General features: G+C 43.4%; 5 protein-coding genes across 6 annotated transcripts; 2 read left to right on the top strand and 3 right to left on the bottom strand.

The window, feature by feature from the left end:
* Positions 1–392: 392 nt before the first annotated feature.
* Positions 393–8,667, bottom strand: LOC115142592 (uncharacterized). The gene is made up of 6 exons (XM_065001555.1): positions 7,472–8,667; positions 5,324–5,424; positions 3,019–3,074; positions 2,355–2,625; positions 1,710–1,760; positions 393–1,330 (listed from the first exon to the last, which is right to left on the bottom strand). Exons 1-6 carry the CDS (start codon positions 7,482–7,484, stop codon positions 1,154–1,156), a joined length of 669 nt encoding a protein of 222 aa, XP_064857627.1. The 5' UTR covers positions 7,485–8,667; the 3' UTR covers positions 393–1,153.
* Positions 8,668–16,429: 7,762 nt separating this feature from the next.
* On the bottom strand, positions 16,430–25,687 carry cygb2 (cytoglobin 2). The gene is made up of 3 exons (XM_029682163.2): positions 25,158–25,687; positions 18,893–19,124; positions 16,430–18,616 (listed from the first exon to the last, which is right to left on the bottom strand). Exons 1-3 carry the CDS (start codon positions 25,304–25,306, stop codon positions 18,452–18,454), a joined length of 546 nt encoding a protein of 181 aa, XP_029538023.1. The 5' UTR covers positions 25,307–25,687; the 3' UTR covers positions 16,430–18,451.
* Positions 25,688–31,277: 5,590 nt separating this feature from the next.
* On the top strand, positions 31,278–35,039 carry si:dkey-45d16.4 (scaffold attachment factor B1). The gene is made up of 4 exons (XM_029682162.2): positions 31,278–31,393; positions 32,305–32,569; positions 32,714–32,916; positions 34,054–35,039. Exons 1-4 carry the CDS (start codon positions 31,360–31,362, stop codon positions 34,389–34,391), a joined length of 840 nt encoding a protein of 279 aa, XP_029538022.1. The 5' UTR covers positions 31,278–31,359; the 3' UTR covers positions 34,392–35,039.
* A 222-nt stretch (positions 35,040–35,261) lies between these two features.
* On the top strand, positions 35,262–57,364 carry LOC115142589 (phosphoribosyl pyrophosphate synthase-associated protein 1-like). Of its 2 annotated transcripts, XM_065001554.1 has the most exons (11): positions 35,262–35,693; positions 35,779–35,871; positions 38,725–38,777; positions 42,592–42,658; positions 46,183–46,355; positions 50,652–50,767; positions 50,900–50,955; positions 51,085–51,239; positions 54,698–54,768; positions 56,617–56,763; positions 57,065–57,364. In XM_065001554.1, the coding sequence occupies exons 2-11, from the start codon at positions 35,789–35,791 to the stop codon at positions 57,221–57,223; spliced, it is 1,080 nt and encodes a 359-aa protein (XP_064857626.1). In that variant the 5' UTR covers positions 35,262–35,693; positions 35,779–35,788; the 3' UTR covers positions 57,224–57,364. The 2 variants fall into 2 exon arrangements, with proteins under 2 accessions (XP_064857626.1, XP_029538021.2); XM_029682161.2 differs by having other exon boundaries at positions 35,262–35,871.
* A 3,305-nt stretch (positions 57,365–60,669) lies between these two features.
* Positions 60,670–62,399, bottom strand: LOC115143571 (GTP-binding protein Rhes-like). The gene has a single exon (XM_065000781.1). The coding sequence runs from the start codon at positions 62,141–62,143 to the stop codon at positions 61,508–61,510; it is 636 nt and encodes a 211-aa protein (XP_064856853.1). The 5' UTR covers positions 62,144–62,399; the 3' UTR covers positions 60,670–61,507.
* Positions 62,400–71,261: the final 8,862 nt, after the last annotated feature.

Below are 71,261 nucleotides of genomic sequence, written 5' to 3'. Positions count from 1 at the left end.
GAGGAGGACAGAAGCTAGTGTGATTTTAACCAATTATGAGTAGGCATAACCTAATAATTGCCTAGTAATTGTCTACTAATTGGTTGATGAAGCCAGTCAGTTTCACATATGTTAATGTTGGGGTGGTGCTTGGATTTAAAAATAAAATTTGAATCCCCATTAGCCGACGCCAATGGCGACAGCCAGTCTTACTGGGGTCTGACTTACTGGAGATGATTGTGAAAATGTCCCTTTAATAGAGTGGATCCAATGCCGCCCAACTCCCTTTATGGCAATGCATTTTTTAACTTTTTGGTTAAAAACAAACTTGCCTCGCTTTGTGCCCCTGACGTACGAAAACAAACAAGCCAACGAAATCCCCAGGACAACAGGGAAAAATCAACAGCAACAACAAGGATTCAATCATTTATTTAATCAGCCAGGAAGCATGGCGTCTTCGATCTCATTTGGGGGCCGAGGAGACTAGGGACCAGGAAGTCAGCTGACACAGTACAGGTCGCACTGCTCCGTCTGTTGAGACCCTATATATAGACACCAAATCATATCTGCTTCCAAGAAATCATTCAACTACCAACCACACAGTCCCATTTCCCTCCTAAGCCTCCTAAGTCTGTAGGTGAACATACTGATATGTTGTGTGTTCTGTTTCCACTGGCAGATTTCGAACTCTACCAACATTTTCAGACAAAGATACAACAGAGAGTAGCTCAGACAAATCGCTTGTTTATTTAATTGAGGGGAGGGTGGTGTGAGGGAAGAATTGGTCTCTAGCCTCTTGGACCACAGAAGGCCAGACTGTAAACTCTGGTCTCTGTTTGACTTTCCATCATCCTTTATTAGAGTGTAACTCTTGGAGGACATCTGTGTCTTTATATGATTACACCTCTCCAGAATGTCAAACAGCAACTTATCATAGAGGAGTAGACATCATGCTTTGGAACGGTTGCATCCCCTCTGTTCCTCTTTGCTTTCAATGCAGAGTCGGACAAGGTTAGAAATGTATTTTCATGAGCGTTGGTGTCTCTGGTATATAACTGAAGATCTTTGACTCCTCCTCTGTGGCAGCGCTACCTGTGATGGTTTCTAGATGATTCACACCAGTAAGTATTTCAAATCAATCAACGAGGAAGGCTTCATGCTGCTATTGTCCATTTTAGCTGCTGAGCAGTGTGGTCCATGGCTTAGCTCTTCTGTCTGTGGGTGCAGAGGACCTACAGCTGTCTGTAAGTAAGGGCTGGATGACGGGAGGGAAACCAGTCTTGGAAGGAAGGGGAGAAGTGGTTTGACCATCCCCAGGCTCGTGGTGAGGATATTTATCCAGGGAAGCACACTGGGAGGGGGAAGAGAGAGGCAGTTAGTTTGTAAGTTAGCTGCTGACTAGCGAACCTACTAATGCTACTGCAACAATGGTGTGACACAGGTTAAAAGCAACGAGACCATCCTCCAAAACACATTTTTTATTACAAACTGTAACCATTTTGTTTATCGAGTATGGAGTTTTCAGGCTGTAGACGTTTCTCCTTTACCACATGGTTCAAAGCCTTCATCAGCTCACAGGATAAATCACTGTGTAAATATTCCCGTACAGGGAAATGGCCAAAGACGAGGTTGTTCTTTGAAACACGTTCCAGGATTCAACTTCAAACAGCACAGATGTCCGCTAGAGTGGTGGTATTCACAAAATCACACAGAGACTCGGATCGACTCACCAGTTGCCTAGCCGTTGAACCGAGGACATGTTCTACATCCTGGACCCACATCTGTGAAAGAGAGAGAGGTAGAGATAGAGAGGGGGAAAAAAATGAGATCAGACAGACAAGGGGATGATAAGCAGTTGACACGCAAGGACATGAATCATTCAAAGAGAGCGAGACGTCGTTGCAAAGCAGAATGTCTTTATGCCACATTTTCTCAAGCTAAGGGAGCAGTTTTCCGCCTCGCATTGCCATAAAACATTTAGCAGCATGCTGGATTTCTCCCCAGGAACTGTGTGTTCCCTTTGTTTTCTTGTGACCCAGAAGTCTCAAGTCTTGATGGATTGACATTTCTAAGTTGCCTCATCACACAGTCACATACACAAACTCCATCCAATCCATCTATGTACATTCAAAAACGACATAGAAGTGCATGCAGTACGGGGGCTGATCAACAGCATCAGGAAAGGTGGCATGAGAGTCAAACCCTTCCAAGCTACAGTCATAACCCTTAGAGAGTTCACCTTTGTGGATCCCCCCCAGGTCGTAGCAGACACACACAACAATTTAGTGTTGGTAGTTTGCCTGAGATGACAAAACACAGAGAGAGTTTGCAGGTGAGAGATGGATGAAGAGAGTTTCAGGTGTGATCTTTCTTACTCTGTGGCTCGGTCTCTTCTCTATGCTCCACTCCCTCACATCTCTCCAGTGCCCTGGCAGGCGAGCACTATCCTCTGCTCCAGGCATGCTGAAGAAGCGTCCTCTCTCTCCCTTCTGAATCCCAGACAGTCCCACTCCACTGGTGTTTGGAATTGGCCCAAACAGAGCTGGGTGTTTCTGGCCAGACCACCCCCTCTTGTCGGTCTCAGGTGACTGACACTGTTTCTGTATTTGCAACTTGAGTCGAGACATTGATACTCTGCCCTGTGTGCTAGAGTTCCTCTGGTTAGGGCAAGGCTCTTTCCTTGCCATTCAGTACATCCTGCCCTTAGTCACGATCCTGTAAGGCTAAACCATCTCTGACTTAGTCAACTTCAAATATCTGAAAAGCTACTTCAACCTCAATTAGCTGTGTAATTGGACCGGCCATATAACAGAGAGGGCTTTGATCAATGGGAAAGATTATCTATGCATTTCTCTCTGCATTATAAACGATCTGACAAAAGAAAGACCCATTATTGATGTGAAGACAGATTTAATGATTTACTGTCCTAGCACTGCTGCTGAATCATAATTATTACAAACTGTAGCCATTAGTGGGGTTATATGGATGAATAATATCGAGAAATCATAAAAGACTAGAATAGAATAATTGGTCTCTCACCTGTTCCTTTTCTTTCCATACAGCCTGGTCACCACTGGTTGCTGCTGCCTGGGGATCTGAAAAGAGGAATTTCCAACCAGAAAGTTTAAACCAGTAGACTGTCTTGTATAGGTAGACTCTGTACTATAAAACACATGTTAGCCATGAGAGTTTAGCTTGCCTAGCTAGCCTGACGCACTGCCACCTGGGACTAAAATGCTTTTGGCTCAACTCCTGGACACTTGTTTAAAGTATCCACTACTATAGTCATACCAAGTCTCCGTGTAGTAAATCCACGGCCTGTATTTAAAAAGTGTCTCAGAGTAGGGTCCCTCCTGTCCGTATAATCATATGCATTATGATTTAAAAGGCAAAACGGATCCTTTAGCAGCACTCCTACTCAGACACTTTGTGAATGCGGGCCCCGGAGCCTACGGCACCTCACTAGCACTAAGCCTAAACTCTGATTGGGTGGTTATTGATGCCTACCATCCAGGAAGCTTCGCTGGTATTACCATGGAAACACAAAGACTAGCCAGCCAGATGCATTTGGGGAAGAGCGGTTCCAGATTCCAATTTGACTAATTTACTGGATTGAAACCAGAGGGAGCAGGTCTTATACTTTTCCCTGAACCCGTTCCCATAACAAGCCTGTGTCTCTCTCATGCTCTTTCTCCACATGTTGGAGCAACTAGTGATATGTAGATATGGTTAAACGTGTCAGTTTATCTATAGAGCTTGACCTCTTATTTACAGTAACAGTCAAAAGTTTGGACACACCCACTCAATAGTGGAGACATCAATTATATTTATATTTGAGTTTCTTCAAAGTAGCCACCCTTTGTCTTGATGACAGCTTTGCACACTCTTGGCATTCTCTCAACCAGCTTAATGAGGTAGTCACCTGGAATGCATTTCATTTAACAGGTGTGCCTTGTTAAAAGTTCATTTGTGGAATTTCTTTCCATCTTAGTGCGTTTGAGCCAATCAGTTGTGTTGTGACAAAGTAGGGGTGGTATACAGAAGATAGCTCTATTTGGTAAAAGACCAAGTCCATATTATGGTAAGAACAGCTCAAATGAGCAAAGAGAAATGACCGTCCATCATTACTTTAAGACATGAAGGTCAGTCAATGCAGAAAAATTGAAGAACTTAAAGTTCAGTCGCAAAAACCATCAAGCGCTATGATGAAACTGGCTCTCATGAGGACCGCCACAGGAAAGGAAGACCCAGAGTTACCTCTGCTGCAGAGGATAAGTTCAGTAGAGTTACCAACCTCAAATAACAGACACATCTCAACATAAACTGTTTTAATTGGAGACTGTGTGAATCAGGTTTTCATGGTTGAATTGCTGCAAAGAAACCACTACTAAAGGACACCAATAAGAAGAAGAGACTTGCTTGGGCCAAGAAATACGTCCAAATTTGAGATCTTTGTCAGACGCAGAGTAGCTGAACGGATGATCTCCGCATGTGTAGTTCCCACCGTGAAGCATGGAGGAGGAGGTGTGATGTTGTGGGGGTGCGTTGCTGGTGACACATTCTGTGATTTATTTGCAAATTCAAGGCACACTTAACCAGCATGGCTACCACAGCATTCTGCAGCGATATGCCACCCCATCTGGTTTGGGCTTAGTGGGACCATCATTTGTTTTTCAATAGGACAATGACCCAACACACCTCCAGGCTGTGTAAGGGCTATTTGACCAAGAAGGAGAGTGATGGTGTGCTGCATTAGATGACCCGGTCTCCACAATCACCTGACCTCAACCCAATTGAGATGGTTTGGGATGAGTTGGACTGCAGAGTGAAGGAAAAGTAGCTCAGCATATGTGGGAACTCCTCCAAGACTGTTGGAAAAGCATTCCAGGTGATGCTGGTTGAGAGAATGCCAAGAGTGTGCAAACTGTCATAATGGCAAAGGGTGGCTACTTTGAAAAATCTAAAATCATAAATCTATTTTGATTTGTTGATTTTTCTTTTTTTTTACTACATGATTCAATATGTGTTATTTCATAGTTTGGATCTCTTCACTATTATTATACAATGTAGAAAATAGTACAAATAATGAAAAACACTGGAATGAGTAGGTGTGTCCAAACTTTTGACTGGTGCTGTACAGTATGTCTACTATGCTGCATGGTCTTTGATGTAGGTATGCTTTCCCACAGCACCAGTTGAACTACAACTTTACTACAGACACAAACTGTATTCTTTACTCACAAATTGCAAGTGAACTCCATTAGAGGCCCATGAGGATGACAGGCATTTGTTTTTGAAGGCTATTTCGGTCTGCAGTACATCCAAATATACTGTAGTAATGTACCTGCAACTGATGCCTGAAAGCGCAGTGAGCCTCACTTCTCCATTGGCTGCAGTTCTCTCTGCACGTATGCCATCTCTTTCTCCCCCAGCTCGTCCGGATGGCTGAAAGGATGGATGGAAGGAGGAGACAAGAGGAAAGCAGGGGTGGAGAGGTGGATGGACAGCAGGTGAAAGATCGTATTAGCACTGGAGAGGAGAGTGTGACAAATAAACTCCCACAGCTGAATAACTCTGGGATTTCTAAGTGTGGTGACTGCTCGCCTTTTTGGCATGGGCTGTCACCAATCCCTTAGTGATTCAGTGACTTCCTGCCAGAAAGAGAGAGACAGATTACTCTGAGGACATGATTTTTGGTTGCTTTGTTGGTTTTTGAGGGGGATTCTCCTTTTAGCTGGTCAAGCACAAAGCCTGCACAGTCAGTTTGGTTCAATGCAAAGCAATGCGTCACTGTTTCCAGGTTGGTGGGTAGCAGTGTTCCACAATCTGCATAGAGCATGTTTGGCGCTTGTAATGTAGTCAGTGTTCAAGATACAGAGGAGAGAATTACTACCCGAGCATATCTGTCAAGCAGTCTGTTTGTGCTTGTAATGCCTGTGTATGTATGTGTGTGTGTGTGTGTGTGTGTGTGTGTGTGTGTGTGTGTGTGTGTGTGTGTGTGTGTGTGTGTGTGTGTGTGTGTGTGTGTGTGTGTGTGTGTGTGTGTGTGCGCGCGCGTGTGTTTTACATGATTTAAAACAAGCCTCCAGAGATTGTACGGCAGGTCAGAGGTTCATAGAGAGAGTGTTAATCAGCTCCAGGGGTAAACAGAAGATCTGTGTTGTTGGGTCTCAGTCCCACGGGAGATGTTTGAATATACTCAAACCACTCCTGCCACCCCAAGCCCCGTGGCATCTCCATGTGCTGAGCTGATAGGGAATGCTGATGAGGGAATGCTCTTACATAGTAAACTGGGTGGCAGGTCGGAAGGTTGCCTAGCGGTTAGAGTGTTGGGCCTGTAACACATCTATTGATGTGCCCTTGAGCAAGACACTTAACCCTCATTTGCTCCAGGGGTGTCATACTACTACAGCTGACCCTATAAAACAACACATTTCACTACATTTTTATTTAATTCAATTACATTTCTTTTGAATCCCAGCCCCCGTCCCCACAGGAGGCCTTTTGCCTTTTGATAGACCGTCATTTAAAAAACAAATCCAGTGTATCTGGTAGGGTAGCCTAGTGGTTAGAGCGTTGGACTAGTAACCGGAAGGTTGCAAGTTCAAACCCCTGAGCTGACAAGGTACAAATCTGTCGTTCTTCCCCTAAACCCACTGTTCCTAGGCCATCATTGAAAATAAGAATTTGTTCTTAACTGACTTGCCTAGTTAAATAAAGGTTAAAAAAAAGTTATATTGCTGAAGAGGTACTGTTACTTAAAGTGTGTTATTTCTTTGGACTGGCTGTGTGAGAGTGATACTGTGGGTGGCTGAGGAGTGTCTGTAATGTTGTCTGTGTAAGTATGTGCTTGTGGGAATGACTGTCAGGGGAATGTCCTCAGTGGCCTCTCTCTACTCAACTCTCCAGCAACAAGGCTCTCCAAGGACAGTAGTGTGTCACTCTTTATTTGGATAGTCTGGATAGTCCATCTGTAGATGCTCTACAGATGATCATACTCCCAACAAACTATCTGTTGATAAGCAACTGCTTGCTAAGGTTACAGTTAGGATTGGGGCTAGGGTCAGGGTAAAGGTTAAGTTTAGGGTTAGAATATTTTTTTATTTTTTTTATTTAACCTTTATTTAACTCGGCAAGTCAGTTAAGAACAAATTCTTATTTACAATGACGGCCTACACGATGGCCAAACCCGGACAACGCTGGGCCAATTGTGCGCTGCCCTATGGGACTCCCAATCACGGCCGGATGTGATGCAGCCTGGATAAGGGTTAAGGTTAGGGGTAGGTCTAGGGCTAGGGTTAGTAGATAGTTATTTAAAATGTTACTGATAGTCTGCAAATAGTCTGTAGATCATCTACAGATGGCCTATTCAAATAAAGTGTTACCCAATAGTGTATCAGGCCAATCTAAGACTGACTGTCAGAGCTGATAGTGAAACACTACAGTAGCACTGTCTCACCCAGTCAAATTGATCACACAATAGAATGCTCACCTTGGTCGTACATCTCATGGCGAAAGAACAGGCTGTCCCATCTCCTCCCTGGCAAACTGGCTTTAACTCTAATAACGCCATAATGTCTACCCTCAACTTTTCAACTCAAACTTTTTTGAACAGCCTGTTCTCTTGTTTTGCAGAGTTAGACAAATGTGAGCAGAGAAAGATTATCTCAAAGATTATCTTGACAAGCATTTTAAGGATGGATTTGAATGGCTTGACAGTAATCCATGAGTCATAATGGTACAAAACAACACGTGAGGCGATAGAGGCTTGGGTCGTTTTTTTGTTGTAAACAATCTTATAGCCCAACTTGAGTTCAGAGTTGACTGGGAGGCTGGCACACCGGGTACAGGCTGGTATTTAGCATCAGCTTGACATCCAAACCACCACACCCAAGCCTCTATAGACAATCCATCCATCATAGTGGTGTTTTTACATTCCTCAAAACAAAATAACCTCACATACTGAACTTTACTTCCTCTCTCACCTTTGCATGAAGAAATCGTCTGTTATTTAGGTATCATGCTGTAGTCCGCAATTGATTTGCTCCCCATGATCTTGAGTTTTATGGCCACCATGGCGTTAACAATTCATATTTACTAGAAACCTCTGGTTTCTCCCAGAATGGTTGTTTCAAGAGCTGTCCTTCAACATAACATTCAGCAGGGAACTAACTGAGCACACTTTCACACTAACGATACCAGCTTTGCAGCACAAAATCACCTTGAATCAATTCAACCCTCGACCCCTGGTGTTTTTCACACCACTTAATTGCCTCTTTTCCCAGACTCTGACAGTCACAGTGAGATGACATTCAAGGACAGGGAGGGCCTTATATTAAGGCTGGGGGGGAACTAGAACACATACATCTGGTGTACTCCGTACTGGCATTATACTCATCACACATAATAGAGATAGAGAGTGGAGACGACAAATGATTGGGAGATGACAAATGATTCTAACAAATGATTCGAACTGAAGAGCCCAAGTGCTGGCAAAACGGATTCTTTCTCATTGCAAATCCCACACAAGAATAAATCCATCAAACAAGACTAGAGCCCTCAGACATCAAACTTAAAGCCCCCAACCAGAGCATGATAGGGATTGGAGCTCTCCGTCTAGACCAGTTGACTTTCTCTATGCCAGACACTGGCAAGCAGGGAATGTAAAAGGGATGAATTGTGTATCGGTGGTCAGGCTTGGATGTACTCACGGTTTGACTCGGTTGTTGAATCGTCTGCGCAGAATGACTGACAGGGTCGAGATGATCAGGATCGTGGTGCACATGATCAACCTGGCCCACGCACCCAGCAGGCAGGCCGGGTCAGCATGAACAGCCCATGGGGGCTCCCTGTCCCACAATCCGGAGGGGCCAAGTTAGCGTAGCGTTAGCCTGTTAGCCTGTTCCAGTCCGCTGCCCGTATGTCTTTGCTAGACCCCTGCTAAAACCTGGCTGGATTAGCAGATGGCGATTAGACCAGATGAGATCACTGATACTGCACTAGCGTAAGCCACTATGTGATGTGTACGCACTTTCTCATTAATCTCTAATTAGACACGTATACCAGTTACATATGGAACTTCTGCTTCAGGTTCTGGACTAGAAAAAGTCTCAAGATGAATCATCTTCCTGTTTATCAACCAGCATTATCACTGGCTATCAATGCTACTACCATGATGTGCCCCACAGAAGCCTATATTGACGACTTCCCTTATGGAATACTTTTCATAGGCCCCTGAATGATACCTTGGCAACCTAATGAACTATTACAGGGAAAGGCGTAAAGAAGGAATGGGTGCTTTCTGTCTCTTCATGATCCCAGATGTCAATGAATGCCATCCTCCCCTGTCTTGTTAGAGTGAGGAGATTGTGAATGTGACCCTGGCATCTCGACATGGCCATTCTCATGGAATTCTATCAGCAAAGGAGACGTGAAACTCCTCGCGCCTGTCACAAATGTTCTGAAGCATGGGTATTGGATGGTTTTGGATCCACAGGAGCAGTGCCAGGAATGTGAATTGTACAAGTTATGTGCGCATCTCATCTCTGGCTTGGAGAAGTGTTCCTAATTGTGGATTCCTCAGGTTTCTCCTCCACAGCCCTGTCATGATGGAGAGCCTCTTGGATCCATAAATCGCCAAGAGATGTGTATCTAAGAACCACTGCCACTTGCATGGTTATGGTATCTTGCCCCAGCTATTTTTCCACTACATTTGTTTAATCAAGTCTTTTAACTCATATAGATTCACATTCAGATCAGTGAAAGGATGCTTGTTATTATGACTTTTTCCAAACCTGTTTGAGTGCAGTGACATTACACTGTCGTTAACATTGCTATTACTTAACCCTATATGACCCACGTGTCAAACTCATTCCACGGAGGGCCGAGTGTCTGTGGATTTTCCCTCCACCCTTGTACTTGATTGATGAATTAAGGTCACTAATTAGTAAGGAACTCCCCTCATCTGGTTGTCTAGGTCTTAAACCCAAAACCCGCAGACACTCCGCCTTCTGTGGAATGAGTATCACACCCCTGTTTTATGACATGGTCAAATATATCATAACCTGGTACATTTAACCCTTATTTTACCAAGTTGCAGCAACAACCTGGTCATGAGTTACGGTGGAGAAGAGAGTGTTTCTATGAATCAATTGGAGGCTGTGGATGATTAGGTAGCCATGGTAGTAAGAACAATGCTTATTAAGTCCTCTCCTATCATGACTAGAGAGGACCTGTATGTTGCTAGGAGTTCAAGTAAGTACCAACAGGCCTCTGGATGAGATATGTGTTGACATTACCTGTTGTACCATGAGGAGTTTACATAGCTACATAGGTGATGCATTGTTGATCTGCTGCCAAATGCTGTTCTCTTGTCCCTGACACTGCTGAGTCAGATAGGTAGGCAGGTGTGTGTTTGTGTGTGTGTGTGCACATGCGTGTGTGTGTGTGTTCCCTTTTCATTCACCGGTACTTCTCACCTTACTGTACAGCTTGGAATGTTGATGTAGGTGCACATGTGTGTTTGTGTCTTTGTTATCACCATGGGAACCTGGCCAAATGAGTCCCTGACTATCACCAGCGCTGGCTAGAATGTCAAGCTGGGTGACAAGAGACTGGTCGCCATGGTGAAACGTCACCATCCTGTCAACACAGCACACAGGGGAGCACACACACTGCTAAATACCATTGGAGTTATTCCTCTGCAGATACAGTAGGAGGTGGGAGATGTAGAATATACTACAGGGCTTAATCATTCAATTAAAACCAACATCTGGAAGTTTCCACAATATTGAGAATTCTTCCCGCCAACACTGTAAGACTCCGAGCAGTCATTGGATTTGCATTAATGTACAATAAAACAAAGTTATAACCACATCTGATGATACAGTACAGGATGATATATCGGCAAGAGACCCGGAATACATTACCATGTGGAATTTTAAAAAGGATGCCTTCTTTTTGAAGCTCCCACTGGTGCCCTTTTGATAAAGAACATTGCTCTGAGCATCAACCAGCGAACAGGCACGTCCGTTAATCATTGATAAATGACATTTACATCTCATTATTGAATTAGCAGAGTGAAACAGAGGGACTCGCAAACCCAGTACCTCTGGGCACCTGTAGGCAAGAGGTCCTGTGTGCTATTTCAGTCTTCTGCACCATAGGAGAGAAGGGGAGGGAAGATAAAAAGCCTAGCCTGGTCCCAGATCTGTTTTTGCTCTTGCGAATTAAATTGCTCATTGTCAATGGGTGACAAGGAGTTGACATGATAGCACAAACAGATCTGGGACCAAATCAAATCAAATCAAATTTTATTTGTCACATACACATGGTTGGCAGATGTTAATGCGAGTGTAGCGAAATGCTTGTGCTTCTAGTTCCGACAATGCAGTAATAAACCAACAAGTAATCTAACTAACAATTCCAAAACTACTGTCTTATACACAGTGTAAGGGGATAAGGAATATGTACATAAGGATATATGAATGAGTGATGGTACAGAGCAGCATACAGTAGATGGTATCGAGTACAGTATATACATATGAGATGAGTATGTAGACAAAGTAAACAAAGTGGCATAGTTAAAGTGGCTAGTGACATAAGGATGCAGTCGATGATCTAGAGTACAGTATATACGTATGCATATGAGATGAATAATGTAGGGTAAGTAACATTATATAAGGTAGCATTGTTTAAAGTGGCTAGTGATATATTTACATCATTTCCCATCAATTCCCATTATTAAAGTGGCTGGAGTTGGGTCAGTGTCAATGACAGTGTGTTGGCTGTTTAACAGTCTGATGGCCTTGAGATAGAAGCTGTTTTTCAGTCTCTCGGTCCCAGCTTTGATGCACCTGTACTGACCTCGCCTTCTGGATGATAGCGGGGTGAACAGGCAGTGGTTCGGGTGGTTGATGTCCTTGATGATACAGCCCGCCAGGATGCTCTCGATTGTGCATCTGTAGAAGGCTACTTCTCTTAGACTGGCGCTCTAAGAGAAGAGAATAGAGAACTGAGTAGAATTGACAAACTCATAGGAAAGGCTGCACAGTCTTGGAAGATGGCGCCGAAGAACATGGTTGACGTTTTATATTCTCCCAACCAATTGGGCTATTTTCTTCATTTTTATTGTGTATATAATGTTACTGCTACCGTCTCTTATGACGAAAACAACTTCTGGATATCAGAACAGCGATTACTCACCGCGGACTGGAATAAACTTTATGCTTTAAAGAGTCAGATGAGAAGGATATCCTGCTTTCACTGGAACAGGCCCAGATCCACGCCTTTTGCGTGAAGAAAAGACACAGGAAAAGGGGCCGCAGATCGGGCTGCCTTCTGAGAATCCGTAGGCGAGCAAGTAAACTGCCACTGACATCGTTCTTTTTGCTAACGTGCAATCATTGGAAAATAAAATAGATGACCTACAATTAAGATTATCCTACCAACAGGACATCAAAAACTGTAACATCTTATGTTTCACCGAGACTTGGCTGAACAACGATATGAACGATATAGAGCTAGTGGGATTTTCCATGCATTGTCAGAACAGAGACGCTACCTCTGGTAAGACGAGGGGTGGGTGGTGTGTCTATTTGTCAATAACAGCTGGTGCGCAATGTCTAATATTAAAGAAGTCTCGAGGTATTGCTCACCTGAGGTGGAGTACCTTATGATAAGCTGTAGACCACACTATCTACCAAGAGAGTTCTCATCTATATTATTCGTAGCCATCTATTTACCACCACAGAACGAAGCTGGCACTAAGACCGCTCTCAACCAACTCTATAAGGCCATAAGCAAAGAAGAAAATGCTCACCCAGAAGTGGCGCTCCTAGTGGCCAGGGACTTTAATGCAGGCAAACTTAAATTAGTTTACCAAATTTTTACCAGCATGTCACATGTGCAACCAGAGAAAATAAATCCTAGACCGCCTTTACTCCACACACAGAGATGCATACAATGCTCTCCCCGCCCTCCATTTGGAAAATCTAACCATAGTTATATCCTCCTGATTTCTGCTTACAAGCAAAAACTAAAACAGGAAGTACCAGTGACTTGGAAGTGGTCAGATACCGCGGCTGCTACACTACAGGAGTGTTTTGCTCGCACAGACTGGAATATTTTCCGTGATTCATCCAATGCCATTGAGGAGTACACCACCTCAGTCATCGGCTTCATCAATAAGTGCATCGACGACGTCGTCCCCACAGTGGCTGTACGTACATATCCCAACCAGAAGCCATTGATTACAGGCCTCATCGCTTTCAAGGAGCGGGAGACTACTCCGGATGCTTATAAGAAATCCCGCTATGCCTTCAAACAAGCAAAGTGTCAATAGAGGATTAAGATTGAATCCTACTACACCGGCTCTAATGCTCGTTGGATGTTAGAGGGCGTGAAAACTATTACGGATTACACAGGGAAACCTAAATGCGAGCTGCCCAGTGACGCGAGCCTACCAGACAAGCTAAATGCCTTTTATGCTCGCTTCAAGGCAAGAAACACTAAAGCATGCATGAGAGCACCAGCTGTTCTGGATGACTGTGTGATAGCGCTCTCGGTAGCCAATGTGAACAAAACCTTTAAACAGGTCAACATTTACAAATCCGCTGGGCCAGATGGATTACCAGGATGTGTACTCAAAGCATGTGCGGACCAACTGTCAAGTGTCTTCACTGACATTTTCAACCTCTCCCTGACCGAGTCTGTAATACCTACATGTTTCAAGCAGACCACCATAGCCCCTGTGCCCAAGGAAGTGAAGGTAACCTGCCTAAATGATTACCGCCTCATGGCACTCACGTCAGTAGCCATGAAGTGCTTTGAAAGGCTGGTCATGGCTCACATCAACAGCATCCTCCCAGACACACTAGACCCACTCCAATTCTCATACCGCCCCAACAGATCCATAGATGACGCAATCTCAATCACACTCCACACTGCCCTTTCTCACCTGGACAAAAGGAACACCTGTGTGAGAATGCTGTTAATTGACTATAGCTCAGCGTTCAACACCATAGTGCCCAAGAAGCTCATCACTAAGCTAAGGACTCTGGGACAGAACACCTTCTTCTGCAACTGGATCCTGGACTTCTTCATGGGCCGCCCCCAGGTGGTAAGAGTAGGCAACAACATGTCTGCCACGCTGATCCTTAACACTGGGGCCCCTCAGGGGTATGTACTCTCCTGTATTCCATGTTTGCCCACGACTGCTGAAGACACAACAGTGGTAGGCCTGATCACCGACTACGATGAGATGGCCTAAAGGGAGGAGGTCAGAGAACTGGCAGTGTGGTGCCAGGACAACAACCTCTCCCTCAATGTGAGCAAGACAAAGGAATTGATCATGGACTACGGGAAAAGGCGCGCCGAAGAGGCCCACTTTAACATCGACGGGGCTGTAGTGGAGCCGGTCGAGAGTTTCAAGTTCCTTGGTGTCCACATCACCAACGAACTATCATGGTCCAAATGTACCAAGGCAGTCGTGAAGAGGGCATGACAAAACCTTTTTCACCTCAGAAGACTGAAAAGATTTGGCATGGGTCCCCAGATCCTCTACAGCTGCACCATCAAGAGCATCCTGACCGGTTGCATCACCGCCTGGCATGGCAACTGCTCGGCATCACTGGGGCCAAGCTTCCTGCCATCCAGGACCTATACAATAGGCTGTGTCAGAATGCCCATAAAATTGTCAGAGACTCGGTACCGGTGCCCCCTATATATAACCTCATTATTGTTATTCTTATTGAGTTACTTTTATTTATTACTTTTTATTTGAGTCTACTTGGTAAATATTTTCTTAACTCTTCTTGAACTGCACTGTTGGGTTAAGAGATTGTAAGTAAGCCTTTCACGGTAAAGTCTACACTTGTTGTATTCGGCGAATGTGACAAATAATGTTTGATTTGAAAGTCAATATATACAGTTGAAGTCGGAAGTTTACATACATTTAAATTGCTGTCATTAAAACTAGTTTTTCAACCACTCCACAGATTTCTTGATAAAAAACTATAGTTTTGGCATGTCTGTTAGGACATCTACTTTGTGCATGACACAAGTAATTTTTCCAACAATTGTTCACAGACAGATTATTTCACTTATAACTCACTGTATAACAATTTCAGTGGGTCAGAAGTATAAAAAAATAATCATTGTAGACCTCCACAAGTCTGGTTCATCCTTGGGAGCAATTTCCAAACGCCTGGAGGTACCACGTTCATCTGTACAAACAATAGTACGCAAGTATAAACACCATGGGACCACGCAGCTGTCATACTCAGGAAGGAGACACGTTCTGTCTCCTAGAGATTAACTTACTTTGGTGCGAAAAGTGCAAATCAATCCCAGAACAACAGCAAAGGACCTTGTGAAGATGCTGGAGGAAACAGGCACAAAAGTATCTATATTCACAGTAAAACGAGACCTATATCAACATAACTTGAAAAGCTGCTCAGCAAGGAAGAAGCCACTGCTCCAAAACCGCCATAAAAAGCCAGACTACAGTTTGCAACTGCACATGGGGACAAAGATTGTACTTTTTGGAGAAATGTTCTCTGGTCTGATGAAACAAAAATATAACTGTTTGGCAATAATGAACATCGTTATGTTTGGAGGAAAAAGGGGGAGGCTTGCAAGCCGAAGAACACTATCCCAACCGTGAAGCACGGGGGTGGCAGCAACATGTTGTGGGGGTGCTTTGCTGCAGGAGGGACTGGTGCACTTCACAAAATAGATGGCATCATGAGGGAGGAAAATTATGTGGATATATTGAAGCAACATCTCAAGACATCAGTCAGGAAGTTAAAGCTTGGTCGCAAATGGGTCTTCCAAATGGACAATGACCCCAAGCATACTTCCAAAGTTGTGGCAAAATGGCTTAAGGACAACAAAGTGAAGGTATTGGAGTGGCCATTACAAAACCTTAACCTCAATCCTATAGAAAATGTGTGGGCAGAACTGAGAAAGCATGTGCGAGCAAGGAGGCCTACAAACCTGACTCGGTTACACCAGCTCTGTCAGGAGTAATGGACCAAAATTCACCCAACTTATTGTGGGAAGCTTGTGGAAGGCTACCCGAAACGTTGGACCCAAGTTAAACAATTTAAAGGCAATGCTACCAAATACTAATTGAGTGTATAGTAACTTCTGACCCACTGGGAATATGATGAAAGAAATAAAAGCTGAAATAAATAATTCTCTCTACTATTATTCTGACATTTCACATTCTTAAAATAAAGTGGTGATCCTAACTGACCTAAGACAGGGACTTTTTACTTGGATTAAATGTCAGGAATTGTGAAAAACTGAGTTTAAATGTATTTGGCAAAGGTGTATGTAAACTTCCGACTTCAACTGTACACTCTTGGTAGATATATTCCAGACACATTCAAATACATAAAACCTACAGTATCACACATTAAAAGACAGGTCACCCCTCTGAAACAAGTGTAGGTAATTATCACTTTATTGATAGTCATTGATAGTTCATTTCCACAGGTCTGCAAAGGTACACGTCTGTAGTAGGCTGTGCAAACATGCTAAAACAGCACAAAACCACTCCCACTCCCCCAGTCAACAAATGTATATAATCTCAGTCATACACAGTATTCCAAATACATATACAGATAATCATTTTGTTTTCTATATTTAGAAAAATATAAAGTCCAAGCTTTAAAACTGACTGACAAAAAAAGAAAATCACAACAAGAAGTCCCAGATGTAGTATATGATGTCTACATATGCTTAAGTGTGTGTGTGTTTGTGTGTGTGTGTGTTCACGAGAGACTGTCAGGGAGGAAAACTCTGCAGATGGAGGGTACGAGCTTATAGCTGAAGGGAGAAAAAAGATGATGTAGCCATTTTGTGAATTATGGGTGACAAGGGTTTAATAAAACAACCTGTCGGGGTGACTCAGGCCTAACACAAATACTCCTCCATCCCGAGCTACTCGGAGGAACAGAGGAGCCTGCCCTCTAACGGGGTTGTACTCAAGATCTGAAGTCAAATGTTTTGCTAACAGTGTGAGACTGGTGCCTGTATTGTACTGTAGGTGTAATGGGAGAGAGCATTTATTATATACAACGACTTCTACAGTAATCCACCTCATTTCCTCTCATCTACAGCCACTTGTCTCTTGCTGAATGAGTTTGTCATGTTGTGTTAGCTCAACTTCCTGTGTCAGTTAATTATCAGCCATGTAAGCCTACTGTATATCCTTCATCTCGTAACATTACTGCTGGCCTCCAAAGGAACAACAAAGGAGAAGGCAGTAGAATATGAGTAGAACTATATTATTAGCCAAGTAGCCATGGTAGCAAAGCAGATAGAGGGATGATTTCTCTCAGAATTTGGCCAGGGGAAAAAAAGGATGAGAGAGTAGGGGAGATATTTGATGAATGACCAGAAGAGGAAGAGCGGAGCCCCATTACTTCCTCATTAATGGTAAATGACAAAGCCGAGAGGGACCAGAGTGCAGGAGTTACCATCAGAGACACAGAGGAGATTGGATCTAAAGTGACATTCAAAATCCATTTGTAGTGTATTCAGGGAAAAGTCGGGAGCAGGGCTCCAACTTGTGTCATCGTATTGTACATGCCAACCCAACATGGTTTAAACTGTACCAAAGTGTCTAGACCTCTTGGTAGGGTTGTAGAGTGCTTAGTATATTAGATTTGGTCGATATGAATATTTTTTCTTACCTCAGTGGTTCAGAGGTAAAAGATATACTGATGCTACTTCAAAGGGTCCGTTGTATTTCAGAGACCTCCGGAGTCAGTTTCTTAATGAGGAAATGTAAACCAAGTAAATGCTCTGTAAATATTAGCATACGGGTGGTCAAAGTCGGCAGAGCAGTGTATGTGTGTGATTGTGTGTGTGTGCTCGTGCGTGCATGCATGCTTATAAAGAGGAGATGATACTCTAACAATGGTCTGTCAGCCTGTGGCTCTATCCCATCACTTTGAAACTGTTTAAAATAGCCAATTGCCGTATGGACAGGGTGTTAGCAAATGTTAGCAGATGGGTGTGTTTGCATAGTGCATGAGATGGGCATGGAAAGATACAGGGTGTATTTGGGAATCCAAAGTGGCATACTTTCAGTGAGCAACAAAACTCCCTAAAATGGAGCACTTAGTTCCCTTGAAAACATTGAAGATTTACAATACTACAATGAGTGTTGAATGAGGGCATAAGAGAATACACACACTCACTTACTGTACGCTATACAGACAACATCCCAGGAGCTATACAGACAACACCTCAGGGGCTATACAGTAAAGTACACACAATGAGTCAACAGGGAGAGGGGAACGACTCCCCCAAAAGTTGAACACAACAAGATATTCTATGAACAGTCTCAGCCCTAAAAATCACCTTCCTCCATCCCTGGACAGGGGCATTACAGAGACCAAACTTCCCCTTCAGGATCCGTACAGACCGTCACAGCCCTGCACTCCCCTGCTATCGCCCCTCACACTGCCGAGCTGGAGAGCTGCACCCAGCCAACCTCTGTGTAGGCGCCCGTCACATGCCAGTACACCGCCCCCATCAGTTTGGTCCACACCATTTGCACTTCTGCCGTGAAGAACTCTGGGAAGTCCTCCGACAACACCTCCAGCATTACACCACACAGGATCTGAGAGATGGAGAAAGGGAGGAAGTGAGATAAACAATGAGGAAAAAAGTGAGAGGAAGAGGATGGCAAGATGTAAGTAAAAATAAAAATTGGTAGATGAAGAAAGAGAGAGGAGTTAAAATGGAGGAGAGCAAACCCATCTAAAAAAACACCCTCAAAGCCTTTCCAGTTGGCCTCAAACAGAGAAACAGAGAGCAACGCAACTTCCGTCCTCTCCACTCGAAACCTTTCAGTGGGTTATTGGGGACCATTAACACAAACAAGCCACGCCCTCACCTTAAAGTACATAGGCTCCACCTTGTGTTTGACAGCATGCGCCTTGCCCACCAGAGCCAGAACAGAGGACACTTTCTCTGGGTCGTGGAGGTTCTCCACCACCGTGTTGATGGCGCTCATCACCCGGCGGGCGTGGTGCCTCAGCTGGACACTGCGCTCCATCTCCTCTGGGTCATCCATGTCCTGAAACTGGCTGAAGTACTGCTTGGCCGATGGGAAGTTCACAAAGAACCTGGAGGACAGAAGAGCAATAACATTCTTACTCTGTGATTTTCCTGAAACTTCTAGTGACACGGTGTATCTATGGCTCTGGGTAGAAGTTAGTGTACTCATAATATCATAATACCCACAGAACGACCGTGCAATCAAACAATATCAGGGGAAGTCCAAGAAACTTGGGGGCAAAAGACCCAGGGTTAGAGTTTGTACAGAGCCATGGTGGTACAAGCACAGCTTACGTGGATATCATCCATGCTGGTTTCAGTTGTTCCAGGTCAATGATATTCTAGTAAGACAATAACACTCTTATTTGAATGTCCTCATCATCCACACAGAGCAAAGCAGAAGATATCAACATGCCTACAGGCAATCAAATGATGTCAGTGCACAAATGAAGGATGAATAATATGTCAGTTAATACCCTCGGCAAAAGTCACTGGAATGACTGGAATCGGTACTAGTGGGGAATATGTACGCTTCATAACATTTGATCGAAGCGTTCAAGCGTGAAGATTTCTGAATCTGGTCATTGAATGGGACGCCCTGTGGCCATAAAGTCACGCGAGTTAATAAAACATTTCCAGAGACATTATCGCTCATTGTAATGTGTGACCTAGAGCTAATGAAAACTACCCAAAGTTTTCAAAGTGCACAATGTGCCTCAAGTTGTAATCAGCCTCGTTAACATAGCCCCATCTGCACCTAGGTGATTGGGTTTACTTATCACTTGTCACGACTTGGGCTTACGACTCAAGTCTCTTTGACGTCCTGCGAGTGGAGTGTTTACGTCCTGCGAGTGGAGTGTTTACGTCCTGCGAGTGGAGTGTTTACGTCCTGCGAGTGGAGTTTTTACGTCCTGCAAGTGGAGTGTTTACGTCCTGCGAGTGGAGTGTTTACGTCCTGCGAGTGGAGTGTTTATGTCCTGCAAGTGGAGTGTTTACGTCCTGCGAGTGGAGTGTTTACGTCCTGCGAGTGGAGTGTGCTTGTCATGACTTCTGGCGTCTATTTGGAGCCTTGGAGAATCTGCTCCGGGCGCCAACAACACGCAACGCGGGGTGATTGACAGGCGGGAGCGGTAAAGTGGTGCTGATGAGGCGAGGAGCATTAAGATATTTACGTTTCTTTGAGTGTAATTAGAGGCAGGTCCTGCTGGGGACCGGAGGAGCGAGACGGGTGGCAGTCGATGTTCCTCTCGGAGCAATTCACCCGCAGTGACTGTGCGTAGGAGGTTTCCTCTGCCTGAATGCTTTGGCATTGATTATGAGCCACATAACAATACCTGCCATACACAGCGATGAAAGATGAAAAAAATAAAAAACTCAATGTCCTGTGACTGCTTTGTCATCTACAAAAGTGACAGTAGATACCAGCCTTGTATGTCACAAAGTGCTTTTGTCAAGTCCTTCCCTCCCTAGTCACAGATACTCTATATCCTGCAGAACTACACACTATTCCTGAATGGAAAATAATGGAACTTCAAAAGGAAGAGCACCTCTCTGAGGATTAGTGGACTTCGCACAGAGGGTACTATGACTAATGTGTATGCCGTCTATGGACTATTTGAACTGCACGTTATTATTTAGGGCCATACAGTAAAGCCCATTTCTCCAACCACCCTATGAGATGTAAGCTGAGAGAATGGGAATCGCCCAGCTCTGTTATGATTGAAGGTCTACAGTTTTTACGTCCCCACCGCTGAGACTGACCACGTCGGGGCACCTCAATTAGCGGCTGTGTATTTTTGCCGACAAGACTATAATGAAGTTTCCACAAGCTTACAAAGCGGTGCACTGCTCGTACAGGGAGATATGTGGGGGATATTTTTAGATTTTTGACTCTGCTCTCACCCTTTCTGGTGAAAGCACAGCATGCTGTATATGTAAACAAATGAATAATTGAAACACACACACACACACACACACACATACACTCTCATTTTGTTTCACCCCTGACCCAATTTGACTCGTGTAGTTGCTTTACACCAGTGCGGCTGACTGGGTACGAGGGTTTAGTTATTCAGCGTTGGCCCCTGGCAGCAGCGCTACACTACACTACACTGCATCCCCGCAGATCCTGTGACATGCTATGCTACGCTAAAGAGGCGCCTGCTTGCCCATAGCTGTCCCCAAGCCAAGCTCTCCCAGCTGTCGCTGCTTCACTTTGTCTTTGAAACAACAAGGAACACTAGCATGTTGTTCCTTGCAGATAAACATGAAAGTCCCTTAGAGCTGTGTGAGGAAAGGACTTTTCATATACCTTGCCAATCCTCTTCAGGGAACCCTTTATAGGTACAAGAGTACTGTGCAATATACTGTTAAATATACAAACGGTGTATATCCACTTTTATATCTGCATGTATATTTCTACATCTCTATAATGCAAGACTGTTAAAACATTTGCCCTGAAAGCCTAACACAACCAGAACCAGAGCGTGAGATTGGAGTGTCTGGAGTGTCAAAGATGCTCTCACACTGAATTCCCCCAACCTGTCGCTGCATTTCAATGAAGTCATCAAAGCAGCACCATTAGTGGTTTGTTAGTCACATTCTAATTAGTCTTGAAGGGTTCTTTTCGGGAAGGCAACACGCTTCGAGTACTGAGAAAAACGACCTTGACAAACCTGTGCGAGCATTAGACACAGAGAGGTGGTTTCTCTTCATGGTCATTCAAAGCACCTCCGTGAAATCAAATCAACTCACATCTCCTCGGTCATCAAGATGGACCACTTTGGAGATGTATCCATCATGCTAGTATCAGAAGCATCCAGTCACAGCCCAATACTATTGCTCGATGTTTGGCGATTTCATTGAGCTGCCATTTGTACAGTACTCGAAATGGCCGGAGGTGGTCTCCTCATTGGTGAAATTGCATTTGTGCGCATTGATGATGACATTAGCCCAGGCTATTGTCCCTGTCTATTCTTTCCGACCATCCAAGCAGAAGGATACAAATGCAAATAGCTACGCGTTCACATGGCGAACCATGGAAGTCAACTGGAAAGTGGAAGGCTTTGACGCAGTAACCATCCACTCTTCAACGTGTTTTCAGGATAGCTATTAGACCATTATCCATTCCACACAGATGACCTGCTTACTCGGGCCATCTGCTTGTTAATAGGAGCAGGCCAATTAGTGGGTACAGAGGGATGTTAGGGAGTGTGACATACACACCTTCTCATTCAAGGGTTTTTCTTCATTTGTACTATTTTCTACGTTGTAGAATAATAGTGAAGACATCCAAACTATGAAATAACACATATGGAATCATGTACTAACCCAAAAAAGTGTTCAACAAATCAAAATGTATACATGATTTGAGATTCTTCAAGGTAGCCACCCTTTGCCTTGATGACAACTTTGCACATGCTTGGCATTCTCTCAACCAGCTTCACCTGGAATGCTTTTCCAAAAGTCTTAAAGGAGTTCCCACATACTCTGCGGTCGAACTCATTCCAAACCATCTCAATTGGTTGAGGTTGGGTGATTGTGGAGACCAGGTCATCTGATGCAGCACTCCATCTCACTCCTACTTGGTCAAATAGCCATTACACAGCCTGGAGGTGTGTTAGGTCATTGTCCAGTTGAAAAACAAGTGATAGTCCCACTAAGCGCAAACCAGATGGGATGGCATATTGCTGCAGAATGCTGTGGTATCCATGTTGGTTAAGTGTGCCTTGAATTCTAAATAAATCACAGAAAGTGTCACCATGAAGGCCTGATTCACGCAGTCTCCTCTGAACAGTTGATGTTGAGATGTGTCTGTCACTTGAACTCTGTGAAGCATATATTTGGGCTACAATTTCTGAGGCTGGTAACCCTAATTAACTTATCCTCTGCAGCAGAGGTAACTCTGTGTTTTTCTTTCCTGTAGTGGTCCTCATGAGAGCCAGTTTCATCATAGCGCTTGATGGTTTTTGCGATTGCACTTGAAGAAACTCTAAAAGTTCTTGACATTTTACACATTGACTGACCTTCATGTCTTAAAGTAATGATTGACTGTTGTTTCTCTTTGCTCATTTGAGCTGTTCTTGCAATAATATGGACTTGGTCTTTTATCAAATAGGGCTATCTTCTGTATACCACCACTACATTGTCACAACACAGCTGATTGGCTCAAATGCATTAAGAAGGAAAGAAATTCCACAAATGAACTTTTAACAAGGCACACCTGTTAATTGAAATGCATTCCAGGTGACTACCTCATGAAGCTGGTTGAGAGAATGCCAAGAGTGTGCAAAGTTGTCATCAAGGCAAAGGGTGGCTACCTTGAAGTGGCTACCTTCAAATATAACATATTTGTTTGGTTACTACATGATTCCATGTGTGTTATTTCCATGTGTTATTATTATTGATGTCTTCACTATTATTCTACAATGTAGAAAATAATACAAATAAAGAAAAACCCTTTAATGAGTAGGTGTGTCCAAACTTTGACTGGTACTGTAGGTGCAGATGAGAAGCTTTGCACTCAGGAGGATCATCAGACCCAGCAGAGCATTCAAGCCTGGGCATGTCAAGAGAGCCTGTGATCTTGATGTCAAGGGACAGAGAGAAATGAAAGATAGACAGAAAGAGACATAGTGAATAGAGAATGGGAGGGAGACTGAGAAAAGCGAGAGAAAGAAAGTGAGGGAGAGAGAGGAACAGATATGGAGAATGAGAGAGAGACAGTGAAGTGCCAAAGCTTGTTGCTGTTAACCACAGATAAGAATGCCACACACATGCACGTATGTACTCACTCACACACACACACACACACACACACACACACACACACACACACACACACACACACACACACACACACACACACACACACACACACAGAGAGAGAGAGAAAGAGACAACTCTACACACTCTCTGCCCTCAGAGCTTTCCCTAAGGGACTATCTTGTTGCTTCCACCCAAAATCAGAGCACATCACTGCCTTAGCGACGCCACGCTGTCTGTTTTAACGAGCCCTCTCGGCATTCCATGTGGAACACTGAGACAACACTGAGACAACACTGAGACAACACGGAGACAACACTGAGACAACACGGAGACAACACTGAGACAAAAGTCAAACGCATCCCAGCTCAGTCAGACAGCGACTCTTTCTTCAGATGCAGAGCCTCAGCATTAAGACCAACACAGACATACAAACAAAGTGACAGACAACTTGTAATATTAGAATTCAATAAATAAAGAATAATAAGCAGTCATTGAGGTGCCACAGAAAGGTACCTGCTAAACTGGTGGTTCAAGTCTAGAGTGACGATGTGACAGGTAAAAGATGTGAAATAGGTGTAAAGCACCAACTGAACAGCTAGAACAGGAATGTCTGCCTCAGACAGGAGGACATTTAAGCAGAAACGTGTGCTCTCCCTCAATTATCGTGTCTTACAAAAATAGTCCGTAGAATGAAGAGGGCTTCTGAGAAATAGCTTTTTAATGAGGACAGAAGTGAGTGAATGAGAGCATAATTGTGTGTATGTGGTCTGTGCAGTGTGGACTCAATCTCCCTGCCTTTTCCAGAGCCTGCTGTGGGATTTCATAAAAATGTATGAGCCCCCTCCAATCTGCACAAATCTATGGAAACCAAACATCCAGCCGTGCTCAGGTGCAGTAAACATCAGTAGAAATCTGTGTCTATATGTTGGTCAAGTCTAGTCCCAATTAACCCCAATCACCCTCCACTCACAACATTTTTTGCCCAAACTTTTCTATGACTGATAAGAGGCTGTACATGAGAACGTACTTTTTAAAATTGTACTCCACTAAAATTGTAGACCCCCCCCCCCCCGGTCCCACCAGCTACACAAACCTTATGAGGACCCCTGATACTCCACGTACCTTATCAGGACCCCTGATACTCCACATACCTTATGAGGACCACCAGCCGCAACACTATGAGGACTCTAAGCCCACGTACTTAATGAGGACCATCAGCCCTATGTGTGCCTGAGGAGGACCTCCAGCCCCACCACAATGGCGACCAACAGCCCCATCACTGTGGAGACCAACAACCCCACCACTATGAGGACCCCCCCCACCTGACCACATACCTTATGAGGACCGACACGCCCACGTCCTCGCAGTTCTCGTAGACGTGTACCCAGGTGTTCTGGATGATCTCCCGCTCGGCATCGGTCAGAGGCTCGGCCCGCTCCCCGCGCTCCATCGTCTCTCCTCCTACGTCTCTTGGCGACTCCATCCGAGACGACCTCCGCCGCAGCAGCTCGGAGGCTCCCGGCAGCAGCGAGCGGGGGAGGTAGGGAGCAAGGGAGGGGGGGAGGGAGAGGGAGAGCTGTGAACCCACGGCGACGGAGACGGAGGGATGGAGGAGAGAGAGAGACGGAGCAGCCGTGAACGCTACCCACCCACCCCCCACCAAAACCACCACTCTCTTCCTTCGCTCTCCTCTCCTCCACTGTTAATACCACTTCTTCTTTTTATTCCCCTCACTGTTTCTCTCTTTCTCCGTTTCTTTGTATCTTTCCTTCTCTCGTAGGGGAGCTGTCTTCCCTCTGAACTTCTGTGTTTGTGAGGACCTGATGGAATGACAGAGGGAGTGGGAGAGAGGGGTGGAGAGAAAAGAGAGGGGGTGGGGAGAGACAGAGAGAGGGGGTAGAATAGAGAGCATCTAGGATCTCTGTATTGTCCTCCCGCCTCCCTCTCACACACTTTCCTCTCTCTCCCTCCTTCCCCCCCTCTTCCTCTCTCTCCCTCCTTCCCCCCTCTTTCTCTCTCTCTTTCTCGCTTTCATTTTGTCTACCTAATGTGCGCGCACACGCAAACACACACACATGTATGCACACACATACACACGCACACAGGTCCTAGATGATCTCTATTCTACCTCCTCTCTTTTCTCTCCACCCCTCTCTCCCACTCCCTCCGTCATTCCATCAGGTCCTCACAAACACAGAGGTTCAGAGAGAAGACAGTTCCCGTACCAGAGAAGGAAAGAAAGAAAGTAACGGAGAGTGTGTGTGTGCGCTCGTGGTGGGGTTCTGTGTCGTCTCCTGAGAGAACCTGTATAAACTGTGACAGAAAAAGCTATAGGAAGCCTCCGTCTCTCCACAGACTCTCACAGGACATTGTGCCTGACCAATTGACAGGTAAAGCAGATAGAAGAGAGAGAGAGAGAGAGTAAAAAAGAGAGGTTACCATTTGCATTCAGGCTATTGAGAAAGATATGAAAGGTCAAGAAATCTCCACTCACAACTTTTTTGCCCAAACGTTTCTATGCCTGATAAGATGCTGCACATGAGAACGTCATTTTTTAAATTGTACTCCACTAAAATTGTAGACCCCCAGCCCCATCTCTGAGGACCCCCCCGCCCCCTGGTCCCACCAGTTACACAAACCTATGAGGACTCCCTGATAAGGGAGGTTAAACATGAATTCAAATGATATGTCATAGAGTATTTACTTCTCGCTGATTCATAAAAAAAACTTGATGAAACCATTCAAAAGTAAATTCAACAAAAGTCTTGGATCGCCTGGTTTGAAATGACACTTTTGATTTGTGCAGTGCAGACAGACCAACACAAGAAGATTGAAGAAACCTGCTACTGAAGGGGTCAATCTGCGTTGAAGATATTGAGAATTCCACATTTGACATTCTCTCAGTGGCTCGCCAAGCCAGAGACGGTTAATAAACTGCTGGCTAGACAAAAAGGGGGGACTACGGTGACAGTTTTATTGTGCCATAGAGTCTATAGAAAAAGCCTGCCTGCCGTTGAGATAGAGCTGTCACAGCGTTTGAAAGGTGACAGATTTATGCACAAAGCCAAGTGTGGCACCCATCAACACTACACTGAATTGCACACTAATGTCTGTCAGACTTTTCACGTGCCACTTTGGCTGCTTTTACACAGGCAGCCCAATTCTGATCTTTTGCCCAATTATTAGCAAAAGCTCTGATCTGATTGGTCATGAAGATCAGAAGTAGGATGCCTGTGTAAATGCAGCCTTAGGGTGAGCAAATATGTCTGTGATATAGGGCTTTGTCAAAACCTATATGGACATAATTAAATTACCACCGTCTCATATACATACAGAATACACTGTTCATAGCATAGTATGCGTATAAAGAATTTTCTACTGTGGGAATATAAAGTTATTGGACACTAACATCTACTGTAACACAAAGCATATTGCCAATTGGCAAAGGTTTGTTCAAAATCCCACTAGATTATGAAGACCAAGTCACAGACTACTCATACATGTACTGTATAAAGCATTTGTACTATGCAAATGTAGCCTTTGCCCAGTTAGCGTCTATGATGATGGTGTATGATAGAGAGGCGATAATATGAATACTATCTCAGACCTTGCAGGAAGTAAGCAACATGTACACTAACGCTTCGAATACACCGACAGGCGTCATTGGGAAAAATAGTACGCAGCATCATCTGGATATGTGCCGCAACAAAAGTTCAACATTCACCTTCTGCTACCATTTCTGTCAATCCGTCTACGCATACGTTCGATAAATCCAACGTATGCACCACACAGAACGCTCTGCAACGCAATGCTGCAAGGCAAACGCAGCGTTTCATTGGAAATTCGGGTGTACCAAAATGCAATGATGCTGTCGGTGTGATCGAAGCGTGAGTGTAAAAAAACATTAGGAAGGCATGCTCTTCCCATGACATAGACTGACCAGGTGAAAGCTCTGATCCCTTATTGATGTCACCTGTTAAATCCACTTCAATCAGTGTAGATCAGGGGTACCCAACCTTTCCTAGCATGAGAGCTCCTTGTAAAATGTTTAACATGTCGCGAGCGACACATTTTGTTGTTGTTGTTGCTTGCTGCTCATTCTTCTCTACTCCTCCATGCAACTCTTCCCCAGGTCATTTTTACGCTAATGCTACTCTCTGTCCATAATATATGCATAGTCACCTTAACCATACCTACATGTACATACTACCTCAATAAGCCTGACTAACCGGTGTCCCCCCCCCCCCCACACACATACCTTTTTTTCGCACTATTGGTTAGAGCCTGTAAGTAAGCATTTCACTGTAAGGTGAATACCTGTTGTATTCGGCGCACGTGACAAATAAACTTTGATTTGATTCTGTCAGTATACCTGGTAAAATAATGGTTAATAAACAATTCCAAGGGGGGCCCTGTGAAATGTGTGATTTCTATTACAAATTATGTTTTATCTTTTCCCAAATAAGGTTCTCGTTTGAATTATTCCTGGATTTAGATTTTGTTTTTCACTCTTAAAATGACAATTGTTGATAGAGAAACAACCAAATTGGATGTTCTGAGTCCATGTCAATGCTTAAATCACATCAGAAGGAACACAAATGGGTCTGGAAGAACACTAACACATTTTGTGATGAATGTGCCGTCTAAAGTGCTTGTGTAGCAGTGGTTCTCTACTGCTGCTGCTCATTTCATGGCAAAGTTTGCCACTAACGAATAATCGATACAAATTATATACTTTTGCCAGGTAAGTCTACTTTGCAGTTAACATTTAACCTCTACAGGATAACGGTTGAGCTAATGTAGGCTAATGTGATTAGCATGAGGTTGTAAGTAACAATAACATTTCCCAGGACATAGACATACCTGATATGGGCAGAAAGCTTGGCCTTTCTCTTGCATTTCAAAGAAGATGGAACAAAAAACAAACGCATGTTTTTGTCTTTGTATTATCTTTTACCAGATCTAATGTGTTATATTCTCCTACATTAATTTCACATTTCCACAAACTTCAAAGTGTTTCCTTTCAAATGGAATCAAGGAATCAGTACATCACTGGGGCCAGGCTTCCTGCCATCCAGGACCTATACAATAGGCGGTGACAGAGGAAAGCCCAGAAAATAGTCAGAGACTCCCGTCACCCAAGTTATAGAATGTTCTCTCTGCTATCGCACAGCAAGCTGTACCAGAGTGCCAAGTCTAGGACCAAAAGGCTCCTCAACAGCTTCTACCCCCAAGCCATAAGACTGCTGAACAATTCATAAAATCGCCACCGGACTATTTACATTGTGTGACTTTATTATTACTTCTTATTTGAGTCTACTTGAACCGCACTGTCGGTTAAGGGCTTGTAAGTAAGCATTTCACGGAAAAGTCTCCACTTGTTGTATTCGGGACAAATGTGACAAATAAAGTTTGATTTGATGAATATGCATATCCTTGCTTCAGGTCCTGAGCTACAGGCAGTCAGATTTGGGTATGTCATTATAGGTGGAAGTTTAAAAAAAAAGGGTCAGATTCTTAATTCATTGAAAAGGTTTTGGGAGAAAGTATTTCTGTCAACCTACAAGATGGTTATCACAGAGTGATAGACACATGAGCACACCACACAGACAGACAGACACAATATTGTTGGAAATATTAATTGGAAGATATTGTGTTAGGTTTGGCTTTTTAAGCCAATAGTGGCTAACCAGGGGTGGGATAATGTCAAGTTGTGTTGATTAAATAGTAGCGGGGAGCTTGAGGGGTCTGATACTTGTGAGATTTGTTTATGACAGTTTGCGGTGGAACACGAAAAAATTGCATGTACTTTCAGATTTGTTTGGCGAGCTACTCATAGGTGGGTTACGAGCTACTGGTAGCTTACGGGTTACGAGCTACTGGTAGCTTACGGGTTACGAGCTACTGGTAGCTTACGGGTTACGAGCTACTGGTAGCTTACGGGTTACGAGCTACTGGTAGCTTACGGGTTACGAGCTACTGGTAGCTTACGGGTTACGAGCTACTGGTAGCTTACGGGTTACGAGCTACTGGTAGCTTATGATCGACCTGTTGGAAATCGCTGGTTTAAATGAAGAGGAGACGGGTTAAAGAATCATTTTTAAGCCTTGAGACAACTGAGACATGGATTGTGTACGTGTTCCATTCTGAGGGTAAATAGGTAAAACAAAAGATTTAACTGCCTTTGAATGGGTATTGTAGTAGGTACCAGGCACACCAGTTTGAGTGTGTCAAGAACTGCAGAGCTGCTGGGTTTTTCACGCTCAACAGTTTTACATGTGTATTAAGAATGGTCCACCACCGAAAGGACATCCAGCAAACTTGACACAACCGTGGGAAGCATTAGAGTCAAAATGGGCCAACATTCATGTGGAACGCTTTCGACACCTTGTAGTCCATGCCCTGACGAATTGAGGCTGTTCTGACGGCAAAAGGGGTGTAACTCAATATTAGGTGTTCCTAATGTTTTGTACACTTAGTGTAGATGTACGTTTGTCTTCTTCAATGAGACACTGGTCAAGTAGGTCATCTCGAAGTGTCCTGAATGGCACCCTATTCCTTACTTTTGCACTTCTTTTGACCAGAGCCCGATGGGTACTGGTCAAAAGTAGTGCACTATTTATAGGGAATAGGGTGCCATTTAGAATACAACCTAGATGTGTGATTTTAGGAGTGTGCCTCCCTCTGGTCTGATGGGGAAGAGACCATTATAATGACTATTGCATAACTATTATGGTGATGTGTTATACACAGCACATTAAGCCTGTCCAATACCTCAGTAGATTTCATTAGCTCCAAGTCACTGTGACAAGATAAGTGCCTTGCTTGGGCCAGTAACTGAAAGGTTGCTTGTTCGAATCTCCAGGCAAACTAGGTGACAAATCGGTCAATGTGCCCTTGAGCAAGGCACTTCACCCTAATTGCTCCTGTAAATCGCTCTGGTTAAGAGCGTCTGTCACATGACTAAAATGTGAGAGAGTTGCAGGGGAACAGAGTGACGTGTGTGTGTGTAAGTAAGCGAGGTGGATGGGGTCAAAAGGTGGGAGGTAAGAGACCACCTGAATAATGATGATATTCAAATGTAATTATTCAACACATCATTTCAGTAGCTCTTGACCTGGAGGGTGAATTATGACATTTGAAGTGACACTCACTCTGACTGTTTAAGGTCAACAAAAATGATGCAGAATAGAACAATGGTATGTAGGTCAACCATGTATTCCAGATTGCCTGTTACCATGCCAAGTCGTAGCTACAAGTGAATATGTTTTGTATCATGGATTGCACAGAGCATCCAGACCCTTTTCTCTGATGGAATTGACTTCACTTGTCAGAACATACCAGAAACTTTACGCGCGGTACTTTGACCCCATCTTGTGGACACTCCGCGGTCCTGCACAAATTTCGACTCGCCAGTTTTGCCAGATTTCCAGAGAAGTTGAGTTACACGTCAGAATGGAACCGGTACTGGTGAGTGGACGTGTACTGTGACCTCAACATTTTGTGTGTATCAGCTGATCCCGGATATATGCAGATATGGAACGTGTGGTGGAGATGGCAAATAACGGTGGTGAGCCCGACATAAACTGCTACGTCTGACATTACATATTTTATTGTTCATAAATCCATAACCAGCATTTGTCATTTTTATGCGGCTCGTGTGATTTTCCTGTGCGCGCGCTGGCCCATAATAAACAATGCAACATGTATACTTTAATATTCTAACTGTGTTGCCTCTGCATGGGTAGACGTGCCGTGCTGCTTGCACTTGTGCCTGGAATGGCAAAGCATTTTAGCAACTATCCTACATCACCAGGCAAATAGGGGGCTTCGGCTTTTGCTTTGACAGTGAAAGTGATAATATCGGCTTTGCTTTGTATGACAGCTGATCCCCAATCGTCAACAAATAGCCTACAGGCCGTTCACAGTTAAATTACGTTTATGATTAAATACTTTGCCAGGGTTGTAATCATTATAGCCTATTCTGTTACACATCGTTTCGCCCTGTTACAAAACCGTTTACTCCAAACGGAAACCGCAAACGAGAGCTTCTCTTGGACAAATTCAAATAGAGCCCCACCCGTTTTCTTTACGCTTCCTTCTTAAACGGAATCGGTTTCCAAAATGTATACAACCCAGGTATGTTTCCCTAACATTCACCAATGTGAACCCCTTATATTCAGCCCAGTAGTTTATCTTGCAGCTCCCTATGAGACATCATGTTGAACTTCCTAGCCTATGCATCAAGATTGTATAAACTAGGCGGCCTACCAGTGGAGTTATTTCCTTACCATCTGGATTGTCTATCTAATTTCTGATGTAGCAATTGAGGAGGAACAGTCAGTGAAGCTTGAACGAGTGTTACAGGATAAGTATACTAAGGCCCAGACCTCTTGGCAAAGGTCATATGAGGATTCTATACCAATAGTCTACGACTTAGATATCGCCTCTCACTTTTTCCGTCCCCCTTCCTCTCCCCAGGTTTCTCCCTCGCCGGCCCCTCCACCACTCCCCGCAAGCGACAGGTGCGATTCTCCGCCCGCCACGACATCCTGCTGCTCCGTGAGGTCATTGCTCAGAACCCGTTCTGTTCCAAGGAGTCGGGTCGTATCTGGGCCCGTGTCGGGGAGATCATTACTGCTGCCCTGCAGGACGAGAGCTTCGAGGTGGACGCCCGGCGTTGCAGGGAGAGGACCATGCTGCTGCTGGACTACTACAAGAAGCAGGACTTCCCCAGCCTACGCAGGTTGGTCAAGACTGGCCAGAAGTTGACATTAGACATGCATACACAAGAGTCTACACAAGGCTTAATAGGAGGTATGTATTAGAAGCTGATACCCAACCCTGTGTGTCTGTGTCTGTTCATGCTTATGTGCCTGTATGTGTTCAGGTTTGGGACAGAGAGGCTGTATGCCCAGAAAGAAGACCTACTCCATGAGGTGTTGGAGCTGGAGGCAGAGAAGGGTCTTCTGGCCAGCGGGGAGAGTAAGTACCAGGATGAGGAACTCAGGAAACGAGCCCTGGAAGAGCTGGCTAGTCTACCAGAGCAGGACAAACCCATCATTATCTCCACACAAACAGGACAACCCAAAGGTAAGAACCCCATCCAAGTCTGTTAAGATCTGTGAGGTGAGAGAATAACTTTTAGATCTGTGATCATATCCAAAGGGAGGAAGGAAATAGGACACACACCTGAAGAGAATACTGTTATTATAGCCCTACTGTGACCAAACCAGTGGTTCTCCTGCAATTGCTTAGAATGCCCTGCCCTTGCCCCACATAAAACAGTATTCTCCTGTTTTAGAATGCCCCACATAAAACAGTATTCTCCTGTTTTAGAATGCCCTACCTAAAACAGTATTCTCCTGTTTTAGAATGCCCTGCCCTTGCCCCACATAAAACAGTATTCTCCTGTTTTAGAATGCCCTACCTAAAACACTATTCTCCTGTTTTAGAATGCCCTGCCCTTGCCCCACATAAAACAGTATTCTCCTGTTTTAGAATGCCCTACCTAAAACAGTATTCTCCTGTTTTAGAATGCCCTACCTAAAACACTATTCTCCTGTTTTAGAATGCCCTACCTAAAACACTATTCTCCTGTTTTAGAATGCCCCACCTAAAACACTATTCTCCTGTTTTAGAATGCCCTACCTAAAACACTATTCTCCTGTTTTAGAATGCCCTACCTAAAACACTATTCTCCTGTTTTAGAATGCCCTACATAAAACACTATTCTCCTGTTTTAGAATGCCCTACATAAAACACTATTCTCCTGTTTTAGAATGCCCTACCTAAAACACTATTCTCCTGTTTTAGAATGCCCTACCTAAAACACTATTCTCCTGTTTTAGAATTCCCTACCTAAAACACTATTCTCCTGTTTTAGAATGCCCTACCTAAAACACTATTCTCCTGTTTTAGAATGCCCTACCTAAAACACTATTCTCCTGTTTTAGAATGCCCTACCTAAAACACTATTCCCCTGTTTTAGAATGCCCTGCCCTTGCCCCACCTAAAACAGTATTCCCCTGTTTTAGGTGGCCTGCCCTTGCCCCACCTCTGTCTGTACTCAAGAGACTCTCACAGTGACATGTTTGCTCCTCAGCAAAAATGTTAAGAATGACTACAGACCAAAGTAATGATCACCAAAAAACGTTGACCTTTTTAGACTTTATCCTCCCCATCTCAACTATGTCCCTCTCTATTCTCTCCCCTCCCTGCCCCCTTCAGTCCCCATGACCCCAGAGCCCGAGGAGGAGCAGGAGGACCTGGCGGAGCTCTCGCTAGTCTCGGCGGCGCCCATGGCCAAGCAGCCTTGCCAATGCTGCTGCCAGACCTACTCAGAGATCCTCAGCTTCCTGGAGAAGCGCTCGGAGGCGGAACAACGACTGCGGGAGGAGGAGCTATCACTGAGGAGGGAGGAGCTAGAGATCCAGAGGAGTAAGATCACTCTGGAGAGAGAGAGGCTGGGGGCGGAGAGGAAGGAGAGGGAGAGGAGGTTCGAGCTGGAGAGCCAGGAAAGACAGGTCATATTGGACCTGCTAAAGGAGAAGGTGCTCAAAGGATGAGAGGATTGGTGGGCTGGTGGCGGGGGTAGGTGAGGGGCTGATGTAACCCTAGGTGTATGGTGTGGACATAACATTAAGACATTGGGAGGGTGGTACCTACCCCTGGATCGCACCCTCTGTCCTTTGTTCTACGCCAATGGCCTTAGTGAAGGAATCTGCTGTTACACCCATATCCAAGTGTGGAGATCCATGCCTAGCATTGAGCTAAGCTGGATGACCGTGTTCCACAAGGACACTGTGACTAAAAATAGGTAGCACATCCTCACACTGTACATACCCATACATTATCTTATTAAACAAACCCTTTGATGATAGAATAACAAGCTGTTCATCAAAAGTATTTTTTATAGTGAAAAGACAAATTGCCAACAATTCTCCCAATGTCAATTAACTCTTCAGTCAATTCTGACTTTATGGTCATTATTATGAAGCTGTTCCTGCTGAAAATTCCAAGAAAGTACTTACATAACCTACTAATGATATGGATGGCTGCAAGCAATTTAGAAACTGTATTTGTCAATTGAGGAAAGAGTGAAGACAAGTTTAAATACTGTATGTAGGCTAATTAGATTTCTAGGAAATATGACAAAGTTGTGTAACAATGTTTTACTTATTTGTATTGTATTGAATTACATATGACCTACCGTTCCCCTTGAAATACCACTTTTTAAGCATTTAAAACAGAATATGTTACCTACATGTTTCTTCTTCATAATAACTTATTACTTTAGCGACTCTTTACGTCTTTTGACGCCTGCTACGTAAGATTACTCTTTGACCTCGCGCCTGATTGAAGTGCTCTGAGTGGTTGAAAATTCGCACAAAACCACCCTCCTCTGTTCCAAAGCAGCACCCGCATTGGATTATTCTACTGCCAATAGGTTAATCCTGGGCTACCCAATGAAATTACTCGTTTTCTTCTCTTTGATGCAACCTCATTGCTACAAAATTTACATTAGCTACGCTAGAAGCAATATTGTGTACACTTCTTGAAATTATACGAGTCTGCTATAGTGTACTTCTATTGCAACATATTTTTCGAATTGAAGAATTAGGTGGAGCGCGTTTTTCATAGAGTAGCCTACAGATCTATGTGCGAATGTGGAACAACTCAGTTTATCCGTTTCTAGTTTGTTAGACCAGTCATATTGCGATCGATAAATAGACTTGTTTACATACCCCAGTTATGTAGGTTAGCTACATGTAGGCCGGTGTTTTTGCTTTGAGATTTTGTAACATTCCGTACTCATTCGACGTATTTCCGTGTTCTTAAATCCTGAATTTATAGTCGATATTGTCAATGTGAGTAGGCAAAATACGTGGTCATTGACTTTTATTGAGCCTCAAGTCTCGTCTGTCATTCTCACACTTCAACGTTTTCCTATAGTCACTCAACAATGAATATCTCAAAAAGTGGGTACCGTGTCTTTTCTGCCAACTCGACCACCGCATGCACAGAGCTCGCCAAGAAGATCACAGAGTAAGTATATGCTACGCATTCACATTAATCTCTTGCAACTCACTCAAATTACATTTTTTTTTTCTCTTCAACTGAAATTTGAACGTAGTTAAAAGACAAATTAGTGATGTCCTAGCGCAGTGGTTCCCAAATCATTTCAGTTACTGTACCACCAACTGAGGTTTTGCTCTGCCGGAGTACCCCCTCGTGCATTTTACCAGTAGGCCTATGGTCTCATGAGACTTCTCAAGTACCCCCTGTGGATAGGCCAAGTACCCCTGGGAACAACTGGTCTAGCGTTATAGGCCGCTGCTTCTAGAGAACATGTACCGCTGCCAGTGTGGGTTTGAATCCGTCCCAGTGCTCTTTCAGCAAAACGTTCCTCTCTCATATCCAATAAACAATCAAATAAGTAAGGGACAGGACTGCCCCACTCCTTAAAAAAATAAAAAGTAGTTAGAAAATATCCAAATTGGGCTGTCTGTGTAAAAGCAGCCTATTAAGTCTACTTTTAGGTCGCTAGTCTCCAGAGAATCTGCCACTCAAAATTGCAAGGATGAGAGAGGATGATGTCTCATAACTTTAAGAGACTTGTAGCAAACTTGGCTAACAAACAGATCCCATTCTCGGCAAACAGTATTTCAAACATAGGAGCAGCTGCTGCCCAGGCCCCAGACTGCCCCGTGTTTCCGATTCACATGTTTTAAGATACAAGTGGTTCGGTCCGCAGACCCCAAACCGATACAAATGTAATATGCATTGGTCAGAAAATTCATTCAATTACATTCTTTCTGGTCTCCCGAGTGGCACAGTGGTCTAAGGCACTGCATCGCAGTACCAGCTGTACCGCTAGAGATCCTGGTTCGAGTTCAGGCTCTGTCGCGACTGGGAGACCCATGGGGCGCCGCACAATTGGCCGAGCGCCGTCCGGGTTAGGGGAGAGTTTGGCTGGCAGGGATGTCCTTGTCCCATCGCGTTCTAGCGACTCCTGTGGCAGACTGGGCTAGGTGTACGTACGGTGTTTCCTCTTGACACATTGGTGTGGCTGGCTTCCGGTTTAAGCCGGTATTGTTTCAAGAAGCAGTGCGGCTTGGTTGGGTCATGTTTCGGAGGGCGCACGGCTCTCAACCTTCGCCTCTCCCGAGTCCATACCAGGGGTTGCAGCGATGAGACAAGGCTGTAACTACCAATTGAATACCATGAAAAAGGGGTAAAAAGAGGGATCATTTTTAGGAACAAGAGTTTGGCCATTGCGAAGGTGCCTGGAAAGCAGGCTTACAGCGGAGCTACTGGGGATGCTAAACACCCTTGCCTGCCTGGGCAGAGATGCATAGTTGTTTTATTTTTCTATAGGTTGGCCTAAAGGTTTTTAAGCAAAATAATCCACTCAAAACGGAAAGCTCCTTGAAAATGGGAATATGCCAGGCCTATTGTGCCAAAATCAATTATGGCCTATTGTATAGATAATAGAACAGTGAACAAAACTTAAGAGATCTGATTTACAGTTTAGAGATACTTCGCAACAATGGCACACATATCTCTCCATCTTGTTCCTTTCTTTTAGCTTTTAGCAAGTTTACCTTAGCCAAATACATTTAAACTAAGTTTAAACATCTAAAACACAACTGCTCAGCCGCGAAGTGGTAGGCCACCCAAACTCACAGAATAGGAACGCCGTGTGCTGAAGCGCGTAGCGTGTAAAAAATCGTCTGTCCTCGGTTGCAACACTCGCTACCGAGTTCCAAACTGCCTCTGGAAGCAACATCAGCACAAGAACCGTTTGCCACACACAAGGGAAAGGGGTATACCAAGTCAGTTGTACAACTGAAATGTGTCTTCTGCATTTAACCCAACCCCTCACAAGTCTAAGATCACCATGCGCAATGCCAAGTGTCGACTGGGGTGGTGTGAAGCTCACCGCCATTGGACTCTGGAGCAGTGGAATCGGGGTATCTGCAGTGATGAATCATGCTTCACCATCTGGCAGTCCGACCGACGAATCTGGGTTTGGCCGATGCCCAGAGAACACTACCTGCCTGACTTCTTAGTGCCAACTGTAATGTTTGGTGGAGGAATAATGGTCTGGGGCTGTTTGCCATGGTTCTGGCTCTGCCCCTTAGTTCCACTGAAGGATAATCTTAACACTACAGCTTAGGGGAGGCCCTTTCCTGTTTCAGCATGACAATGCCCCCATGCACAAATCAAGGTCCATACAGAAATAGTTTGTTGAGATCAGTGTGGAAGAACTTGACTGGCCTGCATAGAACCCTTTACCTCAACCCAATTGAACACCTTCGGGATGAATTGGAACGCCTACTGCGAGCCAGGCCTAGTCGCCCAACATCAGTGCTTTCACTTCAGCGGATGGCGAGTAGCCATGTCATAAACCACTTCGTTTGCCATTCTCACTGTTCTCACTCAATGTTTTTGTACGGTCAGGGCATTTGAGAAATGAGTGGACTAGTTAAGTAGCCTAGCAGTTACTGTTGGGCCAGTAACAAATGTGGCTAGTTCAAATCGCCAAGCCGACAAGGTGAAACATCTGCCGATGTCCCCATGAGCAAGGCACTTAACCCTAAATGCTCCAGGGTCACTGTTGCTAATGGCAGACCATGGGTGTGACCCCACTCTCTGTCTCTCTCGTTGAGTTTGAATATGCAAAAAACACATTTCCAATCCACATGTGCATAATACACTTGTACGTATATGAAATAGGTCAAATATAAGCCTCCACAATAATAATATATGTTCTTATTAATAATAATGATGGATGACAGTTGGGCATGTTACTTACAAGGCGGGCATTCCTCCTGTGTGTGGACAATTTAGTTGTGTGTTTATTTACTGTCTAACATATTCCTTCTCTCCTTGCAGACGGCTTGGCGTAGACTTGGGAAAGTCAGTTGTTTACCAAGAGTCTAACAGAGGTGAGATGCCAGGTTATCCGTTTCAGATTCATACAGTATACACAGTGTACAAAACATTAAGGACATATTCTTAACGACCAGCTCGATTCGGTCTTATGTGGCAACATTTTAAATAGTTTTATTTTAAATTTTTACATGGGATTAAAGTAGATTTAGAGCTAGAAAATGGTATCGTACAGTTGAGGAACAATTGGGAAAGTACTTCTTCTTTGAAAGTTGATAAACATGTAACCTCACTTTTGATAAAATGGCCCTTGAATGTTTTGTGACACCTATTGGAGAGCTCTTCTTTGTCTACGCCTGTTCATTATTGTTCACACCCTCTTAAGCCTTAGCCCCACCCATCTCTTTAAGGATTCACATGAGGCCATGTGCTAAACCGAGTGAGTACAGTAGTGTACTAAACAAAGATTAAGACTAAAGGTTTATACTATGTCTTTTGACATGTCTGTATACAGTTGTTGCAGTGACACCATGAACATTCTATTGTCGTCCAACAACAAACTTGTCGTTCTGAAAAAGTATAAACACAAAAACGACAGGCTGTATGATGACAGCACCCTGGTGGTTCAAAATAGCATAACTGGTGAATTTTAACACCAATAATCCCATCCGTTTAAAAATGAATTTAGGTTCTGTCAATCTTGAAAACCAGGCAACTAAAAGCAACTTTCTAAACAATGTTTTGGTTAGTTTCTAGCTTTTTAGCTAGCTTGCCAGTTCAAATAATGACCATGTCATATAGCTGACAACGTATTAATTTAGCTAATTTGTATTCATTATTATAGGAAAATAAACTCACAACAAGATCATTATTTACAAGTTAATGGCAAGCTAATTACAGAAAATATCTTAAGGTTGTGATTGTGACTAAATAAAATAATTTTAGAACTTTGACACTGTCTCGTTGGCCTAACGTTATATCCTAATTTGTCTTTGTTGCAGGTCATGTTGGTCTTAACATTAACGTCTCTGGTATCCACGCACTATATCATAAAATAAACGTTTATTTGTCACATGCATAGGATATAAAGGTGTAAACGGGACAGTGAAAGGTTACTTGCATAGTGGAGTCTTTAAAAAATTAAAAATAACCTTCTTTTTTTTAGACATGTAGCTAGCTAAACAAAGACCCAAAATCCCAACTCATAACTTTACTGTCCTTTATGAATCTACAAGTAGCTAAAGCTAACCAACTAGGTTCAATGTTACTTAGCTAGCTAACAATTGGCTATAGCTAGCAATGCAAATGGCTCTGAGATATGAATAACATTACACAGATCATACATGTAATGTTAGCTACGGAGACAGCCAGCCAGCTAACGTTAGCTAGCTAGCAGTACGCTTTAACTTGCAATCAAAATTATTTTCATGGCTAGCGGAAAGGTTCCTGTCTTTATCCATGGCTAAATCAACTAGGCTCGTAATTTAACTATTTTATTTGTATTTACAGATGGCATACAATTTTGTTATTAAGCCACTTGAGAGTTCACATTCCAAAAATAAGCATTTTGATTTAAAAAATATGTTTACGTTCAAATACCTCTCATGTGAAAGTAGTGACACGCGACAGGAGTTTTCCTGAAACTAGTCACATATTGAGTTGCACCCCCCCCCCACACTTTTGCCCTCAATTTGTGGGGCATGGACTCCACAAGGGGTCAAAAGCATTCCACAGGGATGCTGGCCCATGTTGATTCCAATGTCAAGTTGGCTGGATATTCTTTGGGTGGTGGACCATTCTTGACACACAGGGAAGCTCTTGAGTGTGAAAAACCCAGCAACGTTGTAGTTCTTGACAAACCGGTGCACCTGCTACCATACCCTGTTCTAAGGCACTTAAATATTTTGTCTTGCTCATTCACCCTCTGAATGGCGCACATACACAATCCATCTCTCAATTGTCTTCGGTAAAGAAGGGTTTTAACCTTTTTCTCCTCCTCTTCATCTACACTGATTTTGAAGTGGATTTAACAACTGACGTCAATAAGGGATCATAGATTTCATCTGGTCAGTCTGTCATGGAAAGAGCAGATGTCCTTTAATGTTTTGTACACTCGGTGTATATAAAATCTACAGGCTTACTATAGCACTATAGTATAGATCCCTCAAACTCCAATCTGGACCTCGAAGCCAGTTCCACTGCATCTTTTCATTGTTCCCTTTTAATCAGGGACTGATTTAGAACTGGGACACTAGGTGTGCAAGTAATTATCAGGTAGAACAGAAAACCAGCAGGCTCTGGACCTCATAGTGTAAGAGTTAAATGTCCCTGGTATAAAGTGCATTCGGAAAGTATTCAGACCCCTGACCTTTTCCACAGCCCTATTCTAAAATGTATTAAATGGTTTTCTTTCATCAATCCATACACAATACCACAATAGTTTTTATTTTTAATACATTTGCAAAAATATCATGTTATCTCCCTTTACTCAGTAGTTTGTTGAAGCAGCTTTGGCAGCGATTACAGCTCCAAGTGTTCTTGGGTATGATGCTACAAGCTTGGTACACCTGTATTTGGAGTTCCTTTCATATTTCTCTGCAGATCGGCTCAAGCTCTATCAGATTGGATGGGGAGCGTCGCTGCACAGTTATTTCCAGGTCTCTCCAGAGATGTTCGATCGGGTCATGGGCTCTGGGCTCTGGCTCAATGACTTTCAGAGGCTTGTCCCAAAGCCACTCTTGCGTTGTCTTGGCTGTGTTTAAACATTTTTTAAAAACCTTTTATTTAACTAGGCAAGTCAGTTAAGAACAAATTCTTATGTTCAATGACGGCCTAGGAACAGTGGGTTAACTGCCTGTTCAGGGGCAGAACGACAAGAGTTTTACCTCAGGGGTTTGAACTTGCAACCTTCCGGTTACTAGTCCAACACTCTAACCTCTAGGCTACACTTCCGCCCCTGCTTAGGGTCGATGTCCAGAGCACTCTGGAGCAGGTTTTCATCAAGGATCTTTCTACTTTGGTCAGTTCATCTTTCCCTCAATCCTGTCCCTGCTGCTGAAAAACATCCCCACAGCATGATGCTGCCACCACCATGATTTTACCGTCCTCCAGACGAGATGCTTGGCATTCTGGCCAAAGATCAATCTTGGTTTCATCATATCAAAGAATCTTGTTTCTCATAGTCTGAAAGTCTAGGTGCCTTTTAACGTGCATTTTAGTGAGGAGTCGCTTCCGTCTGGCCACTCTACCATAAAGGCTCTTCCTCTGTAGAGATTGTCCTCCTTCTGGAGCTCTGTCGGAGAGACCATCAGGTTCCTGGTCACCTCCCTGACCAAGGGCGGCCAGCTCTAGGAAGTCTTGGTGGTTCCCAAACTTCTTCCATTTAAGAATGAAGGAGGCCACTGTGTTCTTGGGGACCTTCAATGCTGCCAACATTTTTTTGGTACCTTTCCCCAGATCTGTGCCTTGACACAATCCTGTCTCGGGGCTCTACGGACAATTCCTTCGACCTCATGACTCAACCATGTTGTAGAAACATCTCAAGGATGATCATTGGGAACAGGATGCACCTGTGCTCAATTTCGAGTCTCCTAGCAAAGGGTCTGAATACTTATGTTAGTAATAATAATAATATTTTTTATATAACTGCAATTTAAAAAAAATAAAAAAAACATTCTACTTTTATCATTATGGGGTGTAGTGTGTAGATTGAAGAAACCTTTTTATTTAATCAATTTCAGAATAAGGCTGTAACATGAAAAAATCAAGGGGTCTGAATACCTTCCGAATGCACTGTAGATGTTGTTCGGCATACTGTATGTTGGGTTACTTGCTCCTGAAACTGATTTGCTTTGTTTTTTTTATTTACAGAAACTAGGGTGGATGTGAAAGAGTCTGTTCGTGGTCAAGACATCTTTATCATTCAGACCATTCCAAGGTGAGAGGATCCGGGTATCATTTTCATTTACACCATCTGAAATGAGTGTGTATATTCTAGTTGGTGGCATATGCAGTATCGCCACAGAACCAAATGGATCATTAGAAACTAGATGAGAGGAAAGTAAATGTATTCCCTTGTGAAATTAGGCAGACATTGCTGATCAGTCAGAAGTACCCCAGTGGGTCTCTTGTCTCTACCAACATCTTTTCATCCCGTGGTTATGTCATTCATTGGTTGGCAGGAGCTGCCGGGTGAAGTGAGAGAGCAATATTAACAGCCAGCTAGGGGGCACTGACCTGTAAAGAGTAACTTTCCTGAACTTTTTATTTATTTTAATCGAAAACCAGATGTTTTTGGCTTATTTATAGTGAAACACATCAATTCTGGTCTTCATTTTGACAGTTCATTGCAGAAGGGATATGTTTAGGTATTTTAGTAGTAAATCTAACTCTTTTTGTCCCTAGCTGTTAAATTCAACCATTTGAAGTCATAATGTAAAGAAGGCACCTTGACAGGGTGCCTCTTCAGCTTCTCACGGGTGGTGTTTGGTATGAAATCCACTCCCTTCTAGATGTGCTGGTTGGTACCACCTCAAGGCTCACTATTAAAGCAGGTGACAGCACTCCTTTTTTACACTGGTCTTGGTAAGTGGAGTGTGCCAATATATTTTTCATGAGGCTTCCTTGACTAAACTACTGACGTTACACAAAATTCAAAAGGCAGTAAGGCACATTTCCACATATGACCAAATTCAATGTTTTTGATTACCGTTTCATACACTTATGTGCTTTTACGAAGAATAAAAACGGGGGCTATGAGGATTCTACATTTTTTATATTTGTAGGTATATCCATCATATGAGAAATGGGTGACAATAGTGGCCATGTCAACTCATATTTTCTTCCAACTGCTATGACTAATTTGTGGCTCATAGTTCAATGGTTTGGAGTTCTAATCCCACATGAGCAAGATATACATTTTTATTTCAAACCTTTAATTTACAATATTTATCCCTGGTAGTAGTTGTAGGGTTTCACTCGCCGGTTCTGCACCCTTAGGTTAGACCAAAAAATTGCTGTCCCTTCAAGAATAGTCCCAGTAAGCAAAAATATGCTGGAAAGACGTTCAATTTAGGTTCTGAATGAAAGTTGACAAGATGTAATTCATAGATGTCTGTTTGTTCCAAATAAAGGCTGGTCCAGACCGGACAAAAAAATTCCAAAAGGCATCAGCATCGGTCTGTGCTTACTGAGGTATAGCCTACTGCAGGGATGGGGAACTCCAGTGGGAGGGGAGTCAACTTGGGGGTGGGAGGGGAGTCAACTTTCCACATCCCTAGTCAACACAGCTGCTGAAACCAATTTCATTCTAAACTGAAGATAATGATTAGTTGATTATTGGTGTCAGATGTGTTATCTAGGGCAAAAGTGTGACACGAATCATCCCTGGCCTACAGTGTTGTCTAAAATGTAATTTTATGAATGCCCATCTGTGTGGTAGGCCTACCATTGGTAAAACACAAAAAGACGTCCAAAAGACTGTGTCGGTCCGTGCTTACTGGGGTGCAGCCTACCATGTCAGCCCACAGTGGTGTAGGCCCATCATTTGTAAAACAGGCCGTTGCATTGGCTTTATTATTCCTGATTCCTGTGACAAGTCAATTTGGCTATTTAAGCTGTATCACCTATCCAATTTTATCAGTAGGAGTTATCCTGAGCCTATTTGCAATGTGTTTACACAGTGGGAAATGGAGGATTTTCTTTTTCACTAATATCAGCTTGTAAAAAATGTACGTATACAAACTTGAAACCACTGATCATGAAATGTATCCCACGGGATGAATGTCCTGGACAGCAATTCTGAGGAGCCTGGCTGTCTATTTTACTTTGACCTGTCCTGTTGTTAGGATATGTTTGATAATGTCAGCACATTCTTTATTTGATTGGAACGCCGTTTAGGTTAGGCTATTTGATTGGAACGCCGTTTAGGTTAGGCTATTTGATTGGAACGCCGTTTAGGTTAGGCTATTTGATTGGAACGCCGTTTAGGTTAGGCTATTTGATTGGAACGCCGTTTAGGTTAGGCTATTTGATTGGAACGCCGTTTAGGTTAGGCTATTTGATTGGAACGCCGTTTAGGTTAGGCTATTTGATTGGAGAAACCTGTATGATGTAAAAATACATTTAAAAAGTGTCAGTCTCATTACGTTGTTATACATTTTATCTCCAGCCTGTAGGCTACAGAAAAGGCCACATACTCTCTCTACCATATGCTACATGATTTATGTCATTTCTTTTGATGGTATGTTGGTGGAACGCTGCAGCGCTGTCTCTCTCCAACAGCGCCCCGGAGAGGTGCACTTGGAATGGACAAGAGAAATATTTTGCGTCCCTGCTTTTGACAAGGTTTGCACTGCTTATCATAGGGCAGCATCAGCGCTCACTTTAAAAGCCCAAATGCCACAGGTTGAGAGAAATTGTCATTGTTTTTGGGTAGAATTACTGATGTTGTTGGAGGTGAATCTTGGTCAATTTAGCTCAGAAAATAGCGCTCTAGTCAATCTGCCACCATAGGCGGCCACCTAATCCTATGAGCGGGCAGGCCCTGGTACCCAAGACCAATCTGTGAGTTAATTTGACCATTGGAAAAAGAGCTACTGTATAAATAATGCAATACAGGTTGGATTGAATTGAGCCCCTAATCTTAATTTTCAAGGTGACGATTGCATTTTTCCCCCACGTTTAAAATCGATATTTTTTGCATCCCAAGGGGGATTCGATCTTAAACCGCAAGTGGCAATAGATGTCAGGAACTTGGTGACTACTGTTTACCCACCCCCAAAATGAATATATGAGTAATCCCCCCCCCCCACACACACACACAACTTCTAGCCTGAATGCATTTTTAGAACATATGTAGGGTTGGGCAAAGGGTGAAATTGGGGTTGTTACCCTTTAATGATTGTGGTTGGCGCTGCTGTTTCAGGATGCTGCCTAGGCCAAATCTACTCTGGCACTACCGCATTGCACTCTTTTTGTATTAGTTAAGCTACTAATTCTAGTTAGTAACAGTGCATCAAGTCCCCATCAAAGTTTGCCTCTGCTTCTCTCATGAACTGGCTGATCTCGAGGCTGAATTATTTAGAAATGCCCCGTAGCTTTCAAGGTTCTACTTCAGGGTTTAGGGAACGACTGTTAGTGTGGCGCTCAAGTAAGTAGTAAGTTAACATTGTAGGATACTGACTAGCGTCATACTCAAATGTGTAGTGAATGTGTGTCAACAAAGACTAGTGTTTAACTCCGAGAGCGAACGTTCTGTGGGCTAATGTGGCCTTGAGACCCGCCAACATCTTGAATTCTATACCACGTCAGTTACTACGACATGCAGATTTAAAACCATAACACGAGTTTTATTCAACAGTTTACTGAAATATCTACAATAACTACTCTTGACTCTATCTTATCTTACCTCTATCCATTTGTCTCCTTTGCCTTTTTGAATGGTTATTTTGTCCTACCCAGAGACGTGAACACGGCCATCATGGAGCTGCTGGTCATGGCCTACGCTCTCAAGACTAACTGTGCCAAGAACATCATTGGGGTCATCCCCTACTTCCCTTACAGCAAGCAGTGCAAGATGAGGAAGAGGGGTTCCATTGTCTGCAAGCTGCTGGCCTCCATGCTCGCTAAAGCCGGTATGTTACTATATGGCTACTGTATTTTCTCCTTGTTGTGATACCAATCATTTTTGTTGTTGCGTACACGATTACGATGTTGTAGGAAGATGGTTAAAACTCTGCTAAGATAACTTGTACACAAATGGATAATTTGGTAGGAGTTATACACAGTTATTATGAAGGGGGAAAAAATGCTTTACCACATACTGTGAGGTAACGCAGCCTGGTCTCGTATCAAAGTGGATTGGTCACATACACATGTTTAGCAGATGTTATTGCGGGTGTAGCAAAATGCTTGTTTCTAGCTCCAGCAGTGGAGTAATATCTAACAAGTAAATCTTAACAATATCACAACAATACACACAAATAAGTAAAGGAATGGCATTATGAATATATAAATATATGGAAGAACAATGTCAGAGCGGCTAAGATACAGTATACTAAAATACAGTATATACATATGAGAAGAGTAATGCAAAATATGGAAACATTATTAAAGTAACTAATGTTCCAATTATTGGTGGCCAATGATTTCAAGTATATGTACTTAGGCAGCAACCTCTAATGTGCTCGTGATGGCTATTTAACAGTCTGATGGCCTTGAGATAGAAGCTGTTCTTTAGTCTCTCGGTCCCAGCTTTGATGCAGCTGTACTGACCTCGCCTTCTGGATGATAGCTGGGTGAACAGGCAGTGGCTCGGGTGGTTGTTGTCCTTGATGATCTATTAGACGTAGCAGGAAATGTAAATCCTGGACACGGAAATTGAATATGTTACGTATGCTTACATAAGACAGATGGTCTCAGGCTAAAATTTGAAGTCGGGTGGGTGGGCTTATAAGGCGACCGTCTAGCAACCCAAAGGTTGCGAGTTCGAATTTCATCACGGATGACTTCAGCATTTAAGCTACTTTTCGACTACATAGCATGTTAGCTAACCCTAACCCTTTTAGCTAACCCTAACCCTTTTAGCTAACCCTAACCCTTTTAGCTAACCCTAACCCTTTTAGCTAACCCTAACCCTTTTAGCTAACCCTAACCCTTTTAGCTAACCCTAACCCTTTTAGCTAACCCTAACCCTTTTAGCTAACCCTAACCCTTTTAGCTAACCCTAACCCTTTTAGCTAACCCTAACCCTTTTAGCTAACCTTAACCCTTTTAGCTTTTTAACCTTTTAACCCTTCTGATGACCAGGTGGCGAATCGCATCTCTGCATGTCTGGCAGACATATCAGTGTGGATGACGGATCACCACCTCAAGCTGAACCTCGGCAAGACGGAGCTGCTCTTCCTCCCGGGGAAGGACTGCCCGTTCCATGATCTCGCCATCACGGTTGACAACTCCATTGTGTCCTCCTCCCAGAGCGCTAAGAACCTTGGCGTGATCCTGGACAACACCCTGTCGTTCTCAACTAACATCAAGGCGGTGGCCCGTTCTTGTAGGTTCATGCTCTACAACATCCGCAGAGTACGACCCTGCCTCACACAGGAAGCAGCGCAGGTCCTAATCCAGGCACTTGTCATCTCCCGTCTGGATTACTGCAACTCGCTGTTGGCTGGGCTCCCTGCCTGTGCCATTAAACCCCTACAACTCATCCAGAACGCCGCAGCCCGTCTGGTGTTCAACCTTCCCATGTTCTCTCACGTCACCCCGCTCCTCCGCTCTCTCCACTGGCTTCCAGTTGAAGCTCGCATCCGCTACAAGACCATGGTGCTTGCCTATGGAGCTGTGAGGGGAACGGCACCTCAGTACCTCCAGGCTCTGATCAGGCCCTACACCCAAACAAGGGCACTGCGTATATCCACCTCTGGCCTGCTCGCCTCCCTACCACTGAGGAAGTACAGTTCCCGCGCAGCCCAGTCAAAACTGTTCGCTGCTCTGGCCCCCCAATGGTGGAACAAACTCCCTCACGACGCCAGGACAGCGGAGTCAATCACCACCTTCCGGAGACACCTGAAACCCCACCTCTTTCAGGAATACCTAGGATAGGATAAAGTAATCCTTCTCACCCCCCTTGAAAGATTTAGATGCACTATTGTAAAGTGGCTGTTCCACTGGATGTCTTAAGGTGAACGCACCAATTTGTAAGTCGCTCTGGATAAGAGCGTCTGCTAAATGACTTAAATGTAAATGTAGCTAACCCTAACCCTTTTAGCTAACCCTAACCCTTTTAGCTAACCCTAACCCTTTTAGCTAACCCTAACCCTTTTAGCTAACCCTAACCCTTTTAGCTAACCTTAACCCTTTTAGCTAACCTTAACCCTTTTAGCTAACCCTAACCCTTTTAGCTAACCTTAACCCTTTTAGCTAACCTTAACCGCATCATACGTCTTGCGAATTTGTAACTTATTTTTTATTCAACCTTTAATTTAACTAGGCAAGTCTGTTAAGAACAAATTCTTATTTACTATGACGGCCTACGAAAAGGCCTCCTACGGGGGCTGGGATTAAAAAAATAAAATGTAGGACAAAACACACAGCATGGCAGCAACACAACATGACACAACATAGCAGCAGAGCAACATGGTAGCAGCACAACATGGTACAAACATTATTGGGCACAGCAAGAAGGTAGAGACAACAATACATCATGCGAAGCAGCCACAACTGTCAGTAAGAGTGTCCATGATTGACTCTTTGAATGAAGAGATGGAGAGAAAATGGTCCAGGGTGATTTTTTTTTTTTTTGTGATTTTTTTTTGTTTTTGTTTGCAGCTCGTTAGTCGCTAGCTGCAGTGAACTGAAAAGAGGAGCAACCCAGGGATGTGTTTGCATGGGGGCCTTTAGCAGAATGTGACTGACAGAACGGGTGTTGTATGTGGAGGATGAGGGCTGCAGGAGGTATCTCAGGAGGGAGTGAGGCCTAAGGGTGTTTTTATAAATAGGGCTCAACCAGTGGGTTTTGCGACGGGTATACAGTGATGACCAGGTTATAGAGGAGTATAGAGTGCAGTGATGTGTCCTATAAGGAACATTGGTGGCAAATCTGATGGCCGAATGGTAAAGAACATCTAGCCTCTCGAGAGCACCCTTTCCTGCCGATCTATAAATTTCATCTCCGTAGTCTAGCATGGGTAGCATGTTCATCTGAATCAGGTTAGATTTGGCAGCTGGGGTGAAAGAGGACTACGATAGCCTCCAGCTTTGATGTGTACCATCTACCTATACTCCCAAGTACTTGTATGAGGTGACTACCTCAAGCTCTAAATCCTCAGAGGTAGCAATCACACCGCGTGGGGAGTGGGGCATTCTTATTACCAAACCACAGAACAAGGTTAAGGGCAGTGAAAGCTTGTTGGACACTAAGATCGCTTTGTTGTAGAGCGTTTAACACACAATCTGGGGAGGGGCCAGCTGAGAATAAGACTATCGTCTGCATATAAATGGACGAGAGCGCTTCCTATTGCTTGAGCTATGTTGACATATAAACTCAGCAACAAAAAAAAAGTCCTCTCAAATGTACACATGCATGTTATGCAATCATTTCATCCACATTGCACTTGTGCGTCAACGAGCGTCTGGGTTGCCGAACGCCAGAATAGAGCTTGGTTTGGTCCTCACAAGTTTACAAACCCACGTGGGGGCTTGAAAGACTAACGAGAAACAGTTGGTTATCTTTGATCTGTGGATTAATCGTCAGAGTAGAGAAACACAATTCTGTATAACCCGGAGTCTAACATCTAAAAAGAGGACCATATGCATGTCAGGTTAAATAACAATCCAATGTTCATCTCCCAGGTAAACTAGCTGGCAACCGCTAGCTACATAAATGTCTGAATGTTTTTGTTTCCATCTGCCCCGACATTAATAGAATTGATTCACACTTGGTTTTCACACACGTGTCTGGTGGGGATGGACAAAATTATAGTTTGCACACGGACCTACGCAAGCCAGTCTAGCCAGGGTGTTGCTTGACCCAGTGGTGGAAAAAGTACCCAATTGTCATACTTGAGTAAAAGTAAAGATACCTTTTTTTTAATAGGAAATGACTCAAGTGGAAGTCACCCAGTAAAATACTACTTGAGTAAAAGTCTAAAAGTATTTGGTTATAAATATACTTAGCTATCAAAAGTAAATGTAATTGCAAAAGTATAAATCATTTCAAATGGCTTATTAAGCAAACCAGACGGCACGGTTGAGTAGTTTATTATTATGTAAGGATAACCAGGGTCACACGACAACATGCATCATTTACAAGCAAAGCATTTATGTTTAGTGAGTCTGCCAGATCACCGGCAGAAGGGATGAATAGGGATGTTCTCTTGATATACTTAAGTATTTTAGACCACTGGCTTGACCCACTGGTGTTATCACAGGGCTGACTCACATCATCACCATGGACCTACACCAGAAGGAGATCCAGGGCTTCTTCAGTTTCCCTGTTGATAACCTGCGTGCCTCACCCTTCCTGCTACAGTACATCCAGGAGGAAGTAAGACTACATTAGCCAGAATCCTCCAGTCACTTGTATCATTTCAATCATATCATGCATTTGTTGACTAAAGTTTAGTTTTAATGTGGTGTTGAACTGTGAAATCATGTTGGATAATGTATTTGTTTCTAGATTCCAGACTACAGAAATGCCATTATCGTTGCAAAGTCTCCTTCGGCAGCCAAGAGGTAACATAAAAGTTGGGAGTTTTCCAGCAAGATGGATAGTGAATGATGTGAAGTGTGTTTGTGGCTGCAGATTTGTGGGTAACTGTTTGCTCTGTATGTATTTAAATAATTTTTGTGTGTGTGTGCCAGGGCTCAATCTTATGCCGAGAGGCTGCGGCTGGGCCTGGCGGTGATGCATGGCGAGGCCCAGTGTTCAGAGTCTGACATGGCCGACGGAAGACACTCACCCCCTCCAATGTCTTCAGGACGCACCACCTCTGGTCACCCTGGTCTGGAGCTGCCATGTAAGATACACCCCCCCCCCCCCAGACACACACACATGTGCGCACACACTAGAAAATACCCCTGCCTTTGACCCTAACACACAAAAATCACTGTTGTGTTGCTCTCGTATATAATCTGCCTAATCAGCAGACAGTGGTATGTAACCACAGAACAGAACAGGATGAGTTGAGCCCTGACTGCTGTCTATCTGAGGAATCCATAGAGACGTAATGAGTCTGAACAGCAGGGTTAAATCCTCACTGCTTATGGGGAGTAGACGGCACTGGGATGGGCCTCCCATGCAGCATGCATACACTTGTGAACGGACCTACACCCAGACTCTGATCCTATCCATTGTAGAGTCACTGTAAAACATGGCATTGGGTCAAACGAAGGCTTTACAGAGATCTAATGGAACAGTATTTACAGAAAAGAGAAACTATATTTTACATTTATGGACTGGAAAAGTGGTAATCTGTCTGAATAACAACCCATAGCAAGTTATTTTTTACAAATCCAATTGTCACAGAAATGCTGTAAAAATATCCAGCCCTGAATGCCCTAAGGCACCAGTAGCAAAGAGGACCTCCACACATTGTCCTCATGCTGACAGTGGACAACTGGAGTGTTCAGCCAGTCAGGGCTGTAGTATGTGTTGGTTCAGCAACAAAGCACTCCTTCTCAGCAGCCTGTGAAATACTGCAGGCAATAACAGGCATCCATTCCCCTCTGACCTCCTCGTTCCTCTCCTCCACACATTGTCCTCATGCTGGCAGTGGACAACTGGAGTGTTCAGCCAGTCAGGGCTGTAGCATGTGTTGGTTCAGCAACAAAGCACTCCTTCTCAGCAGCCTGTGAAATACTGCAGGCAATAACAGGCATCCATTCCCCTCTAACCTCCTCCTCGTTCCTCTCCTCCACACATGGTCCTCATGCTGACAGTGGACAACTGGAGTGTTCAGCCAGTCAGGGCTGTAGTATGTGTTGGTTCAGCAACAAAGCACTCCTTCTCAGCAGCCTGTGAAATACTGCAGGCAATAACAGGCATCCATTCCCCTCTAACCTCCTCCTCGTTCCTCTCCTCCACACAGCCTCTGGATTTCTCTTCTCACCCTCTTTTTTTCTTCTTCATCCTCTCATACAGCGGCTGTATTTATTTCTCTCATACTCCTCCATTTCTCCCCTCCTTTATACAGGAACAGGGTACGGACATTATCAAAACAGCAGCTAAATTCAGATACGGAGCAAAGTGACACGTTTTAATCTTCACTTTTTCCCCCTGTGTTATTCTTTATATTAAACTTTTATTTGATTGCTTTCCTTGGATAAATAGGACCAGAAGGCCTGTCTTCAGTTCTGGAATTGTCTGTATGCTGTCTTTGTCTGTCTGTCGATTATATACTCTCTGTATATGAGTGTTGACGTATACCATTTATCTTTTGAAGACACAGGGAGGCACCAGGCTTCATTCCCAGGCATAGAGCTCCCAAGTACGACCGTAATGCTCCACTCTCTCTTCCTCTAACCCCCTATCCTGCAATACTATCTGTGATCTTTTATACCTGCCTGCATGTAATGTTGATGTCTACTGAGGGATTTTCCATTTCTAGCAGCACTGACCTTCTAAATCCCCGTTTGTGAAGATCTCAGTTAAGTGTTTAGACCGAGGGCGGGGGGTCAAACATATCTGGGGGGTTGAGTTAAAACAAAAACAGACAGTCAGGGGAAAAGCTCAGTCGACATTGAAATGACTAAAACCACATCTGAACTGTGTAGAGATGATAATGGTCCTACAATTATAGTCTCTTCACTTTTTACTCAGCCTGCTAGCAGTCATTGAAACGAAAGCCAGACAGTCGTGGGAGCATCGGAAATTCCAAAAGCAATGGATAGAGGACTATTTTTTTAAATTTGGACGGTGAGGAAATGTCGTCAATTTTAAGTGCGGCCTTCCGGACCTCAGTGAAGCCCGAAGACCTCTCCTGGTTTAGACTGTTGGCTGTCACCAAATCTGGTATGATTATTGAAACAAGGTATCTGTAAAACAGCAGATTTCTTCACCTCCAAATTGGTGTCAAGGTCTTTGAGAGAATCCCAAGTTTACATTGTACAGTATTCCTCACTTGATACATCTTTTACATGTACATGCCTTTAGGTCTAATACACAATTAACTGTGAACTTCCAAAATTCTAATAATAAAATCATTGCATTCAACCCTACCGATAGCAATAAGAATCTGCTGGATGCATTCATGCCAGCATCATGGAAAAATACATGCCTCTTCCCATGTATACTTTGGAGTTGCACAACAATTAATACCCGTCTGAAACCGTGTGGCTTGTCAACATTCCCTTCAACATGCCTCTCATCCTCAAATGTAGCATTTATCTGACCTTTGACCCCTTCAAAGCAACCAACAAAAGGGCTGCTACTGCAAATGTCTTACCAGAGGGCACCTACTGTATTCCACTGCCAGGTTGGTGATTGGCATACATTTTATGGAGCCAATAATTTCCCCATAAACGTTATGCCATTTGGGCAATTTAACTATGTCTCTATAACTCCAAATGGAGATGAAGGAAACATTGCAAGCCTCTCATCCTCAAATGTAGCATTTATCTGACCTTTGACCCCTTCAAAGCAACCAACAAAAGGGCTGCTACTGCAAATGTCTTACCAGAGGGCACCTACTGTATTCCACTGCCAGGTTGGTGATTGGCATACATTTTATGGAGCCAATAATTTCCCCATAAACGTTATGCCATTTGGGCAATTTAACTATGTCTCTATAACTCCAAATGGAGATGAAGGAAACATTGCAAGCATCTCCGAGGCCCAGTGAGGCATGATGAAAAGCTTGGTTGTGTTCCCCTGCATCCTTCTTATTGATCAATTCCTAGTTTAGAATTTTTCACCAACGGTATGATTCTTGTTTATTTAAAAACTCACCCCTCTCCCTGAAGTCTTAAAAAATTTTACAAATGTGTAGAGCCTCACGATTCAACCCTGAGAGTTTTTAAATACGCAGACATCTGGTTTGGACGCCTCTGGACTGACGATGAGGACGCTGGTTTGAAGTTGGTTGTGATTTGGCATGGCATGGGGTTGCTGTGTGGATCCCTAAATCCCAAACCGGATGTTTGATTTGTGGAATGGAAGACAGCTCTATACTCATGAGCCATGTGTTGCTACCATCCCAATATGCCTGAAGCTGCTCCATACTTACAGTGGCCAAAATCATTTCACCTTGTTGTCCCTTCTGTCAAAATGAGAGTTTTCAGGATTATTCTGTAGCGCTTGTAGCAGTCTGTGGACATTGAGGTAGAGCTGTCTTGCATGGTCTTTGCAGGTGTTGAACCTGATCCCTTCTTCCTCGTTCTCTTCAACCCAATAATTTGAATCTCATTTCCCCCCCCTAATTTCCTCTGCACCACTGGTTTGAAAGTAATGATCAACCTCTCTCCTTTTCTCTTTCAGTAATGATGGCCAAGGAGAAACCGCCTATCACTGTAGTGGGAGATGTGGGAGGTCGCATCGCTATCATTGTTGTAAGGATTCTATCGTCTCATTAATGTTTAACTTTGACCCCTATGGAACAAAAAAAACTGCATTGTCCAAGCTATTTTAATAAGCAAGAATTACATTTGAAGTCGGAAGTTTACATAAACCTTTGCCGAATACATTTAAACTCAAGTTTTTCACAATTCCTGACATTTAATCCCTGTTTTAGGTCAGTTAGGATCACCACTTTATTTTAAGAATGAGGAATGTCAGAATAATAGTAGAGTGATTTATTTCTTTCATATTTCTTTCATCACATTCCCAATGGGTCAGAAGTTTACATACATTCAATGAGTATTTGGTAGCATTGCCTTTAAATGGTTTAACTTGGGCCAAACGTTTCGGGTAGCCTTCCACAAGCTTCCCACGATACGTTGGGTGAATTTTGGCCCATTCCTCCTGACAGAGCTGGAGTAACTGAATCAGGTTTGTATGCCTCCTTGCTCGCACATGCTTTTTCAGTTCTGCCAACATATTTTCTATGGGATTGAGGTCAGCGCTTTGTATGGCCACTCCAATACCTTGACTTTGTTGTCCTTAAGCCATTTTGTCACAACTTTGGAAGTATGCTTGAGGTCATTGCCCATTTGGAAAACCCACTTGTGACCAAGCTTTATCTTCCTGACTGATGTCTTGAGATGTTGCTTCAATATATCGACAAAATGTTCCTCCTCATGATGCCATCTATTTTGGGAAGTACACCAGTCCCTCCTGCAGCAAAGCACCCCCACAACATGATGCTGCCACCCCCGTGCTTCACAGTTGGGATGGTGTTCTTCGGCTTGCAAGCCTGCCTCTTTTTCCTCCAAATGTAACAATGGTCATTATGGCCAAACAGTTCTATTTTTGTTCCATCAGACCAGAGGACATTTCACCAAAAAGTACAATCTTTGTCCCCATGTGCAGTTGTAAACCGTGGTCTGGCTTTTTATGGTGGTGTTGGAGCAGTGGCTTCTTCCTTGCGGAGCGGCCTTTCAGGTTGTCGATACAGGACTCGTTCTACTGTGGATATAGATACTTTTGTACCTGTTTCCTCCAGCATCTTCAAGGTTTTTTGCTGCTGTTCTGGGATTGATTTGCACTTTTCGCACAAGTTCATTCATTTCTAGGAGACAGAACACGTCTCCTTCCTGAGCGATATAATGGCTGCGTGGTCCCATGGTGTTTATACTTGTGTACTATTGTTTGTACATATGAACGTGGTACCTTCAGGTGTTTGAAAATTGCTTCCAAGGATGAACCAGACTTGTGGAGGTCTTCCATTTTTTTCTGGGGTCTTGGCTGATTTCTTTTGATTTTTCCCATGATGTCAAGCAAGGAGGCACTGAGTTTGAAGGTAGGCCTTGAAATACATCCACAGGTACACCTCCAATTGACTCAGGCTAATTGACATCATTTATCAGAAGCTTCTAAAGCCATGACTACATTTTCTGGAATATTCCAAGCTGTTTACATACACTAAGTTGCCTGTGCCTTTAAATTTCTGACCCACTGGAATTGTGATACAGTGAATTATAAGTGAAATAATCTGTAAACAATTGTTGAAAAAATTACTTGTGTCATGCACAAAGTAGATGTCCTAACCGACTTGCCAAAACTATAATTTGTTCATTAACAAGAAATTTGTGGAGTTAATGACTCCAATTAGTTTGAATGACTCCAACGTAAATGCATGCATACTTCTGCCTTCAACTGTATATAAACTATTTAAGTTTCACACTCGCTGTTCTGAGGAAGTTCTCATGTAAGATGTATTTGGACATACTGTATGATACAGATCTCGTGTGTTATTTAGATGCTAATAACGGTTATTCCTTGTCGTTTCCCTCTCTCAGGATGACATCATAGATGACGTGGAGGACTTTGTCGCGGCGGCTGAGATTCTGAAAGAGAGAGGGGCCTATAAGATCTACATCATGGCGACACACGGCCTGCTCTCAGCAGAGGCCCCGCGACTCATAGAGGAATCCGCCATCGATGAGGTAAGAGGAAGGACACAGGCTATACTCGCACAGGCTTTTATTAAGCCTGAAATGGCTGTTTTTTCAAACATCGACACAGGTGACAATTTTTGTAGGTAGTCTGTGCTGCTCCGATACTTGAAGCTGCACAAGGGTCGGAATTATGTCTATTTGCTGGATAAATCAAACAAATCTATGCTTTCACAAACCGATACCCCAATACAGTAATATGCAATGCATATGCAAAAAAATAAACATTGCGTTCTTAAGCATAGTGCCTGCTGTAACCTAGCTCTCCATTTTGTGTCCTTGTGCCCCCCAGGTAGTGGTGACCAATACAGTCCCTCATGAGGTCCAGAAGCTCCAGTGTCCCAAGATCAAGACAGTGGACGTCAGTATGATCCTGGCCGAGGCCATCCGACGCATCCACAATGGAGAGTCCATGGCTTACCTGTTCCGTAACATCACAGTAGATGACTGAGCTACAAACACCTTGCGTTCACACCGTGAGACCAAGGATGTTCAATTCTGTTACGTAGGAACTTGTTTCTTTTCATTCTAATTGACTTCCTATGTAAAACGAAATATCTTGCATTCTCAATAAATGTCTACTGTTCATGCATACCACTAGTCCTTTACTGTACTCTGCTATACTATGTGCATGGTAAATACATCATGAAGCACAAACTGCACATATATCTTGGATTCATTTAATTTAATCCCAAATTGTGTGTATTGTATGCAACTTTTACAGCATAGCATTTGGTTAATTAAACCTTTTTGATTAATATGTATTTGCGATCAATTGGACTCTAATATTGAAGCAAGACTGGTACATGGTTAGTCTTTTCGAAGGGTTACTGAATTGTCTTGAAGATACATGCCCATGGCCCAAAGCCCTTCGCAGCCATTGAACTAGAGCAGAGTATTGTAACAAGTGGCAATGCCTATTTTAGTCACAGATACTGATACCTCTTAACTGATATCGGACAAGAATAGACACTTGCAACACAGTCTGTTTTCTGCACACAAAAAAACATAATGAATAGGTTATTTAATCTGCCACTTTGCAGATGATGATAGAAAAATCACGAGGACCTCAGTCTATCAGCGTTCATGGGGATTTGATCTCCATTTGCTCATAGATTTAAACAGGGAATATGCACATCAAGGAATTTACTGAACCCATTAACCACACGGAAGTAGACTAGGCTAAGCCTTTGAAGAGAACAAATGCTTAAATCTGCTCTTACATGCTTTCACGTGTAGCGATAATCTCTTCTCTCTCGTTCCCTTGAAGCTTTGTGTTCTGCTGAAGTCTGTCATGAGCAAACAATAGTCTGAATGGTGAAGTACTGGCTCTATGTTCTGCAGAGGTGCATTGAGTTGGCCTGTTCGGTTTCTAGATATTGCGTGCCTCTCCTTTGTCTCCCTCACACAGCTAAGTGTTTACCATCCGTGGAATGAAATTCAACGTTCATAAGCCTGTCGAGCTGATGTTGGAGGGTCAAGCTGAATAGCTCTGTCAGTTGTCTCTTTCTGCCAGCTTATTCAATAGGCCTACTTCTCTCGTCTTTTATGATCTACCACACACTCAATGACTCAATGGAAACATTGTCTCAAAGTTGATGCTGGTTTTGGTTGCGTGTGTAACATCTGGGTTCCTCTATAAATTCAAATGAAGCCTGTCTGTTTTCCATGTGACCCGTGTCATGAAAGCAAGTGGTACTGGCTTAAATGTATGGAAATGAGGCAAGTGCATGGATCAACTAGACAACTAGTCTGTTAAAGAAGTGAGGACATGTATATTTTGTATAGTTTTTTATTTATTTTTTGCCACGTGTGCAAGTGATATCACAATTTCACTTCTGGTTGTCTGAGGATACAGCATTAATAGCAACTACGGTATATCGCTAAAAGTAGAAAGACCACAGTTCATTATGGGATAGAATGTGGAGTCAAACGGCACCGACTATGTCGTGCAAGCAGTATATTAAGAGTTTGTGTATTGTCTTAACCAGCTTGTTAATCTGTCATCACAGAACACATCGCATTTCATAGCAAATGTTTTAACTTAAGATGCATTGTAGTCGTCAAAAAGAGTCCGGGACCCTGATCTTGTTCTAAACGCCTCAGGATTCTCTGAAACAACTGCTGAGGAGCTTAGACCAAGTCTAGGGGCAGAGACAACTATAGACACTGAACATCCATCTGAACTGAGGACACGATATGTACTTGTAACGTATTTCCATTCTCTAAAAATAAACCAAGCCATTTCAATACAGTAGGCTGTAGGACTTGCATTTAATCACTCATCACAGACAAAATTATTGTATATGAGAACCAATTTTAGGCATAACAATTAAAACGCCTCAGTCGTGTGTCATTGAATAACACTATTGTGTCTCAAAGGCCTACGTACCTGTTCGACTGTGTGTGTATATAGAGATCTCTTCTCCAGTAGTCCATTCTGTGAATGAATAGGGGGAGAGTACGGAAGAATGTTTTAACTGGACAGAAAGAGGAACTACAGGCCTAACGTTCAACCGGCCACTTCCTCATATGAGACAGGAAACAATGCATCTGATGGGGACAGGGGGAAGCACATGGACCAACCACAGCTATTGGTGGAGACAGTGTGTTGTACTTTACTTCTATGTTGGAAGCTGTGACCGTGTTGTCTGTGTTCATGACATATAGGGAAAATCTGCATACATATTTCTTTCAGTGTTTTTAACATTCCTAATATGCACAATTACAATGAGCTTCTATTTGATTTATGGTGTAAGGCTATCGAAACAAGACAGAAATACAGTACTTTGTAAGGGATATGCCTTGTAAAGTAAAAAGGTCCCGAGATGGGCTCACTCAAGTGCAGTACATTGTGCTAAATACCTTATCGGTTGAGAAAGGTAGCCTATTGTCTCGTGATGATGCTAATTTGCATACAGTACCGAGGCTTGTGGCGCATGCCTAGACTGCTCACAGCAGGTGTAACTAATTAAGCCAAATTTAGCCTTTGAGAGCAACGGTCAATGTCTCAAAGGAAGACTGATTTAAATACAGTAATTTAAAGAGAGACAAAGATTTATGCTTCTAAAGTTGATCAATATTTTATGAAGGGGGGCGCAGTGAAAGGCAACTGTGGTTAGAGGGCGACGTTGGACTGTAATACAGCCTGCACAATTCAGTTCGATGCCTTTTCTGGACCAAGAAGTGGTTCTGTGTGAACTGAATCACAGTAAGCTATATCTGCCATTTTTACAAGTATATCTTCTTCTTTACAGTTAGAAATGAAGGTTTAAGCTTAATGTTATTCAATTGTATTCCTGATAACGTCAGCGTAGTCATCTTTAAACATTTTAGCGGAAAATCCCTTGAGCCTTGTGTAATGGTAAGTTATACCCTTAGGCCAGGGATAGGAAACGGGCAGCTCTTTTGTAGGCATGCGGATCAATTTCCCCCACCCCCCATTTTTTTTTAGCTTCGGGCCCTCAAAAGGCTAGGGCCTGCTCTGACTGCATGTGTGGGTATGGATGTGGGTATGCAGACCCGTGAGCCACAGTGGCCCCTCATGATGAGTCCCCACCCCCATCAAAATTGCCCATCCCTGTTCTAGGTCTTATCCTACAGTGCAAACGTTCACTAGTAAGTGGGATTTGATAGTATGTTTTTGTAGTTTGTTTGTGGAAATGTGTTGATACCTGAACCAGACTACAGGTTGGGGCCATGGGGCCAGATCTATTGGGGCCATGATGATAGATAGACCGTTGCTATTTGATTGACGTGTGCGATGTCTGATGTGTGTGACATCCGTTTCACTCCTCCAGTTTGTGTCTGCGTTGTTCGTTCTCTATTGAGAATGCAAACATGTCTCTCATATTCATAATGCAGTTAGTTATTACAGGAGATCATAGCCTTTTTGTGTGTACTATTTATTTAGCTTTATGGGGTCAACATTCTGTTGTAAAATGAACACGGGTAAAGCAGTTTAATGTAGAAATCATGGATTTAAAAAAACGTGAGAATATAAAAACATGTTTAAAATAAAACTTGCATGTAGTAGTCATTTGCATGTCACCACTTTTTACACACATTAATCAAGTCATGCTTAGCAAATCGATTAAAAAAAACTTGAATACAAGCGAGTCTTTTGTAAACAATAAATGCTGTGCTACATGTGAATTTCCAACTGAATAGATGGTGTTTTACATCAAACCATTAACTTTGCACAAACCCCAGCATATAAATCGTTCCTTTTGAGTCAATAAATACTCTTCTTGTATGTTTGCAACAGTCAAATGTCTTATTGCAAGTGAATGTCAAACACACGTTTGCAAAATTAGCATCAATTGAATACAAAAGCTATACATTGATCTAAATGGAAACAGCAGAAGCCTGTTAACCAAATAAGCAGCAACACATTACATTAAGTATACAACTGAGCAGTTGAACATCTTTGTCCCCTTTTCACCCTTATCTCCCCACCTTACAAGGTTTACAATAGTTGGACCAAGTCCTCTGTCGTAACCATTCATTGTCGCCCATTCTCTTCCCATATCAAACACATCGCTTGGACAAGGGACGCAGACGTGGAATCAAGAGTGTTTGGGAGTTCCGTTCTGTTTCAGCACACTGGCAGTCCCTCACCTCAACCTTTTCAGCCCATGCAAAGTCAAGTTTCCCTCTCCCTCTTGTACAGCAGCACTTTAGCAGGTGTACTAGCCCACATCCTTTCCCTCTCTTTCTACTTCAACCTGCCCTATTAGGAGATGATGCAGGAGTTGGTCTTGTTCATGGGTGGCCGGGAGTCCTTGGGGTCTCCTTTGGGGAAGGTCTCCCTGCGGCGCCTCAGAGCAGGGCTCAGCCGGCTGGACAGGTTGGTTTGCTGCAGCAGCTCCCTGAACACCTCCATCACATTGTTGTTCTCCTTGGCCGACGTCTCCACGTAGCTGTTGTTCCAGTCCAGCTCGACTGTTGACAGTACGTCGTCAGCTGCCACCTGCCGGTCGCTTCCTGCTCGGTCTGCCTTGTTACCCACCACCACGATCGGGGTGTACTTGTCCTCCTTGACCTCCAGGATCTCGTCGCGGAGGCTCTTGACGGCCTCCAGCGACTCTGCGTCGTCGACCGCGTAGACCAGGGCGAAGGCGTCGCTGTTCTGGATGGAGAGCTTGCGCATGGCAGGGAAGGAGTAGCTGCCGCTGGTGTCCAGGATCTCCACGGTGACCTTAGAGCCACCGATGTCGTACTCCTTGCTGTGCATCTCCTCCACGGTGCGCCGGTGCTTGGCCTCGAAGGTGTCCTGGAGGAAGCGGCGAATCAGGGCCGTCTTGCCCACGCCGGCCGCCCCCAGGAACACCAACCTCACCTGGGTCTTCTCCTTCAACTCTAGAGACATGATACTGATTTTTGTCTGGATGACGATATGCTTCTAAAAGTGTCTTTAAACTGTCCGCTCAGTCACTGACAGTCTGTCAGTAGACAGGTAGATTAGTACAACGTAAGACCAGTCAAACTCTTCTGTCTTCTGGTGAAGTTGCTGTCGGTAGAAACAGCTGCGCAATTGCACACTGAGTGTAGATTGTCAGAGATTTCTGTCCACAGATTCTAGCAGAAGGTCTCTGATAGTGCTCAAAGTTCTCTTGTAGTAAGTAGGTGCTTGTCTGCCTCTGCGGTTTTCCACGCTCCCTTTTATGTGTGTTTTTGGTCGCAGGGATTCCATGCCCTCTTCTGGCAGGAGCCAATCAGTTCACGGCTGTCTATTGAGGCATATGAGCGGCCAATCACTAGTCTGCATGCAAATGTGAGTACTAGACAGATTCGAGAGGGGAAAACTAAGTGATATCTGAAAGTGTACAACGAGCTACTGGTAGGAGCAGAAGTCTGATTATCATTCAACGCCGACTCAGGTAACATTAGCTCACAGATGAAAGAGCAGCCTGATCATCTTGAGATCCTATTTTGTGTTTATGTGCACAATAAAAACTACATAATATTTTAGAAATATAGTAAATCCACCTTGACTAGTGATTACAGTATGGACTTCAATGCAATAGAATGTGTTTGAGAGTGATTACAACAACAAAAGATGCCATCAGGGAGACTATAGCTTGTTGCTTGCTCTGTATTTCCTCATGGTTAAAGTCTCTCAGTCCACATCTAAATGTATTAATAATACATTTTGAATCAAATGATGACGTCCCACTTTATGACTCATGCTTGTCATTGTCGTCTACATGAACAACTCTTTGCCAGTGCAAGGACAGCCTGTCTGGTTTGCTATGGTCCTCCTGGTTAAATAAACCGTTCACCTCACATGACCGTCATGGTAATGTCTATAGGTCACGCTAATACTGTATGACATAGATGATTAGCGTGACATAAATAAGCCCTTTGGCAGTGTTGGTCTGATTATTTAAGAAGCCAAATAGTGAGCTGAATATTATATCAGATTAACTTAATCACAACATGCTGAATATTATATCAGATGAAGTTAATCACAACACGCTGAATATTATATCAGATGAACTTAATCACAACATGCTGAATATTATATCAGATGAAGTTAATCACAACATGCTGAATATTATATCAGATGAATTTAATCACAACACACTGAATATTATATCAGATGAAGTTAATCACAACATGCTGAATATTATATCAGATGAAGTTAATCACAACACGCTGAATATTATATCAGATGAAGTTAATCACAACACGCTGAATATTATATCAGATGAATTTAATCACAACACACTGAATATTATATCAGATGAAGTTAATCACAACATGCTGAATATTATATCAGATGAAGTTAATCACAACACGCTGAATATTATATCAGATGAATTTAATCACAACACTCTGAATATTATATCAGATGAAGTTAATCACAACATGCTGAATATTATATCAGATTAACTTAATCACAACATGCTGAATATTATACAGTGGGGAGAACAAGTATTTGATACACTGCCGATTTTGCAGGCTTTACTACTTACAAAGCATGTAGAGGTCTGTCATTTTTTATCATAGGTACACTTCAACTGTGAGAGACGGAATCTAAAACAAAAATCCAGAAAATCACATTGTATGATTAAGTAATTCATTTGCATTTTATTGCATGACATAAGTATTTGATACATCAGAAAAGCAGAACCTAATATTTGGTACAGAAACCTTTGTTTGCAATTACAGAGATCGTACGTTTCCTGTAGTTCTTGACCAAGTTTGCACACACTGCAGCAGGGATTTTGGCCCACTCCTCCATACAGACCTTCTCCAGATCCTTCAGGTTTCGGCTGTCTCTGGGCAATACGGACTTTCAGTTCCTCCAAAGATTTTCTATTGGGTTCAGGTCTGGAGACTGGCTAGGCCACTCCAGGATCTTGAGATGCTTCTTTCGGAGCCACTCCTTAGTTGCCCTGGCTGTGTGTTTTGGGTCATTGTCATGCTGGAAGACCCAGCCACGACCCATCTTCAATGCTCTTACTGAGGGAAGGAGGTTGTTGGCCAAGATTTCGCGATACATGGCCCCATCCATCCTCCCCTCAATACGGTGCAGTCGTCCTGTCCCCTTTGCAGAAAAGCATCCCCAAAGAATGATGTTTCCACCTCCATGCTTCACGGTTGGGATGTTGTTCTTGGGGTTGTACTCATCCTTCTTCTTCCTCCAAACACAGCGAGTGGAGTTTAGACCAAAAAGCTCTATTTTTGTCTCATCAGACCACATGACCTTCTCCCATTCCTCCTCTGGATCATCCAGATGGTCATTGGCAAACTTCAGATGGGCCTGGACATGCGCTGGCTTGAGCAGGGGGACCTTGCGTGCGCTGCAGGATTTTAATCCATGACAGCGTAGTGTATTACTAATGGTTTTCTTTGAGACTGTGGTCCCAGCTCTCTTCAGGTCATTGACCAGGTCCTGCCGTGTAGTTCTGGGCTGATCCCTCACCTTCCTCATGATCATTGATGCCCCACGAGGTGAGATCTTGCGTGGAGCCCCAGACCGAGGGTGATTGACCGTCATCTTCTTCAATTTTCTAATAATTGCGCCAACAGTTGTTGCCTTCTCACCAAGCTGCTTGCCTATTGTCCTGTAGCCCATCCCAGCCTTATGCAGGTCTACAATTGTATTCCTGATGTCCTTACACCGCTCTCTGGTCTTGGCCATTGTTGTGAGGTTGGAGTCTGTTTGATTGAGTGTGTGGACAGGTGTCTTTTATACAGGTAACGAGTTCAAACAGGTGCAGTTAATACAGGTAATGAGTGGAGAACAGGAGGGCTTCTTAATAAAAACTAACAGAGAGCCGGAATTCTTACTGGATGGTAGGTGATCAAATACTTATGTCATGCAATAAAATCCTAATTAATTACTTAAAAATCGTACAATGTGATTTTCTGGATTTTTGTTTTAGATTCCGTCTCTCACAGTTGAAGTGTACCTATGATAAAAAATGACAGACCTCTACATGCTTTGTAAGTAGTAAAGCCTGCAAAATTGGCAGTGTATCAAATACTTGTTCTCCCCACTGTATCAGATGAACTTAATCACAACACTCTGAATATTATATCAGATTAACTTAATCACAACACGCTGAATATTATATTAGATGAACTTAACCACAACACCTATACATGTATTTTTTTATGGACTGTCAGTGTAAATGACATTTCAAAAGCCCTCAATGCCACTACTGCGTTATTACCAGGAGGAAACTGTACCCGATGAGAGGGTCCACCGTTGGCAACCTGGTGTGTTGTGTTCCGCGAGTAGTGCAGCCAGGTAGACGTTGGAGTAGGTGGTTATTGTTATTCAGCTGTAACACGCTGACTCAATGAAATGATGTATCAGTGGCACCTCTTTAGGAAATCCTGCAAAATTCAATATAGTCCTAATCGTAATCTTATTTCACTGAGAAAAAGAAAGGTGTTGTTTGTTGAACATCTGCTTTTCGACTCCAGTAACGCTTGCATAAATTAAATGTGTCTTGAGGCAGATTTGTCCTTATTGCCTGAATATTTAATACATTTAATACATCTCTTTCCTCAACATCCAATTAGGTGTAGGCTAAAGCATTTCATAGCCTTTGAGTGATATGTACTGAATCACGTCGCTCCTGTGTGAGAGCCAGATGCTTTAAAGAAGGGATCCAATTTCCTTCGTAAATTTCCCCTAGGAACTGCAACGTTTGACGGACTGTGACTGTCCCTGTCCCTGCCTCGTCAGGCTTTTGACAGCGTGGAACCATCTTGAGCTCTGCGGAGGGACTCCCTCCCCACCACGGTGTGTACCCTATCTCAGTTATCTTCTCTGGACCACTGGCTGTGCGATAGGCAGTAGAGCAGCCTGGGAAATCTAATCTATACAATCTATGTTCCAAGAATCCCATGCGCTGGTATACTGCACTCACAACTCTGGAATTTTAATCAGTGTTCTAGCGTTCTTATTCATTCACGATGTTCTGTCCACTCTGACATGACCTGAGACATTAGTGGGCTTATTTGGGAGCATGTCAAGTGTCCAGAACAACCCATTTCCAGTAAATAGGCCTATCTTCTTTTTATTAGTGTACAGCCTCCTTCCCATGTGACGTGGGCCTAATGGGGGGAATCCTCGTAGTGCTGTAGATAGTATATTTTAGTACAGTCTGTCCAAAAGCTGCCAATGTCCCATCACCAGGCAAGACACTGGTTCTCCCTGTCCTGCTGTTAATCTCAGGGAAATGATCTATCCCTGTGCTCCTCTCCATCACAGATGAGTCCTCTGATTGTGCCCCAGCCCTCATCCACCCCAAACCATTTTGACTTTCGTGACCGGAACCACAGGTGTAAGGACCGACGCCGGAGTAGAGACGCAGGTACAGGGAGTCAAACATTTAATCAGGAACAGACATGAAACAAGACAGGAACAGTGTCAGCTCACGGGTATACAAGGACATAAGACAATCTATGCTGAAGTGGGGAACAGAGTGGGGGAACAGACAGGTATAGTGGAGGTAATGACAGAGGGGATTGAGTCCAGGTGAGTCCAATAATCACTGATGCACGTGACGGGGGAAGGCAGGTGTGCGTAATGATGGTGGCAGGAGTGCGTAATGCTGGGGAGCCCAGCGCCCTCTAGCGCCAGGGTGGAAGAGCGGGAGCAGGCATGACAACAGGTGTCTTTGTGCTGTCATGGGGGCAGTGATGGAGAAGTTTGGGCGAAGGGGGGGGGGGGGCGATCATGTGCACTCATGCAGTCCACTTCTTCTCTAATTGCCAGTGTCCTTCTTCTCCTTGACTGTTTAATGTTCCCAAGAAAAAGCCCCTCCACCATGGGTAATCACACAATATACCACGGGCATGACGCACAATTGTTGTTTGTTGTTTGTTTGTGTACTGTTCTTGGGTAAATAGTTTATAACAGCACTAAAGCACCTTGGGCGTTTGTGGTATATGGCCAAGTGCTGTATCCAGGCACTCCGCATTGCGTCATGCATACAAACAGCACTAAGCCGTGGTATATTGGCCATATACCACACCCACCTGAGCCTTATTGCTTAGCTAGAAACATCACAAAAAAAACATTTTAAATCCCTTCAATCTTTACAGGAACATGCATTACAGAACCCCTTCATTTTCCAATCATTACAAGAACATACATTTCAATGTAATTGGTTAATACTTTGTGGGCAAATGTTGGGCTGTCCGTGTCTATCCGAAACAGTATAATTGAAACTGATCCTAGCACCCGGCTTGGTTGATACAGGGAAATACTAACGTGCTATTATTAAAGTGCTGCCTATCAGCATCAGAAATAGACAGGTGCTTGGCTCAAAGCCCAGTGCCATGATTCCCTAAGACCCTGTCTATGTCTGTAGCCCTGAGAGGAACACAACCACAGGAGGCTGGTGGCACCTAAATTGGGGAGGACGGGCTCGTGATAATGGCTAGAGCGGAATAAGTGGAATGGTATTAAATACATCCCGGTTTCCATGTGTTTGATGCTATTCCATTCGCTCCATTCCAGCCATTATTATGAGCCGTCCTCCTCTCAGCAGCCTCCACTAAACACAACATAACCCAGCAAGAAGACAGTGGAGATGACAACAGTGATATTTGGCCAACAATATATAGACCTATATTATATTGTGTACGTGAGGCACTGAATTAGCCTGCACCAGTTAAAGATTGAATCCGCATTTGGGGAAACAGCGCCATGTTCACGCCATCGCCTTTGTAATTGTTTTTGTTTGTGAAATGGAGAACATTGGAGGAGAGGAGTGGGATGAGCGTGTTTAAAAAATAATAATAAAAAAAAAAAACATATTCTGCTGTTCTTTCGCACATGCAAAGATGTTTGAGGGGAAAAAAGTGTTTGTTGTTTGCAGTAACTTATTTGTTGTTGTAATATATCAAACGGATGCGGTGGTTCCACCAATGAAGGATTCCCGCTTTTAAAAAAATTGTAAATTCTCTTGACTGCGCAATCTTCCCGAGTTTTCTGATCAGGAAATAACTCTAATTCCCTCAATGAAAAATGATTTTGTAATCAAAGATCCAGGCATGGAGTGGAACACGATCAGATAGACATCTTCCAGTGAACATTTTTCCAAATGTTCAACTCGTCAGTCACGCATCTGCTATGATGGGTTTGACAATTCCACCTAGATTGGTGGAAAATCCATTCTCTATGGGCTTAATTTTAGGTTTAGTGCTTGGACGGATTCCAAATTGTTATTATATTGTATTCACTTGTACTCGCCATGGTTTCCACTCTTCCCTCATCGTAGTATAGCGGTAACTGTTCATATGGAAATGTCATTAAACCAATGTTTTGGTCTTTTGTGTCACATGTGCTGTTGTTGACCAAAGTCCTGTCATTTACACCATATGACGTCTCTAAGTACAGTCTCTTAGTTTTTCCCCTCCTCGTATGTTAGAATTCCAGAAAGCAGCACCATGTGCACAATTACCTGAGAAAACAAACACTGTCATTTGATCCGGTAATCCAACTCTAGCCAGGCCCATGTCTTCTCAACATTATGGCATTCTTACCATGGCTCATCGGATGTTTGCAAGGATGGGTAGTACAGTAAGTCATAGGGGTTCACACAATCTATCCTACTGTACCTAATGTTGCCTTCCAGCATAAACACTGTAGCTCTCTTTTGGCTTGTTTCACACGCCAGTATTGATGTCATTCTTTCCCTTTGTTATCCTCTGCAGATTTCTGACTCAAGACAGAGAAACAAGGCCCTTTTCTAAACCTTATCCATGTCCTGCGGGCGTTGGTTTGGGTTGAGCCACTTCTCCTTTCTTTGGGCTTCAACACGAGTGTCACTCATGTTTGATTTGTGACATGGGTTGACTGTCCCTGTCCTCTTCCAATATGCTCTCTAAAACGGATTAGGTTTTGTCTGGAAGGCTGCCGGACCCAGGTCCCCTCTACTTTCTCTGTTCCATATTTAGGCCTGTCAAAATAGCATTGTGCTAAAATAGTTGCTCCTGAGCCCACATCCTTTCATATTTGCATTTGGTCCAATGGATGTCTTAGGGTAAAACAATCCACTCTCCTTGCTGTGGATTTACTGTATTTGACCAATGTTTCGGATAAAGAGCCTTTATCAGCGTGTGGCAAATAGGTCTTGTTGGTGACAGACTCCTGGCATTGACCCACTGTAGGGTCTTTCATGGGCCCATGTTGTAAATAGACTAGTTAACCGGAGGTTATGTCAGCACAACATTTTCCCTCTCCGAACACAATCAAGGCACAGGCTTATTTGGCCAATACGAGGTGACGGAGAAAAATGCATGGAGGGCAGTGCAGGCCAAGGCAGCTGTAATAGAAATCAGCGAGGGAGACACTGTTGTGCATACTCAACAAGGAACCAGCAGCGGCGCATGGGTAAAATCACTGGGGAAGCCAACAGCAACAGACAGTTACATGACCTACAGCATGGTCAAGCAAGTTAATGTTTCCGGCATTATTGGACCACTAAACAACTATTGATTTAGAACCACAGAGTGTTACCGCTAGTCGCAAGGAAAACAGGATCTGCCTCCCCATTTCAACTTCAACATTTCAACATCATCAAATCACCTGTGCTTATTAGTCTAATACAGTGAAAACTAAAAGATACCAAAAACAAGTTCAATCAACGTAAGCTAAGTATGATGTGGCTGTGTGGCTGTGTGTGTGTGTGTGTGTGTGTGTGTGTGTGCGTGTGCGTGCCAGAGAGAATATAATAGATATCAGTTGATTATTGACAAGTTTTGATAGGAGTGACGCCAACACCTTACCACTGCTACACCTGGTGGAGCCTTGTCTGGCAGCGAAACAGCTCTTTTAGCCTCATTTACTGCTCATTAACTGTTCTTACGCTATTCTCCCTCCGCACCAAGTCAAAACCGTTTGGCAAAATAAAGGGGGCATATAAACAGACAATGAAAGTTGTTACAATATTTGATTATGATATTAAGACTATTTTTCAGTCTGATCAAGTGTAGGCTACTAACAACAGCAGCTGCGTAGTCTAGCCTACTATGTGCCCTGTCCCTCTGGCAAGGGTAAACAAAGCCGTAATGTTGTGTATTTATAGCCCATTTGTTTGTGAGAAAATATGAATGGGATCAAATTTGATTTATATTCAAACTTGGGCTGACTAGGCTAATTAGACTTTTTCAAACCCAAATTATTAACTGGAATGAATCAATAAACACAATAGCTGACGTAGACTGTGAATACATGTTGTATTGTCAAATCGTGTTGCTTTTTCTGTGTCTGTGTATAGGAGACCCCCTTCTTTAAATATAATTAATATGAACAAGTACAAGATTGCTGCAGTTTCACAGGGTTTTCATCCTCCCCAAGGCCAGGAGTTTTTCCAGGAGTTTTGTCAAAAACCATGTGACCTCTGAGCTACATAAACTCTGGTCCCATCATAGCTCATATTAAACCTTTTTACAAACAACAGTTTAATCACGTCATACTGTATACGGTCTGGAGTTTTACCTGGTGAGGTTACCAGATCAGGAAAATCTTAAGGCCCCAGATTCCCCCCGCCACACCCAATTTGACTGTAAGCTGTCATGCATGGAAATGATCTGGAGGCATTGTGTGTTAATGTTTGATCTTTAGATATGGAGTATGAATATTGAATGTTTATCTTGGATGCCCCTCCACTAATCTACTCAATGATGTGCAAATCTGTTCAGACAAGTTTTATTTGTAGAGAAAATGAAATAGCAAGATGGAGATGCCAAAAGGCAGAATAGCATCTTAAATTCATTCCTTATCAGAAGACAAGTGGTAAAATGACATGACGGGAGATGTTTAACATAGCAGTGGCATAGCGATCAGACTATAGTCCCTGTTTTTGGTATAGGGCTACAACGGCATCATCACTATTTAAACATGCTCCTATTATGGGGGCTGAGTCACTGGCTTACTAGTGCTCTTCCATGCTGTCCCTAGAAGGGGTGAGTCACTTCGTGCCAGGCTTTTACCCTATACTCGAGTTCAGTGG

Source organism: Oncorhynchus nerka, linkage group LG15 (genome assembly GCF_034236695.1).
Source record: "Oncorhynchus nerka isolate Pitt River linkage group LG15, Oner_Uvic_2.0, whole genome shotgun sequence".
Lineage (NCBI taxonomy): Eukaryota > Metazoa > Chordata > Actinopteri > Salmoniformes > Salmonidae > Oncorhynchus > Oncorhynchus nerka.
Note: the sequence above shows the minus strand (reverse complement) of the source record. Positions and strands in the feature narration are given on the sequence as shown.

Bases quoted from the DNA above. Each gene is read 5' to 3' on its own strand.
- LOC115142592 (XM_065001555.1), bottom strand. The intron at 3,075-5,323 runs GTACATTACTAC...TCCTCTTTTCAG, and splicing joins CTTTCAGGCATCAGTTGCAG to ATCCCCAGGCAGCAGCAACC. The intron at 2,626-3,018 runs GTGAGAGACCAA...GAGGAACTCTAG, and splicing joins TATGGAAAGAAAAGGAACAG to CACACAGGGCAGAGTATCAA.
- cygb2 (XM_029682163.2), bottom strand. From the start codon at position 25,306: ATGGAGTCGCCAAGAGACGTAGGAGGAGAGACGATGGAGCGCGGGGAG. The intron at 19,125-25,157 runs GTATGTGGTCAG...TCTGTCCTCCAG, and splicing joins GGCGTGTCGGTCCTCATAAG to GTTCTTTGTGAACTTCCCAT. The intron at 18,617-18,892 runs GTGAGGGCGTGG...TCCATCTCTCAG, and splicing joins TGGAGCCTATGTACTTTAAG to ATCCTGTGTGGTGTAATGCT.
- si:dkey-45d16.4 (XM_029682162.2), top strand. From the start codon at position 31,360: ATGGAACGTGTGGTGGAGATGGCAAATAACGGTG. The intron at 31,394-32,304 runs GTGAGCCCGACA...TCCTCTCCCCAG, and splicing joins GGAGATGGCAAATAACGGTG to GTTTCTCCCTCGCCGGCCCC. The intron at 32,570-32,713 runs GTTGGTCAAGAC...GTATGTGTTCAG, and splicing joins GACTTCCCCAGCCTACGCAG to GTTTGGGACAGAGAGGCTGT.
- LOC115142589 (XM_065001554.1), top strand. From the start codon at position 35,789: ATGAATATCTCAAAAAGTGGGTACCGTGTCTTTTCTGCCAACTCGACC. The intron at 35,872-38,724 runs GTAAGTATATGC...CTCTCCTTGCAG, and splicing joins CTCGCCAAGAAGATCACAGA to ACGGCTTGGCGTAGACTTGG. The intron at 50,956-51,084 runs GTAACATAAAAG...TGTGTGTGCCAG, and splicing joins TCTCCTTCGGCAGCCAAGAG to GGCTCAATCTTATGCCGAGA.
- LOC115143571 (XM_065000781.1), bottom strand. From the start codon at position 62,143: ATGTCTCTAGAGTTGAAGGAGAAGACCCAGGTGAGGTTGGTGTTCCTG.